The sequence below is a fragment of the Nicotiana tabacum genome, chromosome 9 (assembly GCF_000715075.1).
Source record: "Nicotiana tabacum cultivar K326 chromosome 9, ASM71507v2, whole genome shotgun sequence".
NCBI classification, from domain to species: domain Eukaryota; kingdom Viridiplantae; phylum Streptophyta; class Magnoliopsida; order Solanales; family Solanaceae; genus Nicotiana; species Nicotiana tabacum.
The window spans coordinates 18,755,521-18,827,609 of NC_134088.1; the positions used below are offsets into that span (position 1 = coordinate 18,755,521).

At 37.8% G+C, this 72,089-nt stretch overlaps 3 protein-coding genes and 1 long non-coding RNA gene across 4 annotated transcripts; all 4 read left to right on the forward strand.

The window, feature by feature from the left end:
• Positions 1-28,034: 28,034 nt before the first annotated feature.
• LOC142163802 (uncharacterized) lies at positions 28,035-28,802 on the forward strand. The gene has a single exon (XM_075220945.1). It carries the CDS (start codon positions 28,035-28,037, stop codon positions 28,800-28,802), a length of 768 nt encoding a protein of 255 aa, XP_075077046.1.
• A 2,608-nt stretch (positions 28,803-31,410) lies between these two features.
• On the forward strand, positions 31,411-31,806 carry LOC142163803 (secreted RxLR effector protein 161-like). Its single transcript, XM_075220947.1, has one exon. The coding sequence runs from the start codon at positions 31,411-31,413 to the stop codon at positions 31,804-31,806; it is 396 nt and encodes a 131-aa protein (XP_075077048.1).
• Positions 31,807-33,041: 1,235 nt separating this feature from the next.
• On the forward strand, positions 33,042-47,085 carry LOC107827360 (uncharacterized). Its single transcript, XM_075220948.1, has 5 exons — positions 33,042-33,637; positions 45,089-45,506; positions 45,569-45,668; positions 45,762-46,351; positions 46,789-47,085. Exons 1-5 carry the CDS (start codon positions 33,042-33,044, stop codon positions 47,083-47,085), a joined length of 2,001 nt encoding a protein of 666 aa, XP_075077049.1.
• Positions 47,086-54,574: 7,489 nt separating this feature from the next.
• On the forward strand, positions 54,575-56,046 carry LOC107827362 (uncharacterized). Its single transcript, XR_001657500.2, has 2 exons — positions 54,575-54,688; positions 55,512-56,046. It is a non-coding gene; the product is annotated as an uncharacterized LOC107827362 (long non-coding RNA).
• The last annotated feature ends 16,043 nt before the right edge of the window (positions 56,047-72,089 follow it).

Here is a 72,089-nt window from a genome sequence, read left to right on the forward strand (position 1 = left end):
GTGCACCACCGATACGAGATCCTTACAGTGGTTATTCCAGTTATCCGGCACAGACTCAGTACGAGCAACTGCGACCTCAGAGGGGTTGTTATGAGTGTGGTGATACTAGGCATATCATGGGAGATTGTCCCATACCTGGGAGATGTGGATTTTATCAGAACACTTAAGCTATGGGCTCCAATGCAATTACTACCCCACGCGCACAGCCAGTTAGGGGTGGAGGACAGACGGGTAGAGGGCGCCCTAGAGGGGGAGGCCCAGCCCGTTGATATATTTGCTATGGTGTGGCTGAGGCCACTACACCAGATGGTGTCGTTACAGGTACGATCCCGATTTGTTATAAAAGGATATTTTCCCTTAATTTGATTCGGTTCTGAATATTGAGATGAGTCCTCCTATTATGCTCCGCTTATGGCTGAGCTTCGTAACTTTGTGACCCACTTATATGTTATCCCTGTTGGGAAATTTGATAATGATATCCCGTATCTATGATTTTTATTTTTGTACACCATTGAGGGCTATAAGTCCAAAAGTAATTTTTATTATTCACTACAGTGGGTTTTGATGTGATTTCGGAATAATTGATTTCAATTTTATGAATTTTATGCCCTATTGGTATGAGAGTTCATTATGTGTTGTGAAAATTGTTTACCGAATTTATTGAAAAGAAAAAAGAAAGAAAATTAAAAATTTTAGTTGGCATAATGTGCAAAATACTTGTGATTCGGAGTTGAGGACGAGATCCTCGTATTTTTTTATATGATGTGAAATATTTAAACAGGGCTACGAGCCGCGGTGGAAGTGATATAAGGACGAGGTCCATGTGGTGAAAATTTTGTGAGTTTAAATTCTCCCTTTTGTGAAATTAAATTTGTACTATAGTATTAATATGGAGACATACCTGTTAAGCTTATTTGACAATTCTTGTATATTTTTCTGTGCATATTTAGCCATATTCATACTATAAACATTGAGTTTTAGCCTATAAGGTGGGTGCCCAAGTGGTGTTAAATGTGACTCGTTAATTCATGTAAATAATTATGAAGTATTCATGCCTCGCATGTTGCTGTTAATATTACGAAAAGTTGAAATGAGATTTTGGTGAATATGAGATTAATTGAGGATGCTGGAAATTAATTATAAACAACTATTATGATCTGAGATGTGGTTATGGACATACGTATGTCGAATGCGTAGGCACGAATTACTACAACCGGTTGAGACTAATACCGTGTGTTGATGTTAGGGATTTGAAATTTATTTGGAGTGTTAAGGAATTGGCTTAAAGGCTTATAAGTGTGAATAAAAGAAATAATCTCCACTGAGATGATGTTGTCGGACCCCTGTTAAATTTTCGATAACGTAGAATCGCCCGTGAGTATGTGTGAAATAATGCACTCAGTAATTTAATGTCATCAGAATAATTCTTAGCACGTTCGAGGAAGAACACATGTTTAAGAGGGGGAGAATGTAATGACTCGGCTTGTCGTTTTAATAATTAACAACCCGTTCAGTGACTTAAGGTCTCGAGCAGCTTCGTAATATATATTATGACCCGCGGGTGTGGTTGAGTTTTATTTTTGGAATATTTAGAATTAAATTAAAAGAACAATTCCTATTTAGAAGCTTAAATGGAAAGAATTCCCCGGGGAGTTGATTTTTGAGCAAACGACCCTGGAATGGAATTTTTATGATGTCAATAGCTTCGTATAGTAATTTAGGACTTAGGCGTATGTTCGGATTGGGATTTGGAAGTCCGTAGGACAATTCAACGCATTTTGGCGAAAGTTGAAAAACGGAAGATTTTTGGAAAGTCCGACCGAAGGTTGAATTTTTGATAACGAGGTCGGATTTTGATTCTGAAAATTTGAATAGCTCCATTTCTTCATTTATGACTTGTGTGCAAAATTTTAAAGTTATTCCGGATTGATTTGATACGTTTCGGCGCAAAATATAGAAGTTGGAAGATTTAAAAACTCATAATTTGATTCGATGCGTGATTCGTAATTTTGGCATTGTTTGACATGGTTTGAAGCCTCGACTAAGTTCGTATTATATTTTGGGACATGTTGGTATATTTGGTTGAGGTTCTTAGTGTCTCGGGTGGAATTCGGAAGGTTAACAGATCAATTCAGATTTAAAGAAAAGCTGCTGGAATTTCTGGGCAGCAGCTGATGCTTTCGCTTCTGCGGAAGTTTCATCGCAGAAGCGACCTTGCAGAAGCAAGGAAATTATCGCAGAAGCAACTGGAAAGGGAGCTGGACAGAGGTTGGCTTGAACTCACAGAAGCAGACATTTTTGCACACCTGCGCAATCGCAGAAGCGCAAGTAAGAACGCAGAACCGAAGCTGGCAGCTTACTGGTTTTTTTTTCCACAGAAGCATGAACAGTGATCACAGAAGTGTGAACAGTGCTCGCAGAAGCATGAACAGTGCCCGCAGAAGCGTGAACAATGCTCGGAGAAGCGGAACTGGGTAGAAACATAAAGACCAAAAATCAGTCACTTTGCCATTTCGTTTTGGAGTTCTTGGAGCTCGGTTCTTGGGCGATTTTGAGAATTTCTTCATGATTTCAACTCAAGTAAGTATCCTATAATCGAAGGTGTTTATATTTTATAAATCCATGGTTATATTCATCCTTTAATTCAGATTTAAATGAAAAAAATCAAGATTTTTGCAAAACCTTCCAAAAACGAAAAATATAAGATTTGGAGGTCGAGTTGTTATTGTAATTTGATAAAATTGGTATAATTGAACTCGTATCGGAATGGGTATTCGAATTTCATGAAAATTATGTCGGGTTCCGAGGAGCAAGCCTCGTGTTGACTTTTGTTGACTTTTTGGAATAAATTTTTAAGTCGACGTTTTATTATCCGAATTTGTTTCCGATGAATTTTAATGAAGTTGTACAATTAATTTGGATAGATTGAGCTGTCCGGAGGTCAATTCAAGCAAGAAGGAGATTTTAGAATATCTGCATAACTTCAAAAAGGTAAGTACCTTGCCTAACCTCGAGTGGGAAAATTACCCCTTAGGCATCGAGTCTTATGTGCCATTTGTGAAATGTAAAAAGCCGTGTACGCGAGGTGACGAGTACGTACTCGGGCTTATATGTGCAAAATATATTGGGTTAAAGTCTTAGACATATTGTGTAGTAAATTGGATAATTATTGGCATTTATTAAATCATCTATTTGCCATGCCTCAATTCGTGTTTGTTGAATTTATTTTTAAATAACAGTTTGATGTGATTTTTACTTATATATTAATGTGAATTTCGTGAGTTTGATGACTTGATATTTCTTGGAATTTAATTTTATTATGAATTTTCCCTCTGCAAATAATTAATTAAATAAGCTTAAGAATAAGTGTTAGTATATTTACCAAAATATTTTATAAAAAAGGTGTTGTCCTATGCTGAGTTATTTTTCCATCTCTGTTGTTGATTCGAGATTTTATATGCATTGTGTGGTGTAACGATCCGACCGATCATTTTGAGCTCTAGCGTGTCGTTCGGCAGTTGGAGGCCATGAGCAGCTTCACTTCAGGTATTATGACTTGTGCGTATGGTCGAAATTGAATTTCGGGAAGTTCGGAGTTGGATCAGAAAGAAAATTCTCATTTCGAAAGCTTTATGTTGGAAGAATTGACTAAGATTGGATTGTAGAGTAAACGGCCTAGGAATCAGGATTTGAAGGTTCCAGCAGGTTCGTATGATGATTTCGGATTTGGGCGTATGTTCGGATCGGGTTTTGGATGCCGCGGGAGCGTTTCGGCACCTATTGTGGAAGTTAGCATTTTGGAAGAATTCCATAAATATGGGTTGAAGTGCATTTCGATGTTATCAATGTCCGTTTGGAATTCCGAGTCTAGGAATAACTCCGTATGGTGATTCTGGTATTGGGAGCGCGTCCGGAAGTGGATTTGGAGGCCCGTAGGTCATTTTAGAGTGAGTTGGCTAAAGTTAGAAATTTGAAGGTTTTTGAGAAGTTTGACTGGGAGTGGACTTTTCGATATCGGGTTCAAAATTTGATTCCGGAAGTTGGAGTAAGTCTGTATTGTGATTTAAGACTTGCACGCAAAATTTGGTGTCACTCGGAGTAGTATAAGTATATTTCGGCGCGTTCGGAGTAAATTTGAAGAATTTGAAAATTTCAAGTTGAATCAATTTGGTTTGGGGTATGATTCTTAGTTTTGATGTTGTTTTACACGTTCTGGGAGTTCAAGCGAGTCAGTTTTATGATTTCAAACTTATGGGTATGTTCGGGCAGGGCCCCGGGGGCCCCGAGTGTTAACCGGACGAGCCTCGGACCAATTTTGGGATTTGGAGGAAGAGCTGAAGCTTCCAGCTTCTGGTATGATCGCGCCTGCGCATGGGCAGCCGCAGGTGCGCGTTTCGCATGTGCGAAATTTAGTCGCAGGTGCGAAGGAGAGGAGCTGGCCAGCAACCGCAGATGCGAAGTATTTTAGCGCACATGCGAACACGCATGTGCGAAGGATTGGCACGCAGAAGCGGATGTATGCGCAGGAGCGAAGGGACAGGCGCACCTGCGTTTGCGCAGGAGCGAGCCATTGTCCGCAGGTGCGGTGCAAGGCCAAAAGGGAGAAATGCGCACCTGTGAGGAATTGTCCGCAGGTGCGGAACTCCAGGTGCGAGTGTAACTCCGCAGGTGCGAAAATTGCCGAAGGTAGAACCTTCATTTAAGTCCGGAGTTGCGTATGTTTAGCCCATTTTCTTCATGTTTTGGGCGATTGTGGAGCATTTTGAGAAGGGATTTTAACTAGCAACTTGAAGGTAAGTTAGTTCTTCACACTTTGAGTTAAATTCATAGATTATCGATAGATTATAACCGGTAAATCTTGAAAATTAAGGGTTTAGATGAAAAACTTAGATTTTATAAAAAGGAGATTTTAACCACGAAAATGGTTATGGAATTGGATAGAAATCATATGTTTGAGTTCATAAGGTTATGGGTAATGATTATCTTCGAAAACTTTCGGAATTCAGGCACGTGGTCCCTAGGGTGATTTTATCGACTTTTCGAACGGAGTTGAGAACTTTTATAAATAGGATTATAATGAGTATTAAAGTATATATTTATGGATTCACTTACTTATTGACTAGTTTTGGAGCGTTGGGCATCGACTTGAGTTGATTGAATGGCTTGGGAGCCGGTTATGAAACTTCAGAGCGAGGTAAGTATCCTTTCTAATCTTGTAAGAGGGAATTAACCCCATAGGTGAATTAAATAAATGTTTGTACCTAATTGTGGGGGCTACGTACGTACGAGGTGACGAGAATCCATATGTAGCTACTATTATGCTATTGTCCGGGTAGTTTAGAACCCGTATCATGCTATACTTGGAATGTTTGTGCCCTTACTTGCTAATATAATCACTTAGTCAGGATAGAAATTGATAAAAGAATTATATAAGGTTAAATTCACTTACTTGAAGGTTTGTATGAGATACTTGACTGTAAATGAGAAACTTGTGTTTTCTTGAAAATAATTGTTATTTGTGGATCGGGCCGAGCACCTCGGTAGTAAATAAATGCATCTATGGTTCGCGCCATTCTACCCTCTGGCAGTGCACATTTTAAATAATTATTGGATCGGGCCGTACGACCTCGGCATGATTTGCGCATGATTTAATTGATTGATTTGGAAATTGTAATAATCGATATTGCCTTCTCGGCCTGAGATAAATTGTTAAATAATGGGAAATCAATTTGGAGAGTTCTTAATTATGAGAGAACTGCTTACTTACTTAGTATAATGGGCTTGCAACCGTATTAATTAATCCATGTCTAATTTAATGATATTATTCTATTTACTTATAGCCCATAGTAAGTGTCGATGTCGACCCCTCATCACTACTTCTTCGAGGTTAGGCGGGATACTTACTGGGTACGCATTGATTTACGTACTCATACTACACTTGCTGTACGTTCCGTGTAGGTACATATATGACTAGTGGTCTTGTGAGCGTAGAGGCGCGGTTATTACGGGGAATTAGGTGAGCTGCATCTTATATACGATCCGCAGCCAACAGAGTCTCCTTCAGAGTATTGTATTTTCTTTCCTGTCCAAATTTGTATTCCGGATAGTTATTATATTTTATTTTAAATTCCTAGAAAATGTTCATGCACTTGTGACACCGGGTTCTGGGATGAATATGGGATGTTCAGTATTGAAATTGGAAAACATTATATCTATCCTATAAATTCATATTTCACTAGTTGAATTGAATTAAATTTACGATTTTAAAATATTAAAAATGAGAATTTAATTGACTATTTAGTGTTGGCTTTCCTGACAGTGGTGTCCGGCGCCATTATGACCTTTAACATATTTTGGGTCGTGACAACATGGTATCAGAGCACTAGATTTACTTAGGTCTCACGAGTCATGTGCGAGTCTAGTAGAGTCTTGCGGATTCGTACAGAGACGCTTGTACTTATCTTCGAGAGGCTACAGGGCTGTTAGGAGCACTTCCCTTCTTGATTCTCATCGTGCGATTTGATTCCTTTGAGGCTTTTGCCTTTATCTCCTTCCCATTCAATCTTATGCGACGTGAAGCGGTTGCTATCGATTGAGAATTGAGGAATTTTAACGGTACTACAAATGTGGTGCGGGATGTTTCTCCCTGCATAGTTGATTGGGCTATTGTCTTCGCCTTGTGGAAGGATATTCTGTCATTTCAGCTTAATAGCTGTACTTCTGAGAGCTTTGAGGCTATGCACAGGTTGCTATGATGCTCATGAGTTATTATCGTACATTATTGAGGTGATGGTAAGATGCTTGCTTATGTCTCGGGGCAGTGAACGACTTGAAAGGAGGGTTACCCAGTGCATGATTCAGATATTTGGTATTTTACTTCCGACGAAGAAAAGGCAATCGAACTAAGAATGTTCAGACTTGGGTTGATGGAGTAGCGGGACTCGATATTTTTGAGCGTGGTGTAATCTTCGCTTGTGATGTGGCGTTATCGTCCTTGATTGGTTATAATGTGTTAAGTTCACCGGTGTTATGGTTTCCTTTAATTCACCTTGGGGAAGAGTATTATAAATGGTGTCGGGAAAGCAATTTTTAGAAATCGCAGTGTGCAGTGGTTTAGAATTGAATCGGTAATCCTAATGTTGATGGCTCGAGGAAGATGATCTTCGGGGAGGTTTAGAGTTGGCGGTGATCTATTGGTTCGGGTGCTACAGAGATGAATTTTGAGTTAAGGCAATAACTGGGCAGCGAAGGATGAGGAAGGACATGTGGGAGGTGGCATGCGGCGGTTAAACTTCTAGAAGGCCAAGTGTAAGGAAACAAAAGTCGAGTAGTTTCTTAAAGGAGTGAGTTTGACCAAAGTGGGAGAGTGATAGAGTAGCATGTGGGTTCTGTGTTAGGATGGCTACACGACTTGAGGAAAGTTTAGAGTGATTTGGGAATTATGGTAGACGGTGATTGGATCAACAAACTTATTTGAAATATTGGCTATTATACGGCGGGAGATTTGATACAACAGAAAGGAGTTGCTTGATATGAGGAAGGATACAATATGACCTTGGAATGGAACGTATTGTCGCACCTTGTCCATGAGGAGTGAACCTATTTGACAGCTGGTGAATGAGCTCAGACTCAGGATGGTCTACTGATTTCGTAGTAATTATACCAATACGACGACGTTGGAATATGTCGGCATGTAATTTCCACAGGTGGGTTATCTCCTGTGAGCAGGTTAGCGGTCGCGTGGTGTTGACGAAGCTTCTGTGTAGAATTCTACTGGCTACCCGGTAAGAGATTGAATATTTAAATTTGGCTACTAGTTCAGAGTGTTCATTAAAGGTTAATGGAAGGATTTCGAGAAATTTTGGCGGGTTGATTGTGCAAGATCATATCAATAGGAGATAAGGAATCTTGGTGGGTTCCAGGGTTATGCAATGGTAGCTTCAGGCTAAGTGGGTGAGCCCCACCGTATATGATTGGATTGTGTAATTGTCAACTAGTGTGGTTTTTGGTTATCAGTGTATTGATGGGTCGCTATGACTAAGGGAAGAGAACATCAACAGTAATTTGAGCAAAGGATTTGAGGAATGTGTGCTATATTTGGCCTTATCGATTCGTGTTGAGGTTTGGGGAAGACTCAGAGTCTAGGCTTTGTGTGGAAGTGGTGTATAAGGGAAATGATTCAGCCGAGTGCTTCTTTGAGAGGGCGTTCATGTGCTCGTGGAGCCTTGGAGTTTGATTATGTTCGGGACCAAGTCAGAGTGGATTCAAAAGTTAAGGTGTGGTGTCTAAGGATTTCGAGTCTTTAGTGCGGTTGAATATCGAGCTTTTACAACGGATTTTGATAAAGGATCTTGGAGTGTTCCGTGTTATCTTTGGTCTACGAGGTATCATGAGAGGAAGGGGAACATGTAACTTTGGATTTATAGAAGAATCATCAGAATGGGTATATCAGATGAAGATGCGATTATGCGCACAAGGAGGGTATGAAATGGTTCATGGGTTTTGAGACAATGTGGTCTTGTGAACTAGGTTCACTCAGGACGAGTGCGGATTAAGTTCGCCATGTTTTGAATAGAGCTATTATTATTCCTAAGGCAATTCCAGGGTAAGTTAGAAGAAGTCGGATCGGTTAGCTATGGTTGAATTGACATGATGGTGGGAGTGATAAGTTCCTCCAGCATGATTAAATTATGCATGTGATTTGGGGCGGTGTGCACGAGGCTTGACGGCCACCGTAATTGATTTTATTTGGATGCATTCGGATATTATGGCATTTTGTTGTGGGTAGGTCCCGGAAGAGTTATGGTGGCTAGACCATTATTTGAGGATTTGTGTGTTCTACGGTTATGAGAATTCAGTCATGTGTTGCAATGATTCTCCTAAAACGAGTAAAGCGAAAGGTTCTACAGAGTGAAGTATGTATCCTATTAGCGGTTTAGGAGTTATGATAAAATTTTTGGGTTCTCACGTATTGGTAAGATAAGTGCGGTGAGCGACATGAAATTTGAAAGTTAAGGATCAAGGTTGCAGTTTGGTGTCGACAAGAATGTCAAAGAGCTCGGATGAGCGGGAAAGGATTCAGATGATTAGAGTAAACTGGTATTGTCTTTAGCGTCACATGAGATCAGTGTCCTGTGTAAGAGGCTTTGAGCAGTGATTTCAGATTTTTGAATTGCTTTACAGCATTGGTGCGGTCGGTAGTATGAATGTGCAGACTCGTTGTCTGGTGTAGAAGGTCGGAGGAGCGTGTCCCACAAGAAGATTGAATAAGTGTGACATGTAGTCACTTGATTGATTGAAGATTAGAACCAAGTATGGAGATTGCGGTACTATTGTGCATGTGAGAATTTATGCCTGGAGGGCGCTCGGTTCATTTGGTTGTGGACTGTGGAGGTTTGTTCTGGATATGATGGTTGTTCTTGTGTGTTTTGGGGAAAAGGGTTATTATGAACCCTCGTAAGGTTATTAGCCTAGTACGGTGCGATAAGAATCGGCTTGAGGTCTGTGGATGGATTTAAATGTGAATATGGGCTCTATGTCAGGCCAGATGTGTTCATTTCAGCATAGCGCTCTTTATGGAGGAGTATTCAGATGTTGGGTGTTATTTCGTCATCGACTATTTCATGTAATACTATATTGTGCCATGTGAGTTGTGAAATGGCTTGATAAATTTTCTATGTGTTGAGGTTCCGCGTAGCGATGGTGTTATGTGAGCGGGACGCTCTCGAGATTCAGATCATATATCGCACCTTAGTTGTGCTTGAGTTTTGTAGCATATGGCATTGTCTGTCCTCCCGGGATGGTATTATGCACTTAGCGTGCTTGTGGCCGATATTCGGGTATTTTGTAGTAATGAGCATTCTAGCTCGGTAAGTATTTCCTTATAGATTCTATGTGTGGATCGAGTGGCACGCCGCCACGGGTATGTTGTTTGGATCGGGTTGCACGCCGTAACAGTGTGATGTTGAGTAGAGTCCCCTATATTCTGTTTTGTGTGTTTTGTGTCCCATTTTTTGATGAAGGTTCGTAAAACCTTTTCAGTTGTCTACTTAGTTACGTGGGTTGAGTAGTTCTTTCCAGAGTTCATTTTCCTCATGTATCAAGTCGAGTTTGTAGCTTATTGGCACATTGTGGCATCACATGAGACTTTTTGGCAGCGTCTGAGGTGGCTTATTGCCTGAACAACTTATGCTGGGTGAGACGAGATTATTGGATCCGGGATCAGTGCGATCGGATTATATGAATTATAGTAAAGAGCAAATACCATTATTTGGTTATAATGGGGTGATGATTCTAGTCAGGAGGAGAGACTCAATAATTTATTGACTCGGTAATTGGTTATGAATTTCTACATGTCTCATCCGTCGTGGCGGTATTGCAAGAATTGGAACCAGACTTATATATGTCATGAGATGCATGGTGAGCATCAGATTCGGGGAATGTCGGCTATTATGATCAGAGAATGTTATTATGGTCATGTGAATGTTGCGGTGCATGGTGTGAATTCAGCAAAGGTACACCGTCATGTTCTGGTACATCGTGTGGTGATTGATACGGTGATCATATGTTGGAAACAGGCCTAGCAGAAGATTTCAGATGTTGGAATTTGGCTCTAAGGCTAGTTTGGCTAAATAAAAGGGGAATCTTCATATTTACTCGATCCAGTGTGCTCAACTGAGTTGTGGTAGCACGGGTAGGTGCACGAGGTGCTAATCAGTGATTTCAGACAACTCCAGCGCAATTCTTAGCACGTTCGAGGATGAACGTATGTTTAAGTGGGAGAGAATGTAACGACCCGACCGGTTGTTTTGAGCTCTAGCACGTCGTTCCATGGTTGGAGGCCATGAGCAGATTCACTTCAGGTATTATGACTTGTACGTATGGTCAGAATTGAATTTCGGGAAGTTCGGAGTTGGATCGGAAAGAAAATTCTCATTTCAAAAGCTTTAAGTTGGAAGAATTGACTAAGATTGGATTTTAGAGTAAACGGCCTCAGAATCGGGATTTGGAGGTTCCAGCAGGTTTGTATGATGATTTCGGACTTGGGCGCATGTTCGGATCGGGTTTTGGATGCCCCAGGAGCGTTTTGGCACCTATTGTGGAAGTTAGCATTTTGGAAGAATTTCATAAATTTGGGTTGAAGTGAATTTTGATGTTATCGATGTCTGTTTGGAATTCTGAGTCTGGGAATATCTCCGTATGGTGATTCTGGTATTGGGAGCGCGTGCAGAAGTGGATTTGGAGGTCCGTAGGTCATTTTGGAATCATTTGGCTAAAGTTAGAAATTTGAAGGTTTTTGAGAAGTTTGACCGGGAGTGGAATTTTAGATATTGGGTTCGGAATCTGATTCCAAAAATTGGAGTAGGTGCGTATCGTGATTTAAGACTTGCACGCAAAATTTGGTGTCACTCTGAGTAGTATAAGTATATTTCGACGCGTTCGGAGTAAGTTTGAAGAATTTGAAAATTTCAAGTTGAATCAATTTGGTTTGGGGTATGATTCTTAGTTTTGATGTTGTTTTACACGTTCCGGGAGTTCGAGCGAGTCCGTTTCATGATTTCAAACTTGTGGGTATGTTCGGCCAGGTCCCCGAGTGTTAACCGGATGAGGCTCGGACCAATTTTGGGATTTGGATGAAGAGCTGAAGCTTCCAGCTTCTGGTATGATTGCACCTGCGCATGGACAGCTGCAAGTGCGAGTCACAAGTCGCAGGTGCAAAGGAGAGGAGCTGGCCAGCAACCGCAAATGAGAAGTATTTAGTGCACCTGCGAACACGCAGGTGCGAAGGATTGGCGCGCAGAAGCGGACGGATGCGTATGAGCGAAGGGGCAGGCGCACCTGCGTTTGCGCAGGAGCGAGCCATTGTCCGCGGGACCGGTGCAAGGCCAAAAGGGAGAAATGCGCACCTGTGAGGAATTGTCCGCAGGTGCAGAACTGCAGGTGCGAGTGTAACTCCGCAGGTGCGAAAATCGCAGAAGGCAGAACCTTCATTTAAGTCCGGAGTTGCGTATGTTTAGCCCATTTTCTTCATGTTTTAGGTGATTGTGGAGTATTTTGAGAAGGGATTTCAACTAGCAACTTGAAGGTAAGTTAGTTCTTCACACTTTGAGTTAAATTCATATATTATGGATAGATTATAATCGGTAAATCTTGAAAATCAAGGGTTTAGATGAAAAACCTAGATTTTATAAAAAGAAGATTTTAACCACGAAAATGGTTATGGAATTAGATAGAAATCATATGTTTGAGTTCATAAGGTTATGGGTAATGATTATCTTCGAAAACTTTCGGAATCCGAGCACGTGGACCTGAGGGTGATTTTATCGACTTTTCAAACGGAGTTGGGAATTTTTGTAAATAGGATTATAATGAGTATTAGAGTATATATTTATGGATTTGCTTACTTATTGACTAATTTTGGAGCGCTGGGCATCGACTTGAGTTGATTGAATGGCTTGGGAGCCGTTTATGAAACTTCGGAGTGAGGTAAGTCTCTTTTCTAACCTTGTAGGAGGGAATTAACCCCATAGGTGAATTAAATAAATGTTTGTACCTAATTGTGGGGGCTACGTATGTACGAGGTGACGAGAGTCTATACGTAGCTACTATTATGCTATTGTCCGGGTAGTTTAGGAACCGTATCATGCTATACTTGGAATGTTTGTGCCCTTACTTGCTAATATAATCACTTAGTGAGGATAGAAATTGATAAAAGAATTTTATAAGGTTAAATTCACTTACTTGAAGGTTTGTATGAGATACTTGATTGTAAATGAGAAACTTGTGTTTTCTTGAAAATAATTGTTATTTGTGGATCGGGCTGTCATGACCCAAAACTAACCCCTGTCGTGATGGCGCCTATCGTGGAACTAGGCAAACCGACTCATTTCCAAAACAAAATCATATTTTCATTTCAATGATAATTTCAAGGTTATTTAACATAAAACCTCCATTTAAAGAGTTCAAATTGAAGAAAAATAGAAGTGCGGAAACGAAAAGCCCGATATTGGGGTGTCACTAGTCATGGGCATATACTACATTTTGTCTAACAATATCAAGGCTAACTCAGCCCGGAAAATAGCTAAATACAACTAGAGGAAGATAAGAGGGAAAAGAACAGGGGCTGCGATTGCCAAACAGCTACCTTGCTATCTCCAAGAAAATCTGTAACCAGAACACTCAATAACTGCTACCGTGTCCAACTACACCTGAATCTGCACACAAGGTTCAGGGAGTAACCTGAGTACGCCAACTCAGTAAGTAACAACAATAAATAAAGACTGAGCAGTAGTGACGAGCAATAAAGCATATAACGTTCATATCAGGAAATCTCAGTAAAATACCACATGCTTTTAAAAATCAGGATTTGAATCAAATTATCTAGTTTAAACCCAGTTCCAGTAAAAATTATTTAAAGACATTTTTCCAACAGTTTTTCAAACAAAGGCTCAATGCAAAGGTGAGAAAAAAATGATGAAATCATAAACAGCCCCTCGGGCAAAACATCACTCATATACAACCCCTCGGGCAAACCTCACAGTCGCTCGTGCCACTCGGGCATACCTTACAATCACTCTTGCCACTCGGGCATACCTCCCAATCGCTCATGCCTCCCAGTCACTCAGCACTCGGCACTCGCACTCAGTAGGTACCTGCGCTCACTGGGGGGGGGTGTACAGACTCCGGTACAGACTCCGGAGGGGCTCCTTCAGCCCAAGCGCTATAATCTGCACGGACAATTCACGTGTGATAATAATAAAGTATGCTGCAGGCGGGCAGCCCCGATCCACACTCATCCTCACCAATCAGGCCCTCGGCCTCACTCAGTCATAAGTATGCTGCAGGCGGGTAGCCCCAATCCACACTCATCCTCACCAATCAGGCCCTCGGCTTCACTCAGTCATAAATATCTCAAGCCACTCGGGCATTTCAGTAAAACTGGGCATTCAACACAAAACATTTATATGCATCAAAATAGAGTCATAAAAACTGAGTTATGCGGTAAACAAGTATAAACATGACTGAGTATAGATTTTCAATCGAAAACAATGAGAGGATGGTAAGAAACAACCCCTAAGGGTCCAAACAGCATTGGCGCAAGGCCCAAACATGGCATTCAGCCCAATTTACAGAAATTCTTTCTAAAACATATAAGTATCAAATGGTTTCAACAAAGTTTGCAACTTTACAGTTGCTGTGGGACGGACCAAGTCATAAATTCCCAACAGTGCACGCTCACACGCCCATCACCTAGCATGTGCGTCACTTCAAAATAGTAGAATGATACAAAATCCGGGGTTTAATACCCTCAGGACTAGATTTACAATCGTTACTTACCTCAAAACGTGAAACTTTTTACTCTGCTATGCCCTTTCCTCACAAATCGGCCTCCGAATTCCTTGAATCTAGTCACAAATAATTTGTTTCAGTCAATAAAGTTTATTGGAAGTAATTCCATAAGAAAATACTAATTTTTCATAAAAATCCGAAATTTAGCTCAAAATCACTTGTGGGGACCACGTCTCGGAACCCGATGAAAGTTACAAAATACGAAAGCCCATTCCACCACAAGTCTACCCATACCAATTTTACCAAAATCCGATCTCAACTCGACCCTAAAATCTACAAAACTTATTTCCAAATTTCTAAGTTCCAATCTCCGATTTACACCTCAAAATCATGTAATCTAGTCGGATTATTCGATGATAATTCAATATTATGGAGTAGAAATGATCACAAGGGACTTACCTCAAGTTTTCCTTGAAAATATATCAAAAATCGCCTCTCCTCAAGCTCCAATTTGTCAAAAATGGCAAATGGGACGAAGTCCTTATTTTTATAATTCTGCCCAGACAACCTCGGTTCTGCCTCGATCTAGGCCTTCGATCGAGGTCCTCGATCCTTGTCCTCGATCCTGGTCCTCGATCCTGGTTCTCGATCCTAGGCCTTCGATCATGTCTTCGACCCGACTTTCGACTGTGACCCTCGACCCTGGGCTCGATCATGGCTTCGATCGTGGCCCTCGACTCTGAGCTTGATCATGGCTTTGATCGTGGCCTTCGACCCTGGGCTCGATCATGGCTTCGATAGTGGCCCTCGACCCTAGGCTCAATTTGGTCTCGATTCTGAGAGATTTCTGGGCTCGAATTTGGCAGAAAAAAATTTCTAACAGAAGGAAATTGCAGCAGCTGTTGTAGTTCAATTTTTGATCCGTTAATCATCCGAAACTCACCCGAGGCCCTCGGGACCTCAACCAAATATACCAACAAGTCCTAAAACATCATACGAACTTTGTCGAATCCTCAAATCACCTCAAACAACACTAAAACCATGAATTACGCCCCAATTCAAGCCTAATGAACTTTGAAATTTCTAATTTCTACAAACAACTCCGGAACCTATCAAATCACGTCCGATTGACCTCAAATTTTGCACACAAGTCCTAAATGACATAACAGAGGTATTCCAAATTTTTAGAATTGGATTCCGACCCTGATATCAAAAAGCCAACCCCCCAGTCAAACTTCTCAAAAATAAAACTTTCAGCATTTCAAGCATAATTCCTCTACGGACTTCCAAATAATATTCCGGACACGCTCCTAAGCCCAAAATTACCATACGGAGCTATCAGAACCATTCCTTCTGAACTCGAATCAACTAACCCAATATAATATAATATAGCTGAATAACACAAAAAGAGGTAAGAATGGGGAAAACGGGGTTATAACTCTCGAAACGGCCGATCAGGTCGTTACATGGGCCGAGCGCATCGATAGTAAATAGATGCATCTATGGTTCGCGCCATTCGACCCTCTGGCAGTGCACCATTTAAATAATTGTTGGATCGGGCCATACGACCTCGGCATAATTTGCGCATGATTTAATTAATTGATTTGGAAATTATAATAATCGATATTGCCTTCTCGGCCTGAGACAAATTGTTAAATAATGGGAAATCAATTTGGAGATTTCTTAATTATAAGAGAACTGCTTACTTACTTCAGAATAATGGGCTTGCAACCGTATTAGTTAATCCATGTCTAATTTAATGATATTATTCTATTTACTTATAGCCCATAGTAAGTGTCGAAATCGACCCCTCGTCACTACTTCTTTGAGGTTAGGCGGGATACTTACTGGGTACACATTGATTTACGTATTCATACTACACTTGCTGCACGTTTTGTGCAGGTACATATATGACTAGTGGCCTTGTGGGCGCAGAGGCACGGTTATTACGGGGATTTAGGTGAGCTGCATCTTATATACGATCCGCAGCCAACAGAGTCTCCTTCAGAGTATTGTATTTTCTTTTCTGTCCAAATTTATATTCCGGACAGTTATTGCATTTTATTTTAAATTCCTAGAAAATTCTCATGCACTTGTGACACCGGGTTTTGGGATGAATATAGGATGTTCAGTATTAAAATTAGAAAACATTGTATCTATTATGTAAATTCATCTTTTACTAGTTGGATTGAATTAAATTTACGATTTCAAAGATAATATAAATGAGAATTTAATTGACTATTTAGTGTTGGATTGACTGACAGTGGTGTCCGGCGCCACCACGACCTTTATCGAATTTTGGGTCGTGACATGTGGAGAATTGGGCTATTTGTTGTAAAATTAATTAATTCTGTTATATATTTGAAATTTGGTTATGGCCGTTGGGCAATCTGTGATGTTAATTCATTTTGTTATGTTGTCATGATAATATTCTGTGCAAATTATTGTTTTATTTTAGTTATTATTTTATGGATATAAGGGTGGCATTCTACTGTTGATATTATGTGGGTATAAGGGTAGCATTTCACCGTTGTTATGTGTGTTGGGATATTATCTGGGCGGAGTGATGAGGGTGGCTATAGGAGAGATAAGGGTGGCTATTGATATTGTTAGGGTAGAGGGATAAGTGATGCTATTATAGGAGTGATAAGGGTGGCTATAGGAGAGATAATGGTGGCTATTGATATTGTCAGGGCTGAGGGATAAGAAAGGCTATTATAGGAGTGATAAGGGTGGCTATAAGAGAGATAAAGATGGCTATTGTCAGGGATGATATGTGATGATGTGGAGTTGTTGCGTTGGTGATTTTTATGTGATGTTGTGATTTTTCTTGTGTTTATTTTTATATCTTGTGCAATTGGTCTTGTTGTTGGTAAATTGGTAATAGTCTGATTTATGTTGAAATTGGGGGCATGTGGCTATTGCCAGGCGGATTATGATATGAAATGTGGGCACGAGGTGCCGTGAGTAAATAATAATGATATTGGCATGTGAATTATCCGTGTATTTGTGATATGAAATGAGGGCATGAGGTGTCGTGGCTAAATGATGATGATATTGGCATGTGAGTTGTCCATGCAGTTGTAATAGATAAATTTGGCACGAGGTGACGTGAAAATATGAAAGTGAGTTGAGACCCGTATATTATGATTTTGAAATGAGGTGTCACATGGTGACTTCGAATTGAAAGAATTATATTCAAAATATTTATTTGGAAGGATTATTATTCAAAAATATCTATTTGAAAGAATCAAATTCGAAAGATATTTATTTGAATGAATTATATTTGAAAGAGATCTATTTGAAATAATTATATTTGAAAGATATTTATTTGAAGGGAGTATATTCGAAATATATTTATTGGATAGTATTATAACCTAAAGGTTATTATTTGAGAAGTATATAGGCGAACGATTTATATTTGAAAGACTTGAATTAATTGGTGTATTTATATTTATTATTTGTTGAGCAATATTAATGGTGTTTTTGTTGCCCTGCTGTGCAGATTACTGGTTAATTAGTGTTGCCATTATTGTTATTTGTTTCATATTATTTTGTATACTATATTGCACAGGTTAATAGACTAGTGAGTGTCTTGACTGTACCTCGTCACTACTCCACTGAGGTTAGTCTTGATACTTACTGGGTACTGGCTGTGGTGTACTCATACTACACTTCTGCACATTTTTGTGCAGAGCCGGGTATTGGAGATATCGGACTTGGACAGAGTTAAAGCAGGATCGTAAGGATTCAAAGTAGAGCTGCTTGGTCGTCGCAGTCCCTTGGAGTCTTTTCATTTTATTGTACTGTTAGTTTTTAATCAAACAGTATTGAGTATTCGACCCTTGAGATTATTCTATGTATTCAGTTAGTGTTCGTGACTCAGTGTTACCAGTCTTGGGAGATTTTCATATTTGTTTTCGCTGTTAGTTTTGATTACTTATAAAAAAAGGCTTGAAATTTAATTGAAATCGACTTACCTAGTCTTAGAGACTAGGTGCCATCACGATGCCTGAGGTAGAATATTGGGTCGTGACATCTTCAAACCTTGAACAAGAATTGATGAACAATTGACTAAGTCTTCACTTTCTCTCTCTAAGATGCTCTCACCACTCTCTAAATTATCAGATTTTTGCTCCAAAAGAGTCCATTGCATCAATATATCGAAATAGGGCCGGATCAAAAATTAGAAAAATTGAAGCCCCGACGCAGATCTGCGCTCGCATAACACGTACTGACCGCATAATTGAAGCTCCAAAACGAGGGTTGCCTGGATAGGTCTGCGGTGATTATGTGGCCTGTATACCTATTCTGCGGCTGCATGATGCACCGTAGGACAGGTCTGCGATCGCATAATGCACCGCAGATTTCCTCAAATCTTGCCTCTCATCTGCTTTACTCTGCAGCCATTATGCGGTTCGCAGAGTGATTCTGCGGTGGCATAATGGACCGCAAAAGTGCATTTCTCTGCCACAAATTTTTTCTTTATTCCACAGTGCATTGTTCAACTCAAAAAGTCCAAGCATTTGTACTAATTGATCTACCTCGGTACCACAAAACCTTAATTTAATTTCCTTAGCAAAATTCTCCGGGGTCGTTACACATAAGTCAACATCCAATCAACCTTTTCAATTTAAATTCTAAACCTTGGAACTAGGTGTTCCAAATCATTCCAAAATCTCACCGGACCCGAACCAATTACCCCCGGCAAGTCACATAACAAATGTAAAGCATAAATTGAGCAGTAAATGGGGGAACGAGCCATTCATTCCATGAACTATTAATGAAATGAACTAGAGTTTGATAATCCAATCTTTAAATCATTAAAACTTGTAACAAATGCTTCAAATTCTTCTAACTACTCATAATAAACGAGTTTGAAGCTTTGGAATTACTTCTAGTAGTTTTACGAATGTTTTTATGTTAAATAACATTGAAATTATCTTTGAAATGAAAATATCAGTTTGTTTTGAAAGCGAGTCGGCTTGCCTAGTTCCACAATAGGCGCCATCACGACATGGGTTAGTTTGGGTCGTGACAGATTGGTATCAGAGCCTAGGTTACATAGGTCTCACGAGTCATGAGCGGGTTTAGTAGAGTCTTGCGGATCGGTACGGAGACGTATGTACTTATCTTCAGGAGGCTGCAGAACCTTTAGGAAACTCCACATTCTTGAATTCTTGTCGTGCAAATCTATTGATTCTAGTAACTAAACATCTATTGTTTCATTCTCTCACAGATGGTGAGGACTCGTGGTACCGGTCAGGAGGGCCAGCTACCAGTACCACCAGCCAGGTCCGTGAGAGGCCGAGGTCATGGTAGAGACCGTGGTAGGGGCAGAGGTGCAGCCCGTACATCAATTGGGGCAGTACCTACAGATCCACCGGTTGTCCCAGATCAGGACCAAGTTCCAGTTATTAATGCACCAGCTCAGGCACCACCTGTGCCTATTATGGTTCCAGGCCTTTAGGAGGCCCTAGCTCAGATTCTGACAGCGTGTACTGGCCTTGCTCAGGCAGTCTCTATTTCGACGGCCGCAACCACTCTTCAGGCCAGGGGAGGCACTCAAACTCCTGTCGCTCGCACACCCGAGCAGGTTATTCAGGGACTTCAGACACCAGAGCTACCACCAGCCCAGTCGGTTGTTGTTGCTCAGGATTATGTGGTTCCTGCCATGCCTGAGGATGATCAGCGTAGGTTGGAAAGGTTTGGGAGACTTCAGCCACCACCTTTCAGTGGCACAGAGAGATAGGATGCTCAGGACTTTTTAGACAAGTGTCAGAGGATACTCCGCACTGCTGGTATTTTGGAGACTTGTGGGGTCTCATTCACTACTTTTCAGTTTTCTGGGGCTGCACTCAGATGGTGGGAGACTTACGAGAGGCGTAGGCTAGTTGGCGCAACACCCCTTACTTTGCAGCAGTTCTCCGTGATCTTTTTGGAGAAGTTCGTGCCTCGATCCCACAGAGAGGAGTTGCACAGATAGTTTGAGTGGCTTTGCTAGGGTGATATGTCTGTGACACAGTATGAGATACGGTTCTCCGAGTTTGCCCGTCATGCGATCTGGTTGGTTCCCATGGACAGGGAGAGGATCATGAGGTTTATTGATGGTCTCACTTATCAGCTACAGTTGCTCATGACCAGAGAGAGGGTTTCAGGTCCTACTTTTGATAAGGTTGTCGACATTGCTCGACAGATTGAGATGTTTCGCGGTCAGGACAGGGTTGAGACGGAGGCCAAGAGGCCTTGTGGTCAGGGTGGATTCAGCAGTGCTCTTTTTGGGGGTCAGTTCCAGCACAATAGAGGTCGTTATTTTAGACAGACTCAATCAGCTCGGCCATTTCATCGGGGTGCATCATCTGGCCATGGTTCTCATAGTTCTCATCAGGTCCACTTATTACTTAGTGCCCTTCCAGCTCAGAGTTCGTCCCATGCTCCACCTGTTCAGGGCTCTTCCATGCCAGGTTCTTCTACTAGTTATCTCGGTGCTAGAGGTTCCCTTCAATTTCCGCCGCCAGCACCAAAGAGTTGTTTTGAGTATGGGGAGCTTGGGCATATGTGGAGGTAGTGTCCTCGTCGTCATGGAGGTCTATCTCAGCAGAGGAGTCAGCCTCCGACTATAGCACCAGTTACCTCACCACCGGCCCAGTCAGCTCGGGGTGAAGGTCAGTCAGCTAGGGGTCGCCCTAGAGGGAGAGGCAGATCAGGCGGTGGCCAGGCCCGTTTCTATGCCCTCCCTACCAGACCAGATGCTATTGCTTCAGATGTTGTGATTACAGGTATTGTCTCAGTTTATCATAGAGATGCCTCAGTATTATTTGACCTTGGTTCCACGTATTCAGATGTTTCCTCGTATTTTGCCCATTTTCTGGATATGCCCCGTGAGTCTCTAGTTTATTCTGTTCATGTATCTACTCCTCTGGGCGATACTATTATTGTGGACCGCGTATATCGGTCATGTGTGGTGACTATTGGGGGTCTAGAGACCCAAGTGGACCTTTTACTACTCAGTATGGTCGACTTTGATGTGATATTGGGTATGGATTGGTTATCTCCATGTCATGCTGTTCTAGATTGTCACACTAAGATGGTGACGTTGACTATGCCAGGAATTCCAAGGGTTGAGTGGAGCGGTTCTGTAGATTATGTGCCAAGAAGGGTGATTTCATATTTGAAGGCTCAACGCATGGTTGAGAAGGGTTGCCTATCTTATTTGGCTTTTGTGAGGGAAGTTAGTGCAGAGATTCCTATCATTGATTCTATTCCGGTCGTACGTGATTTTCCGGATGTGTTTCCTGCAGACCTGTCAGGCATGCCGCCTGACAGAGATATTGACTTTGGTATTGATTTGGTGCCGGGCACTCAGCCCATTTCTATTCCACCGTATCATATGGCACCGACGGAGTTGAAGGAATTGAAGGAACAACTTCAAGAACTCCTTGATAAGGGGTTTATTTGGCCTAGTGTGTCACCTTGGGGTGCACCGGTTCTATTTGTGAAGAAGAAGGATGGTTCCATGAGAATGTGTATTGATTACAGGTAGTTGAACAAGGTCACAGTCAAGAACAAGTATCCTTTGCCTCGTATTGATGATTTATTCGACCAGCTTCAGGGAGCGAGGATATTGTCCAAGATTGATTTGAGGTCCGGTTATCACCAGCTGAAGATTCGGGATTCAGATATTCTTAAGACAGCTTTCAGGACCCGATATGGCCATTATGAGTTCCTGGTGATGTCTTTTGGGCTGACCAATGCCCCAGCAGCGTTCATGCATTTGATGAACAGTGTATTCCAGCCCTATTTGGAATTATTCATCATTGTATTCATTGATGACAACCTGGTGTACTCTCGTAGCTAGGAGGAGCACGCTCAACATTTGATGATTGTATTACAGAGATTGAGGGAGGAGAAGCTTTATGCAAAGTTCTCTAAGTGTGAGTTTTGGCTCAGTTCACTAGCATTCTTGGGACACGTAGTGTCCAGCGAGGGTATTCAGGTGGATCCGAAGAAGATCGAGGCGGTGCAGAATTGGCCTAGACCGTCCTCAGCCACGGAGATTAGGAGCTTTCTTAGTTTGGCGGGTTATTACTGTCTCTTTGTGGAGGGATTTTCATCTATTGCATCTCCCTTGACCAAATTAACCCGAAAAGGTACTCCATTCAGGTGGTCGGATGAGTGTGAGGAGAGCTTTCAGAAGCTCAGGACTACTTTGACCACATCTCCAGTGTTAGTTCTGCCATCAGCTTCAGGTTCTTACACCGTGTATTGTGATGCCTCAAGGATAGGCATTGGTTGTGTTTTGATGCAGGAGGGTAGGGTGATTGCCTATGCCTCACACCAGTTGAAGAACCATGAGAAGAACTATCCTGTCCATGATCTTGAGTTAGCAGCCATTATTCACGCCTTGAAGATTTGGCGTCATTATTTGTATGGGGTTCATTGTGAGATCTATACTGATCACCGAAGTCTGCAGTATCTGTTAAAGCAGAAGGATCTTAATTTGCATCAGCGGAGATGGTTGGAGCTTCTTAAGGACTATAGTATCACTATTTTGTACAATCCAGGGAAGGCCAATGTGGTGGTCGATGCTTTGAGTCATCGGGCAGAGAGTTTGGGAAGTTTAGCATATCTTCCAGCAGCAAAGAGACCTTTGGCATTGGATGTTCAGGCCTTAGCGGGCCATCTTGTCAGATTAGATATTTTGGAGCCTAGTCGGGTATTGGCTTGTGTGGTCTCCAGGTCTTCTCTTTATGACCGTATCAGGGAGCGTTAGTATGATGACCCCTACTTGCTCGTTCTTCAGGATAGGGTTCGGAGAGGTGATGCTAGGGATGTGACTATTAGTGATGACGGCGTGCTGAGAATGCAGGGCCGGATATGTGTGCCTAATGTAGATGGGCTTTGAGAGTTGATTCTTGAGGAGGCCCATAGCTCGCGGTATTCCATCCATCCGGGTGCCGCAAAGATGTACCAGGATTTGAGGCAGCACTATTGGTGGAGGCGAATGAAGAAGGATATAGTTGGGTTTGTGGCTCAGTGTCTCAACTGTCAGCAGGTTAAGAATGAGAATCAGAGACCGGGTGGCTTGCTTCAGAGATTGGAGATCCCAGAGTGGAAGTTGGAGCGGATCACCATGAACTTTATAGTTGGGCTCCCACGGACTTCGAGGAAGTTCGATGCTATTTGGGTTATTATGGATCGGCTGACCAAGTCCGCGCACTTCATTCCAGTTGGTACTTTTTACTCTTTAGAGCAGTTGGCTGAGATTTACATCCGAGAGATCGTTCGCCTGCATGGTGTCCCAGTTTCCATCATTTTAGATAGGGGTACTCAGATCGCAGTTTTGGAGGGCCGTGCATCGAGAGTTGGGTACTCAGGTTGAGTTGAGCACAACTTTTCACCCTCAGACGGACGGGCAGTCCGAGCGCACTATTTAGATATTGGAGGAAATATTGCATGCTTGTGTCATTGACTTTGGGGGTTCATGGGACCAGTTCCTGCCACTCGCAGAGTTTGCATATAACAATAGTTATGAGTCGAGCATTCAGATGTCTTCGTACGAGGCTTTATATGGGAGGAGGTGTAGATCTCCGGTTGGATGTTTTGACCCGGGTGAGGCTAGGCTCTTAGGTACAGATTTGGTCCAGGAAACATTAGATAAGGTGAAATTGATTCAGGAGCGGCTTCGCACGGCGCAGTCTAGGCAGAAGAGCTACGCGGATAGGAAGGTCCGTGATGTGTCTTTTATGGTTGGGGAGAAGGTTTTGCTGAAGGTATCACCCATGAAGGGTGTTATGAGGTTTGGGAAGAGGGGCAAGTTGAGCCCCCGGTTCATTGGGCCTTTTGAGGTGCTTCAGAGGATAGGGGAGGTGGCTTATAAGCTTGCCTTGCCACCCAGCTTGTCGAGTGTGCATCCAGTGTTTCATGTTTTTATGCTCCGGAAGTATATTGGAGATCCGTCCCATGTTTTGGATTTCAGCACAGTTCGGTTGGAGGGTGATATGACTTATGATGTGGAGCTGGTGGCTATTTTGGATCGGCAGGTTCGAAGTTTGAGGTCAAAGGATATAGCTTCAGTGAAGGTGCAATGGAGAGGTCAGCCTATGGAGGAGGCCACCTGGGATACTGAGCGGGAGATGTGGAGCAGATATCCACGCCTATTCGAGACTCCAGGTATGTTTCTAAACTCGTTCGAGGACGAACGAATGTTTAAGAGGAGGAGGATGTAACGACCCGGCCGGTTGTTTCGAGAGTTATAGCCCTATTTTCCCCATTTATACTTCTTTTTGTGTTATTCAGCTATATTATGTTATATCGGGTTAGTTGGTTTGGGACCGGAGTGGTTTCAGAGTGAATTGAGACACTTAGTCTCTTAAGTAGAAACTTAAGTTGGAAAAGTCAACTGGATGTTGACCTATGTGTAAACAATCTCGGATTTGAATTCTGATGGTTCTGTTAGCTCCGTTAGGTTATTTTGGACTTAGGAGTGCGTCCGGAATGTGATTTGGAGGTCCGTGGTAGAATTAGGCTTGAATTGGCAAAATTAGAAATTTGGCGATTTTGGTCGGCAGTGGAAAATTTGATAACGGGGTCGGAATGGAATTCCAGAAGTTGGAGTAGGTTTTTAGTGTAATTTGTGATGTGTGTGCAAAATGTTTGGTCATTCAGGCGTGGTTTGGTTGGTTTCGGCATCGGTTGCCGAATTTGGAAATCTAGAAGTTCTTAGGCTTAAATCCGAGGGTAATTTGGTGTTTGGATGTTGTTTTGAGTGATTCGAAGGTTCGACTAAGTTTGTATGTTGATATATGACTTATTGGTATTTTTGCTTGAGGTCCTGAGGGCCTCGGGGTGATTCCGGGTGGTTAACGGATTTGTCGAAGTTGGAATTTGCAGCTGGAGCTGCTGATTCTGCTATTTCCGCACCTGCGGAAGGAAGAGTCGCAGGTGCGAGGCCGCTGGTGCGCGTGGGGAGTGCGCAGGTGCGTAACTTGGGGCGCAGATGCGGAAAAGGGCAATGCTGGGCAGGCTTCGCAGAAGTGGAGGAAACGCGCAGGTTCGCCTTCGCAGGTGCGACGGTTTTGCCGTAGATGCGGAGTCTGGGCGTGTAAGTGAGTTACGCAGGTGCGGCTCCTTGGACCACATGTGCGGTAGCGCGGGTGCGAGAAAATGGCCGCAGGTGCGAGAAGCCTGGGCAGAGGGTACATATTTTACACTTCGCGCATTTTGGTGCATTATTCACCATTTCTATTCGGTTTTTTGAGCTTTTGGGAAAGCTTTGAAGAGGGAATCAAGGGGGTTTCGTTGAGGTAAGTTACTTGAGCCCTAATACTTATATATATGGTGATTTTCCGTTGTTTAATCATTGTAATTAGTGAAAATGAGGGATTAGGGCTTGGAATTTTTGGAGAGTAATGTAAGGATTTGAAGAACCAAACGATGTCGGATTTTGATGAATTTGGTATGGTTAGACTCGTGAGTTAATGAGATTTCTAGTTTTGTAAATTTTATCGGATTTTGAGACGTGGGTCCGGGGGCCGGGTTTGAGCAAATTTCGGATTTTGGTCTAATTTTGTAGCTTTTCTTTTGGAATTCATTCCATTAGCGTATATTGATGGAATTGTACTGATTGTGGATAGATTTGGAGCATTTGGAGGCCGAGTCCAGAGGCAAGAGCATTGCGGGGTAGAGATTTGACCGGTTTGAGGTAAGTAACGATTGTAAATCTAGTCCTGAGGGTACGAAATCCCGGATTTTGTATCATTCTACTATTTTTAGTGACGCACATGCTAGGTGACGGGCGTGTGGGCGTGCACTGTTGGGGATTGTGACTTGATGCGTCCCGTATCAACTGTAAAGTTGCGTACTTTGTTGAAACTATATGCCACTTATATGTTTTAGAAAGAGTTTCTGTAAATTGGGCTGAATGCCATGTTTGGGCCTTGCGCCAGTGCTGTTTGGACCCTTAGAGGATTTTCTTACTATCCTCTCATTATCTTTGATTGAAAAATCTATACTCAGTCATGTTTATACTTGTTTACCGCATAACTCAGTTTTATGACTCTATTTTGATGCATATAAATATTTTGGACCGAATGCCCTGTTTTACTGAAATGCCCGAGGGGCTTGAGAGGTTTATGACTGAGTGAGTTTGATGGCCTGATTTGTGAGGATAAGTGTGGATCGGGGCTGTCCGCATGCAACATACTTTATTATTATAGCACGTGAGTTGTCCGTGCAGCACGTGAGTTGTCCGTGCAGATTATAGCGCTTGGGCTGAAGGAGCCCCTACGGAGTCTGTACACACCCCCAGTGAGCGCAGGTACCTACTGAGTTCGAGTGCCGAGTGCCGAGTGCTGAGTGACTGGGAGACATGAGTGATTGTGAGGTATGCCCGAGTGGCAAGAGTGATTGTGAGGTTTGCCCGAGGGGCTGTTTATGATTTCATCATTTTTGCTCACCTTTGCATTTCTCTCTGTTTGAAAACTGTTGAAATGATTTTTACTGGAACTGGGTTTAAACGAGATGTTTTGATTCAAACCCTGATTTTAAAAGCATGTGGTATTTTACTTAGATTTCCCGATATGAATGTTATATGCTTTATTGCTCGTCACTACTGCTCAGTCTTTATTTATTGTTGTTACTTACTGAGTTGGCGTACTCACGTTACTCCCTGCACCTTGTGTGCAGATTCAGGTGTAGCTGGACACGGTAGCGGTTATTGATTGTTCTGGTTGCAGATTTTTTTGGAGATAGCAAGGTAGTTGTTTGGCGATCGCAGCCCCTGCTCTTCTCCCTCTTATCTTCCTCTAGTTGTATTTAGCTATTTTTCAGGCTGAGTTAGCCTTGATATTGTTAGATAGATTATAGTAGATGCTCATGACTAGTGACACCCCGATGTCGAGCTTTTTCTTCTGCACTTTTATTTTGATTGGAACTCCTTTACGAAGGTTTTTATGTTAAATAACATTGAAATTATCTTTGAAATAAAAATATCGGTTTATTTTGGAAACGAGTCGGTTTACCTAGTTCCACGATTGGCGCCATCACGACAGGAATTAGTTTGGGTCGTGACATAACCACTAAACAATAGTGGTTTGTGAAAATGTGTCTTCTTTTTGCCAAATTTGTTTGGCTTCTGTCTTTAAGTTATAAGAAAGGGGATAGTTAAATGTTTTAAACAGAAATATGTTTAATAGCATTACTGCTGTTTTAAGTTCTTATAATATTTTAGTTATAAGAATTAACCTTTGGGTAATATAGCCTTGTGCTTATATCCCGTGTACCCATTTTGAGAATAATCAACATTCTATTTAAGTTATTGTAAAGGTTAATTACTTTAAATGTCATTCTTTAGTTTTCTTTTATATAAGGTATTTAGGAGTGGCCACAGCATCTTGAGTACTTAATATAAAAGAAATTGAGTTATTTAATCACATAAAATTTAGTGATTAAAAATTATAATGACATCTATTTAGTCCGGTTATCTTATTAAAGTGGTAACCCGGCCCTACAGGGAGGTAATTATTTTGGTGAGATTAATTGGAATGAGATAGTAAATCTTTAAGTTGAAAATTATCTTATGCCTACATGTACGTATTAATTTTTGCGTATTTTGGTTTACTAGTCTAATAAAGTAAAGTAAATTCTCTGCATAGGTTGCAACCTCTGCCCATAGGAGGGTCCAGAATTTACTTAGAATCAGTATTTTACGCGATTCACCTTTGATGGATTGTACTTCATAGCTTATGCGTGCTTATCCTTATTTTGTAGTCTTTACAACTTTTCCTACCGCTATTTTTAATGAGAATGCTCGAATTCCAATACTTTCTGGTGACAATTATGCTGAATGGAAGGAGAAAGTCCTTCTCACTTTAGGGTGCTCGAATTTGGATCTGGCACTCCATGTGGAAGAACCACCTATTCCCACGGAATCAAGTATGCCAGAGGCTAAAGCTAATTATGAGCGGTGGGAGCGATCTAACCGCCTAAGTTTAATGCTCATAAAAGCCCACATAAGCCAAAGCATTAGGGGTTCTATACCTAATAGCGATAAGGTCAAATATTACATGAAGGCAATTGATGAACAATTCGTAAGCTCTGGCAACGCATTGGCCAGCACTCTTATGAAGAGGCTCTCAAGTATGACTTTTGAGAGAAGTCGTACAGTGCGTGAGCACAATATGGAGATGAGAGACATTGCTGCTAAACTCAAGTCCCTTGAGGTTGATATGTCTGAACCATTTCTTGTGCATTTCATTCTCAACTCTCTTCATACAGAATATGATCCGTTTAAGATTTCTTACAACACACATAAGGATAAATGGTCAATCAATGAACTTTTGACCATGTGTGTTCAAGAAGAAGAGAGGTTGAAGCATGAAACACCTAAAAGTGTTAATATGGTGACTCATGGTAAGAGAAATGCAAAGAAGGGAAAAAGTGTTCCCATGAAGAAGAAGAAAAGCACCTTTGACAAAGATGCTTGCCGTTTTTGTAAGAAGAAGGGACACTAGAAGAAGGATTGCCTGAAATACAAGAAATGACTTGAGAAGAAAGGTAATTTTACCTTTGTATGTTATGAATCTAATTTTACTGAAGTTTCTGATAATACATGGTGGATTGATTCTGGTGCTACAATTCACATTGCCAAAATCATGTAGGGCTTTCTAACTCAGAGGAAGTTGATAGGAAGTGAACAATACGTCTATTCTGGCAATAGGACACGTTCACATATGGAAGGCGTGGGGACTTATAAGCTCATTTTGAAGGATAGTTTTCACTTAGATTTAGAAAACACTTTTTATGTTCCAGAATATTTTAGAAATTTAATTTCTCTTTCAAGACTATCGATTAGTGGATATGATTTGAATTTTTATTATCCTTCTGTGAAATTTTTAAAAGATAATAAAGTTATTGATTTTGAAAATTTGATTAAAAATTTATATAAACTTGAGCTAGACCCCCACATTTGAATGCAATATTTTAACTTTGCATGACAAAGAAATTGGCACTAAGCGATGTATTATCAATGAGAACTCATCAAGTCTTTGGCACAAGAGATTGGGACACATCTCTATTGATAGAGTCAAAAGGTTGGTTAATGATGGAATTCTAAAAGCTCTTAATTTTTCTGACTTTGGGACTTGTATGGACTGCATAAAGGGTAAGCAGACCAATAAATCAACTAAATATGCCAAAAGGAGTTCTCAATTGCTTGAGATCATACATACAAACATCTGTGTAACTTTTCCTACCCCTTGCTTGAATGGTGAGAGATATTTTATCGCATTTATTGATGAATATTCAAGATATATGTCTCTCTATTTTCTGTTTAACAAATCAGAAGCCCTTGATGCTTTTAAAGTTTACAAAATAGAAGTAGAGAAACAAACTAGTGCTCAGATCAAAATTGTAAGATCTGATAGGGGTGGAGAATATTATGGTAGGTACACAGATAAGGGACAAGTTAAGGGTCAATTTGCTAAGTTCCTTGAAAGTGAAGGTATAATTGCCCAATATACCATGCCAGGAACATCACAACAAAATGGTGTGGCAGAAAGAAGGAATCAGACATTAATAGACATGGTAAGAAGCATGATTAGCAGATCAAGTTTACCTTTATCCTTATGGAGTGAAGCCTTAAAAACTGCTGTGTATATTTTAAATAGGGTTTCATCCAAGGTTGTCTCCAAGATACCTTTTGAGTTATGGAAAGAGTAGAAACCTAGTTTAAACCTTTTACACGTTTGGAGATGTCCAACTGAAGTGAGAGTTTATAACCCACAACTTAAGAAGTTGAATGAAAGAACAATAAGCAGTTATTTTATAGGCTATGCGGTTATCTCTAAGGGATTTAGATTTTATTGTCCTTCTCATTATCCTAAAATTGTTGAGGCTAGAAATGCTAAATTTTTTGAGGAACATAAAGAAAGTGGGAGTGGTTTGACTCAAAGGGTGGAATTGGAAGAAATAAGGGAACCACCTGTGGTACCTTTATTTATTGGGAACTTGAATGTTGCTCAAAAAAATTCTCATGAATTATTTGAACAACAACAAGTTCAAGAGCCACCATCACTTGAGGAGCCACATGAAGATCAACCCGCTTTACCTGAACCCACTGAAGAAGTGTCTGAACCAGTGGGAGTGAGAAAATCCTCAAGAGTTCGAAAACTAGCAATTTCTAGTGACTATGTTGTATATCTCTAAGAGTCTGATTATGATATTGGACTAAAAGATGATCCATGCTCGTTTTCACAAGACATGAGTGGATAAAACTCCATACTTTGGCATGATGCCATGAAAGAAGAGTTAGAATCTATGGCTAAAAATAAAGTCCGGGATCTCGTCGAATTACCAAATGGATCCTCTACCATAGGTTCTAAGTGTGTCTTTAAAACTAAAAGAGACTCATATGATAACATCGAACAATATAAAGCCAGACTTGTAGCCAAGGGTTTTACTCAAAGGGAAGGCATTGATTACCATGAAACCATCTCTCCGGTATCAAAGAAGGATTCATTGAGAATAATCATGGCATTAGTAGCTCATTTTGATATAGAGTTATATCAAATGGATGTGAAATCAACTTTCCTGAATGGAGATCTTGAAGAGGAGGTATACATGCGTCAGCCTGAAGGATTTTGTGATAAGGACAAAAGTCACCTTGTTTGCAAGTTGAATAAATCCATTTATGGGCTAAAGCATGCTTCCCGCCAATGGTATATTAAATTTCATAATGTTGTTTCTTCATATGGATTTACGGAGAACATTATTGATCAGTGTATATACCTTAAGATAAGTGGGAGAAAATATATTTTTCTAGTCTTATATGTGGATGACATTTTGCTTGCAAGTAGTGATTTGAGATTGTTGCACGAGACTAAACAGTTCCTTATCCAGAATTTTGAGATGAAGGATATGGGTGAAGCCTCTTATGTCATTGGCACAGAGATTCACAGAGACAGATCCCAAAGATTACTTGGACTGTCTCAAAAGGCTTACATTGAAAGAATTCTAGAAAGATTCGGGAGGAAAAATTTTTAGCCTATAGTAGCACCCATAATTAAAGGTGACAAATTCTCTTTGAATCAATGTCCACAAAATGCGTTGGAAAAGGAGCAAATGAAAGACATTCCCTATGCTTCGCTTGTTGGGAGCCTTATGTATGCACAGGTCTGTACTAGAACTTATATTGCTTTCGCTGTAGGATTGCTTGGCAGATATCAAAGTAACCCCGGTCTTGACCATTGGAAAGCTGGTAAAAGGGTTTTGAGATATTTTCAAGGAACCAAGGATTATAAGCTCACATACAAATACTCTGACTCATTGGAGGTGATTGGATATTCAGACTCTGATTTGGGTGGATGCAAAGACACTGGTAAATCTACTTCAGGATATATTTTCCTTCTTGTTGGAGGTGTTGTGTCTTGGAGAAGTGTCAAGCAGACCATTATTGCAACATCCACAATGGAAGCTGAATTTATAGCATGCTATGAAGCTACATCACAGGCGTTATAGTTGAAAAACTTTATTTCCGGCCTTAGGATTGTTGATTCCATTTCAAGGCCATTGAGAATCTTATGTGATAATTCAGTTGCAGCGTTCTTTTCTAAGAATAATAAAAGTGGCAGCTGAAGCACGCACATCGACATAAAGTACTTGATGGTTAGAGACTATGTGAAGAAGCAAGACGTGAGTTTTGAGCATGTTAGTACTACTTTGATGATTGTCGATCCTTTGACTAAAGGTTTGTCGGCTAATATTTTCAAGGATCATGTAACCCATATGGGTCTTAGTAGCTCAATTTATCCTTGCTTTATTCTCTAACAGTTTGTCTAGGCATTATGTTTATTTGATATACATGACAGTGCACACTCTGTTTTTTCATGTATTATTTTGCGATCATTGGATCAATAAAGTTACACTCTGAATGACTTATATTAAGTTCATTCATAAAGTTGTTGACACTTTGTTAGAACATATTGTACATTGTAATACATGGAAGGAATTGTTTGTTTAAGAGCATGACCGCCATGATTCAGGTAATGATATGTTCTAGCTAAAGTGATTGTTGCATAACTTTTAGTTGAGTGATGAAGTCTATGGCCATATTATATGTTTATCTCTCATAAAGGATTATCTGATTTTAATATATGGGCCAAGTGGGAGAATGTCAGAAATTTACTTTCTCTTCTAGAGTCTTCTAATGTGGCCCACATATAAGGTAATAAATTATTGAGAAATTTTTACAAACCACTATTGTTTAGTAGTTATTAGCTAGTTGTAGCTACCATTTACTATATTACTTTCTATAGCTATGTTTTCAGTTTTTTAAGAGTGTATTCAATGTATTCAAGCTACTGTATTTATGAATACAGTAGCAAATATCGGCGTGAAACATGGGACTACAGCTATACAGATTATTGTATTCGACTATATTTGACTGAATACAATAACGTAAATAGCGCAATTCATGGTCTATTCAACGTTTTTTAAACGGAAAGTGAATTAATTAACATTATAAACTCCTAATATAACTCAACTAACTCAATTACATCACCCATAATCTATTTTTGACGCCAATAATCTGAATATTTTTCTAAAACGATAGATTCATCAAAATAAAGCAGTGGCCGATCGTCTGTTTCTTCCATTTTTTGTTGATTTTGTTTCGTAGGTGTTTCTGTTTTCAAGCAATAAAACAGAAAATTCATACAATTATATACATAAATCGGTATAATTCAATTTTATATATGGCAAGTTTAACCGTTCTGCTGCATCATTCTGGCAAGTGGGACAGTGAGAGGAACTATGTCGATTATTCGATTAAGGGGATACTAATAAAGGAGTATGCGTCGTACAATGATTTGGTTGCTTCGATTTCTAAACAACTCGACGTAGATTTGCGCTCAAAGTCAATCAACATTGAATATAAAGTAGATGGAAATTATACGCTAATGGAAATACATAACGACATGGGTTACAGGGTGTATGTAGAGTTGAAAAAGGTGAACAGAGAATTCGGGATGTATCCTTTGTGCATAACTACAATTGACAAAGAAATTGTAGCTGGAGGTAGTTTAATTGAAGGAAACATTGTGCAACTTGACGAAGCAAATCAAAGGTGTAATTTTGATACAAATTATACACTTGCTATACAGTCTTTCAACTCAGGAGAACCAATTGAGGTATTCGAATTGGACACGGATTTGATTATTTCAAAAACTAATCAAAGTGAGGTTATGGCTGGACAAGTATATAAGGATAAGGCTACATTGAAACAGGTGATGGAGCATTATGTAATATCTGAAAGATTTCAATTCCGAGTTGATAGGTATAATGCTATCAGGTATGAGCGTTTTTAACTACAACTTGTTAAACATCAAGTTATATTCAAATGTATTATTGTGTAAAGTGAGTGTGAAATTGTATATTGTTTCCATGGCAGAATATTTAAATTGTATTTAGATTTGTTTGGGTGTATTTACATAACTTTCAAATATTAAACATATAATAATTATTAATGTGACTTTCAAATACATGTATTCATCTGTATTTTAATGATGAATATTTATTACAGTGACTTTGTCACGACCCAAAATTTCTCACCGACGGGACCGTGATGGCGCCTAACATTTCACTTGTTAGGCAAGCCAATGTTAGAGAATCATTAAACCAATTCCTTATTTCCATTCAGTAATTAACAATAATTAACTAAGATAAAATATAATAAGTGCAGAATATCATAAAACTGTATTAATTACTACCACCCGGATCTGGAGTCACAATTCATGAGCATTCTAGAATTTACTAAAAGTAATAGCCTGAAAGAAATACAACTGTCTGAATGAGGAAATAGTAGAACAGAAAAGATAGACGGGGACTTCAAGGTCTATGAACGCCTACAGATCTACCTTGAGTCTCCGGACAGTGGACCAATAGCAAAATCTCCGAGCCAGTATCAAAATCTGCACAGAAAGTGCAGAGTGCAGTATCAACAAGACCGACCCCATGTACTGGTAAGTGTCGAGCCTAACCTCGATGAAGTAGTGACGAGGCTAAGGCAAGGCACCTACAAATCAACCTATACAATTTAACAGTGTATATACAAATAACAGAAATGAAGAACTAAACAGAAAATATCGGGAGGGGAATATACTGAGGGGAATACAAGATAAAGAACTACAAAAGAATGATCACCAGAGCAGTCAATATACCATGAATCAACATGAATAGTGAATACAGTAAGGAAAAATGCACGGTATCACCCTTCGTGCTTTTACTCTCAATCTCACCATAAAATAAATAGAAATGGCACAGCATCACCCTTCGTGCATTAACACTCACAATATGGAACGGCATCACCCTTCGTGCATTAACACTCACAATATGGCACGGCATTACCCTTCGTGCATTAACACTCACAATATGGAACGGCATCATCTTTCGTGCATTAACACTCACAATATGGCACGGCATCACCCTTCGTACATTAACACTCACAATATGGAACGGCATCACCCTTCGTACATTAACACTCACAATATGGCACGGCATCACCCTTCGTGCATTAACACTCTCCCTTACCATAATGCAATGCATAAATATCAACAGGGAGATATAATAACAAGTACAAACCTTAATTCAACATTTGGTTCCATAACATCAATCTCAACTTTGAAATAAAAATTCAATTATCACCAGAAAATCCGTAAACATGATAAGAACGATAAATTGAACAACACTAGTATAACACATAGCAATTAGGCATAGGAATGAGACAATATAAGAAAAACTGGAAAACATGAAAAACAGGTAAATTGGCGGCGCATAAGTACTCGTCGACTCACATATACATCGCTCACATGAATTTCACTTAGCAAGTAATCTAAGGTTCCTAATTTCCTCAAGTCAGGGTTAGACACAATACTTACCTCACTCCGAAAGCCACTTATTTCTCAATCATAGTTTTTCTTTTGGAATTCACATCCAAACCACTCTTATCTAATCCAAAATGACTCAATAATATCAAATATTTCTTAAGAAATCAATTATATTGCATAAATTAAATTCCCAAAAATTTTCTCCAAAAAGTTGAAAAATTGACCCCGGGCCCGCTTGGTCAAAACACGAGGTTCGGACCAAAACCCTTTTACCCATTCACCCCTGAGCCCGAATATGTAATTAGTTTTGGAATCTGACCTCAAATTGAGGTCTAAATCCTCAAATTTCCGAAATTCCTAAGTTCTACCCAAAAATCCTAATTTTACCATAAAAATTCTAGATTCTAGGTTGAAAGATTCTTATAAGATGTAAAAGATTGAAAGAAAAGAATTAGGAATCACTTACCTATGATTTGGGGAAGATATGATCTTTGAAAAATCGCCTCTTAAGGTTTAGGGTTCGAAAAATTGAAGAATGAAATAAAAAATCCCGTCTAAGTCAAAAGTTATCAGCTGCGGACGTCGTATTTGCGACCGGAGCTTCGCAATTACAAAGCTCGCAAATGCGAAGGGGTCATCACAAATGCGAGATCCTTCACATTTTCGCTGCCTTCGCATTTGCGAAGAATATATCGCAATTGCAACAATTGGCCCATCGCATTTGCGGGCAGAAATTCGCATTTGCGAACATACCCTTCCCTAGACCCCCATCGCAATTGCGAAGAAAATCTCGCAATTGCGAGAACATGCTGGCCCAGGTCTTCTTCGTAATTGCGATAGATACCTCGCAATTGCCAGGCCTGCTTATTTCGCATTTGCGAGGCCTGATCTCACAATTGCGAGACCAGAGGCTTGCAACAGGTTCAGTTATACCATCAAAATTTTTTAAGTTCAAAACATCCCATGGCCTATCCGAAACTGACCTGAGCCCTCGGGTCTCCAAACCGAACATGCCCATAAGTCTAAAAATATCATACGGACTTGCTTGCGCGATCAAATCGCCAAAATAACACCTAGAACTATGAATTTAGCACCAAATCAAATGAAACTCTCAAGAACACTTTAAAATTCAAATCTTCTTAACTGGACGTCCGAATCACGTCAAATCAACTCCGTTTCTCACCAAATTTCACAGACAAGTCTTAAATATCATAATGAACCTGTACCGGGCTTCGGAACAAAAATACGGACCAGGCACTAACAATGTCAAACATCAATCAATTCTTAAAAATAATTAATTTTTAGACTTTTAATTTTCGTCAAAAATTCATAACTTGAGCTAGGGACCTCCGAATTCGATTCCGGGCATACGCCCAGGTCCCATAATTCGATACGGACCTACCGGGACTGTCAAAACATGGATCCAGGCCCGTTTACCAAAAATATTGATCAAAGTCAACTAAAATCAACTTTTAAGGCATAAATTCTTATTTTTATCAATTTTCAACATAAAAGCTTTTCGGAAACCTGCCCGGACTGCGCACGCAGATCGATGAGGGTAAAAATGAGATTTTTAAGGCTTAATAGCGCAGATTCGAGTTCTAAACATAAGATGACCTTTTGGGTCATCATATTCTCCACCTCTAAAACAAACGTTCGTCCTCGAACGAACATAGAAAAGTACCTGGGCTGGTGAAAAGGTGGGGATATCTACTCCGCATATCGGACTCGGACTCCCAAGTAGCTGCCTCAATAGGCTGACCTCTCCACTGCACTCGAACTGAAGGGTAACTCTTTGATCTCAACTGGCGAACTTGCCGGGCTAGAATTGCCACTGGCTCCTCCTCGTAAGTCAACTCCTTGTCCAACTGGACAGAGCTGAAATCTAACACATGGGACGGATCGCCGTGATACTTTCAAAGCACAGACACATGGAATACCGGATGAACAGTTGCTAAACTAGGTGGTAACGCAAGCCTGTAAGCTACCTCCCCCACCCTCTCGAGGATCTCAAATGGCCCGATTACCAAGGGCTCAACTTGCCCTTCTTCCCAAATCTCATAACACCCTTCATGGGCGATACCCGAAGTAATATCCTCTCTCCGACCATGAATGCCACATCACGAACTCTACGGTCGGCATAACTCTTTTGCCTGGACTGAGTTATACTAAGTCGATCTTGTATAATCTTGACCTTGTCCAAGGCCTCTTGAACTAAATCTGTACCCAATAACTGAGCCTCCCTCGGCTCAAACCACCCAACTGGCGACCTACACTGTCTACCATATAATTCCTCATAGGGAGCCATCTAAATGCTCAACTGGTAGCTGTAATTGTAGGCAAACTCCGCTAACGGTAGAAACCGATCCCAATAACCTCCAAAGTCAATAACACAGGCACAGAGCATATCCTCCAAGATATGAATAGTACGCTCGGACTTTTCATCCGTCTAAGGATGGAATGCTATGCACAACTCAACCCGCGTACCTAACTCATGTTGTACTGCCCTCCAAAAGTGCGAGGTAAACTGCGTACCTCAATCAAAAATGATAGAAACAGGCACACCGTGAGGACGGACGATCTCACGAATGTAAATCTCTGCCAACCGCTCCGAGGAATAGGTAACTAACACAGGAATGGAATGCGTTGACTTAGTCAGCCTGTCCACAATAACCCAAACTGCATCGAACTTCCTCTGAGTCCGTGGGAGTCCAACAACAAAATCCATAGTGATACGCTCCCACTTCCACTCAGGAATATCTAACCTCTGAAGTAAACCAATAGGTCTCTGATGCTCACACATTACCTGCAGGCAATTTGGGCACAGAGCTACATAGGCAACTATGTCTTTCTCCATTCGCCTCCACCAATAATGCTGCCTCAAGTCCCGATATATCTTGGTGACGCCCGGATAAATAGAATACCGGGAACTGTGGGACTACTCAAGGATCAACTCATGAAGTCCATCCACATTAGGCACACAAATACGACCCTGCATCCTCAAAACTCCGTCATCTCCAACAGTAACCTGCTTGGCACTACCGTGCCGCACTATGTCTCTAAGGACAAGTAAATAAGGATCATCATCCTACCGATCTCTGATGCGCTCAAACAAAGAAGACCGAGCAACTGTAAAAGCTAGAACACGGCTGGTCTCAAAAACATCTAACCTCACGAACTGGTTGGTCAAGGCCTGAACATCCTATGCAAGCAGTCTGTCACCAACTGGAATATATGCAAGGCTACCTATACTGACTGACTTTCTACTCAATGCATCGGCCACCATATTGGCCTTCCTGGGATGATACAATATGGTGATATCATAGTCTTTCAATAGCTCTAGCCACCTCTGCTGCCTCAAATTGAGTTCCTTCTGCTTGAACAAATACTGCAAGCTCCGATGATCAGTGAATACCTCACATGGCACACCGTAAAGATAGTGCCTCTAAATCTTCAGCGCGTGAACAATGGCTGTCAGCTCTAGATCATGAACATGATAATTCTTCTCGTGAACCTTTAGCTGCCGTGAAAAATATGCAATAACCTTGCCACCCTGCATCAATACCGCACCCAGACCAATACGAGACGTGTCACAATATACTGTATAAGATCCTGAATCTGTGGGTAACACCAATACCGGTGCCGTGATCAAAGCAGTCTTAAGCTCCTGAAAGTTCGCTTCACACTCGTCTAACCACCTGAACGGGGCACCCTTCTGGGTCAATCTGATCAACGGGGATGCTATGGATGAAAACCCCTCCACGAATCGATGGTAATAGCCCGCCAAACCCAGGAAACTACAGATCCCTGTAGCTAATGTGGGTCTAGGCCAGTTCTGGACTGCCTCAATCTTCTTAGGATCTAACTAAATACCCTATGTTGATACAACGTGATCCAAGAAAGCAACTGAACTCAACCAAAACTCACATTTTGAGAACTTAGCATATAACTGGCTGTCTTTCAGAGTCTGAAGAATGATCCAAAGGTGCTGCTCATGCTCCTCTCGACTGTGGGAGTAGATCAAGATATCATCAATAAACACAGCCACAAAGGAATCCAAGTAGGGTTTGGACACCCGGTTCATCAAATCCATGAATGCTGCTGGGGAATTTGTCAGCCCAAATGGCATCACTAGAAACTCATAATGCTCATACCGAGTCTGAAAAGTTGTCTTAGAGATATCAGATGCCCTAATCTTCAACTGATGGTAACCAAACCTCAAATCGATCCTCGAAAATACCTTGGCACCCTGAAGCTGATCAAATAAGTCATCAATTCTTGGCAGCGGATATTTGTTTTTAATAGTTGTTCATAATCAATTACCGAATTGCCAATTAACCTCATGTTAATAAAAACTCTCGTTGCAAACCTTCACAATACTGATAACGAGATGCGAGGCATGAAGACCTCACAATTATTTACCCGAATTAACGAGTAACATTTAACGCCCCTGGGCGAGCACCTACCTCGTAGGTTAAAACTCAATAATTACAAAATTCAATATTTTGGCAAATATGCACAGAGGATTTCATACAAGAATTCTCAAATAAGCCTAATAGGCATGACTCCCTATTAGTACTATAGTACAAATTTAATTTCACAAGGTAGAACTTAAACACAAGAATTTTTCCTCATAAGGATCTCATCCTTATATAACTTTCACCGCAGCTCGTAGCCCGGTTTAAACATATCGATTTATATTAAAAATGCGAGGATCTCGTTCTCAGTTCTGGATCACAAGTAATATGCATATTGTGCCAATAGAAAATTTCCATTTTCTCCTTTTACATAATGTCGGTTACACAAAATCACAACACGCAATGAACCTCACACTGGTAGGGCATATAATTCATAATTTGTAATTAATTATCCGTAAATTACATCAAAACTTACCGAAATTAGTGGCCAACATGGAATAATAGGCGTAGTTATCTCCATAGAATCTCCCAATAGGAGTAAACACATAAGTAGATTATAGAATTACGAAGCTCACTCATAAGTGGAGCACAATAAGAGGACTCGTCTTGATACTCAGAACCGAATCAAGTTAAGGAAATTATTCCTTTATTTTAAATCGAGGTCGTACCCATAACTGCACCATATGATGTAACGACCTCCGACATACCATAAAACAAATATAACAACAAATGGGTCTCCACCTCTAGGACGCCTTCTACCTGATTATCCTCTACCTCTAACGGTCTGACCTCCACCTCTAGGTACATGACCCCTGCCATAAGTACCCCTGTCTCCAGACGAGGCACCACTGAAATCACTGAACTGACGAGGCCTCATATCATACCTTTGCCCTTTCTCCTGTGCAAGAACCATCTCGATCCTCCTTGCGACATTAGCAACCACTTGAAAAGAAATCTCACTTCCGGTCTCCTTGGCCATCTGAAGTCTGATAGGGTGAGTGAGTCCCTCAATAAACCTCCTCACTCTCTCTCCCTCTGTAGGTAGTAAAAGTAGAGCATGTAGGGCCAAATCCACAAAACGGGACTCATATTGAGTAACAGTCATACTGCCCTGCTGTAGACGCTCAAATTGCTTGCGAAATTCCTCTCTCAGTGTGATAGGGAGGAACTTTTCCAGAAATATCTGAGAGAAATGCTCCCATGTAAGTGCAGGCAATCCGACTGGTTGGGTCAATGTATAATCTCTCCACCACCTCTTGGCAGAACTCGTCATCTGGAATACAGCAAACTCAACCCCATTGGTCTCAACTATACCCATGTTCCGCAGTACCTAATGGCAACATTCAAGATAATCATGTGGGTCCTCAGAAGGTGTACCACTGAAGTGAACTGGAAAGAGCTTAGTAAACTTATCTAGTCTCAACAAGACCTCAAACGACATGGCGGGCCTATCACCGATCTGTACCGCAACATCCGACTGAACTACCCCAACTGGCGGGGCTGTTGGAGCCTGATTCTGGGGAGCTATCTGCTCCGCAGCGGCCGCAGTGGGAGTTTGTGCTCCTCCCCCAGCCTGTGAGACGGCTGGCGCCACTGGAAATGTACCATTATGGGCCACGCCCTCCATAAGACTCACCAAACAGACTAGAGCGTCCTGAAGCACTGGAGTGGCTATGAACTTTCCGGGACCTGAACTGGTCTAATTGGTACATTCTGAACTGGAACCTCCTCCTGAAGATCCACCTAAGGTTCTACAATAGGTGCGGCTTCTCGAGCTCTGGACTGAGCTCTACCTCTGCTTCTACCTCGGTCTCTAGCGCGACTTCAACCTCGGCCTTTGCCCCTAGTCATAGTTGTCACTGGGGGCTTTGGCTGATGTCTGGTTGTAGACGCAGTGCGTGTTCTCGCCATTTGCGAGAGGACAAGAATAGAAAAGTTCAATCATCAATGATAGAATGAAATTGCACGACAGAGTAGAATAGAACTGAAATTGTTCCTAAATTCCATAGCCTCTGAAAGATAAGTACAGACGTCTCTGTACCGATCCTTCTGACTCTACTAAGCTTGCTCGTGACTCGAGAGACCTATGTAACCCAGAGCTCTGATACCAACTGTCACGACCCAAAATTTCTCATCGACTGGACCGTGATGGCGCCTAATATTTCACTTGCTAGGCAAGCCAACGTTAGAGAATCATTAAACCAATTCCTTATTTCCATTCAGTAATTAACTAAGATGAAATATAATAAGTGCAGAATATCATACAACTATATTAATTACTACCACCCGGATCTGGAGTCATAATTCACGAGCATTCTAGAATTTACTACAAGTAATAGTCTGAAAAAGAAATACAACTGTCTGAATGAGGAAACAGTAGAACAGAAAAGATAGACGGGGACCTCAAGGTCTATGAACGCCGACAGATCTACCGTGAGTCTCCGGACAGCGGACCAATAGCAAAATCTCAATCAACCCGAGCCGGTATCAAAATCTGCACAGAAAGTGTAGAGTGCAGTATCAATAAGACCGACCCCATGTACTGGTAAGTGTCGAGCCTAACCTCGACGAAGTAGTGACGAGGCTAAGGCAAGGTACCTACAAATCAACCTATACAATTTAACAGTGTATATACAAATAACAGAAATGAACTAAACAGGAAATGTTGGGAGAGGAATATATTGAGGGGAATACAAGATAAAGAACTACAACAGAATGATCACTGGAGCAGTCAATATACCATGAATCAACAGGAATAGTGAATACAGTAAGGAAAAATGCACGGCATCACCCTTCGTGTTTTTACTCTCAATCTCACCATAAAATAAATAGAAACGGCACGGCATCACCCTTCGTTCATTAACACTCACAATATAGAACGGCATCACGCTTCGTGCATTAACACTCACAATATGGCACGGCATCACCCTTCGTGCATTAACACTCACAATATGGAATGACATCATCCTTCGTGCATTAACACTCACAATATGGCACGGCATCACCCTTCGTGCATTAACACTCACAATATGGAACGACATCACCCTTCGTGCATTAACACTCACAATATGGCACAGCATCACCCTTCGTGCATTAACACTCACAATATGGAACGGCATTACCCTTCGTACATTAACACTCATAATATGGCACGACATCACCCTTCGTGCATTAACACTCTCCCTTACCATAATGCAATGCATAAATATCAACATGGAGATAGAATAACAAGTACAAACCTTACTTCAACATTTGGTTCCATAACATCAATCTTAACTTTGAAATAAAAATTCAATTATCACCAGAAAATCCGTAAACATGATAAGAACGATAAATTGAACAACACTAGTATAACACATAGCAATTAGGCATAGGAATGAGACAATATAAGAAAACTGGGAAACATGGAAAACAGGTAAATTGGCGGCGCATAAGGTTCCTAATACTCGTCACCTCACATATACACCGCTCACGTGAATTTCACTTAGCAAGTAATCTAAGGTTCCTAATTCCCTCAAGTCAGGGTTAGACACAATACTTACCTCGCTCTGAAGGCCACTTATTTCTCAATCACAGCTTTTCCTTTGGAATTCACCTCCAAACCACTCTTATCTATTTAAAAAATGACTCAATAATGTCAAATATTGCTTAAGAAATCAATTATATTGCATAATTTAAATTCCCGAAATTTTCCTCCAAAAAGTTGAAAAATCGACCCTGGGACCACTTGGTCAAAACCCGAGGTTCGGACCAAAATCCTTTTACCCATTCACCCCCGAGCCCGAATATATAATTAGTTTTGGAATCCGACCTCAAATTGAGGTCTAAATCCTCAAATTTCCGAAATTCCTAAGTTCTACCCAAAAATCCTAATTTCACCATAAAAATTCTAGATTCTAGGTTGAAATCTTGTTATAAGATGTAAAAGATTGAAAGAAAAGAGTTAGGAATCACTTACCTATGATTTGAGGAAGATTTGGTCTTTGGAAAATCGCCTCTTAAGGTTTAGGGTTCAAAAAATTGAAGAATGAAATGAAAACTCCCGTCTAAGTCCAAAGTTATCAGCTGCGGACGTTGCATTTGCGACCTGAGCTTCGCAATTGCGAAGCTCGCAAATGCGAAGGGGTCATCGCAAATGCGAGATCCTTCACATTTCCGCTGCCTTCATATTTGCAAAGAATATATCGCAATTGCGACAATTGGCCCAATGCATTTGCGGGCAGAAATTCGCATTTGCGAACATACCCTTCCCCAGACCCTCATCGCAATTGCGAAGAAAATCTCGCAATTGCGAGAACATGCTAGCCCAGGCCTTCTTTGGAATTGCTATAGATACCTCGCAATTGCCAGGCCTGCTTACTTCGCATTTGCGAGGCCTGATCTCACAATTGCGAGATCAGAGGCCTGCAACAGGTGCAGTTATACCAGCAAAATTTTCTAAGTTTAAAACATCACGTGGCCTATCCAAAACTCACCCGAGCCCTCGGGGCTCCAAACCGAACATACCCACAAGTCTAAAAATATTATATGGACTTGCTTGCATGATCAAATCTCCAAAATAACACCTATAACTATGAATTTAGCACCAAATCAAATGAAACTATCAAGAACACTTTAAAATTCATATCTTCTCAACTAGACGTCCGAATCACGTCAAATCAATTCTGTTTCTCACCAAATTTCACAGACAAGTCTTAAATATCATAATGAACCTGTACGGGGCTCTAGAACCAGTATACGGACCAGGCACTAACAATGTCAAACATCAATCAATTCTTAAAAATAATTAATTTTCAGACTTTTAATTTTCATCAAAAATTCATAACTTGAGCTAGGGAACTCCGAATTCGATTTCGGGCATACGCACAGGTCCCATAATTCGATACGGACCTACCGGGACTGTCAAAATATGGATTCAGGCCCGTTTACCAAAAATATTAACCGAAGTCAACTAAAACCTATCCGAATTGCGCACGCAAATCGAGAAGGGTAAAAATGAGATTTTTAAGGCTTAAGAATGCAGATTCGAATTCTAAAATATAAGATGACCTTTTGGGTCATCACAGACTTTTACTGGATGTTCTTAGATGTATTTATATGTATGTGATTGTATATATATAACTACAACCATAATCACATGTAGACATTTGTATTTTGAGATATTTTATATATTGTATTCTTGGTAGAATTTTTATTTATATGTATTCAGATGTGTTTGGATGTATATTCTTGACTTTCACCAGAGTTCCTACGTATTTCATACAAATGTACTCATCTGTATTTTACTGGTAAAAATAGATATTACAGTGGCTTTCGCTGTTTGTTTTTAGATGTATTTATAGATATTTAAATGTATACATATAATTACAGTCTTATTCACATGTATATATTTGTATTTTATAATAATGTATATATATATGTAACAATGTATTCACATTATATTAGTGAATTGTTGATCATTTATACTCATCGTATATATTGCGAAAATATTATTTGCAGCTATACATTATTATGTATGTCAGAGGATTGTAAATGGAGGTTTAAGGCATGTAGCATTAACAAATCACAAATGTTCAAAGTGAGAGAGTTCAATGATAAGCATACATGTCCGTTGAAGGATAAGGTGTATGAGCAACGTCAAGCAAGTAGCAGTCTTATCGGTGGTATGATTAGGTCGAAGCTTACTAATCATAAGAGGAAATACACCCCAAAGGATATAATTGATGATGTGAAATCAGATTTTGGTGTAGATGTTAGTTACATGTTGGCGTGGCGGGCTAAAGAAAAGGCAATGAATTTTTTGAGAGGTGAACTGGTTAATTCATACAATAAATTACCAGGATACTTATATACAATGGATATGACATATCCTGGTTCGCACATTAGAATGACATATCCTGGTTCACACATTAGAATGGTAAAATCGCCAAAAAATGAGTTCATGTATGTGTATATATATCTTTGTATGCCTTTATAAAGGGGTTCGATCATTATAGACCCATTGTGGTTGTGGATGGAAGCCACTTAAAATCGTATTACACCGGGACATTCGTCTCGGCCAGCACATTGGATGGTGCAGGTGAGTATGGGGATTATAATAAAATTTGATAATATTACTGCCTATTAAAAATTGAAATACATATTTATAATATGTATGCAATTGTCTTTACAGGTCATATACTGCCACTAGCATATGGTGTTATTAATTCAAAGAATGATGCTGCTTGGCCGTGGTTCTTTGAGCAATTCAAGGAAGCATATGGTGAGAGGAAAAACATGTTCATCATTTCAGATAGGAATGAGAGTATCATCAAATCTGTATCAAGAGTGTATCCGGCGGTACCACATTTTGCTTGTATATGGCATTTATGGAACAACGTATATAAAAAATTCAAAAAGAGTCATTCAAAGTTGAGCGAGATATACTTCTCGATGGCAAAAGCATACACACAAGCTGAATTTGACAGTCTAATGGAGAAGGTGGAGAAGGTAGATATTAGGGTGAAAGAATACTTGGAGTTAACTGGATACGAAAAGTGGGCTAGGTTGTATGCACATGTTAACAGGGGATGGACCATGACGTCAAATATTGTTGAGTCAATCAATGCCGCACTTGTGTCAGCAAGGGAATTGCCAATATACGACTTCCTCGAAGAAGTTAGGAAGATGTTTGGACGTTGGAATTGCAGCAATCGGAAAGAAGCTTCACAGACATACACAACGCTAGGAAAAAAATACCAGGATATGCTTACCTTGAATGAGGCAATTTTTTTATAAGTCACTGTATCCTATATTTATCCCTGGTACAAGGTGTATTTATTTCTAATATAATTTCTACTATTCAAAATACAGAACTTATGCTAATTGTATCGTTAGTTAAATTTAATGATTTTGTTTCTAACCATATGCACGCAGATAGTTACAGCATTCACTAGTCAAGATGTAATCATCTTTAATATTCTGTCATCCTACATAATGTATTCAATGTATTTCTTTGTATTTTATATATACATATATGTTTGTATTCAATACAAATTTGTTTGAATTCAATATATATGATGATTCTGAAAGCTAAATAAAAGTTTAATGATGTATATTTTAATTATATATCTATATTGTAATTAATATGTCTATTCTTTGATATATAAATGATTTTTTTTTAAAATATTTCAAACTAATTGGTCTATGTTTAAATGTAGGTGGTACCGTCGACCGAATACTTGCATACGGTGAACGATGAAGGAAGACATTACACTGTGTGCCTCTTAGAGAGAAAATACAGTTGTGGGCGGTTCCAAGTTGATGAATTACCATGCCAACATGCTTGGGCTGTCTTGAAGAGCAAGTTTCTAATGCCAGAAGATTATTTCTCTGACTATTACAAACCAAAGTCTGTTGTAATGACATATGAGGTGCCCGTGTATCCGCTGCCTGACCGAAATGAATGGAATATACCAGCACATATATCAAAGGAAGTTGTCTTACCACCAAAATGAAAAAGACCTCCTGGAAGGCCAAAGAAGAAGTACGATAAGCCATTCAGTGAATTGCAACAGAAGAAAAATCAACATTCATGTAGCATATGTGGGCAGGAAGGTCATAATAAGCGTACTTGTAGAAATGCTCCACGTAGGACTTAGTTCACATTCTGACTTGTATTAGTGCTATAACGATGTGTCATAGATTCAGGTTACATTATAAAATAATACATTTTGAATTTTTGCGTGAATATATTCTGGATATAGTTAGTTGGTGTATTAAATCTGAATACATAATTACAATACGACTATTACATATCAATACAAAATGTCAGAATATTTGTGTATTGTAAATAGATTTCATATGTCATTCATCATAAATCATTCATGTTTTTGAATACATTTAAATACATCTAAATATAAAACATGTTTGGATGTGAGATTATATATGGTTTCTGAATGTGAAATACATCTAAACATTGTTTCTAACTTGAAATACAACCTGTTAAATACATATGAATACAACCTGCCAATATCATATGAATACAACAGGTTGAATATATGTGAATACAATCTGTTGATTACAGATGAATACAACCTGTTGAATACAGATGAATACAACCTATTGAATACAGATAAATACAACTTGTTGAATACAAATGAATACAATCTGTTGAATACAGATGAATACAATCTGTTTAATTCATATGAATGCAATCTGTTGAATACAGAGGAATACACCCTGATTTATTCATATGAATGCAACATGTTGTATCCATACAAACACAACCTGTTGATTACAGATAAATTATGATGCACAAAAATATTGAAACATCGACTGAATAGTTGAAATGATTATATATAAACAATGTGGATACAATGAATAAAATGTAAACATAATTTTTTCTCAACTAAACACCATCTTTACCAAAACACTATCCAAAATACAGTATTCACACAAAACTACCATCCAAAACTACATTCACCTAAAACTACTCTAACATTATCTTAACTGACGTATCCGAATCCGTGATTTGTCTAACAATCTTTGAGGGTGCTTCATTCTCACTTATGGCATCAGCGTTTATCTTCCGCATAGTATAGTCCTAAAGGAGTGCACCATATCTTTGACGGAGTAAATTGGCATCAAATGTTGATTGGGGAACCAAACCAACAGTGCTCAGAAACTCTGCGTATGCCGCGACATACAACCCCCAATCCTTGAAAAAACAGATTGAAATAATGAAAAACATTTCATATTATTATATTTATAAATGATACAAGCAAGAGGATTGAATACATATATGCTCCCAGATTTTAGTTAAGGCAGATTTAAAATGAAAACAACATCAAAGGGATCAGTTTGTGCCTTGTCACTGTATGCTGAGTCATGAGACCAATCTATGCCTTGCTTATCTCTGTAAAAATCACTGATCGATAGATACAAAGGTACAAGCTTAGCTAGCTTATCTATCTCAGAAGCCACATAGGCATCATGACCTACCGATCTGTATGAGTCATACACTTTGATACATCTCTCCTTGAATGAGATAACTGCCAATATCCAATGAAGTTTGTCCTTCAAGTTGACTGGTATCTAGACATTGTCAACAGTATGCCACGGTACATTAGCTAGCAATTTGTAGCCCCTTATGTACTCATATACCACATCCTCTTCTTTGGCTATATTTGCATTACTATCTGTATCAACATACCTGTCAAAGATTTCAAGTATTCTTGTCTTGAATATACAATCAACAGTTGTATACTTGAAGTTGGTTGTTTGGTTGTACTTGCCCTTCTTTCTCAAGTAGTAAAATTTGACATCAATATGATATATATAAAATTGAATACATAGCGTCAGTACATTGAATGAAATCAAGGAAAATAAACTGAATATAGAAGTATCAACTGCTGAAAATAAATTAAACTTACACAATTCTTTTAGATACATACTGATACATAATTGGCTAGCAGATAACAAACAGAAAACAAATTGAATATAAATTGGCATCACCTGTTAGGATACATAATGCTGAATACATACATTTATTTGATATTGAATATAGTTAAATACATTATGATAACTATATACATATTGATAACGAAACATACTGATCTATATCAAGTCGTACAGTTGAGAATCTAATAAAGAATACATACTGCTTTTAACAAATTGCTAGAGAAAACTGTGAAATAATTATAAATCTGAATACAGTTAAATACACAAGATACCCATAACTCATTGGATTAACCCTAGCATCAGATGTATATTATCAGCAATAGGGAACAAACATAACTCATACAACTCAACTAATTACATAGCACATAAACAATATAAAATACAAATGCATACAAAATATGTATGAGTTCTCAAATTGTGAAATATACAATTAGACAAACCAAACAGAAAAAAATGGAATAAACTGAATTTGGAAGAGGTATATCTGACATTGTCATTTCATAGTTTACCGTCAAACAAGAGAAGGTAAAACTAATTTTTTAAAGTGACTTGATCAACTCCAAAATCCAACGGTATATGCAGTGTTGACTTGTTCTTCTTGTAATGGTCTTCCAAATCACTTCTACAAGGAATTGGAAAAAATATTATATCCATTTTCTAAATTAAAAATATATATTAGACATACCGGGTAAAAAACTTACTTTTGATCATGTTTAGCGAGAAGACCATCACGAACTCATTTCTCGTATTCCTGAATGACTAATGTAGGATGTGGCCCCGATATTAAATCGTCTTCAAAGGGGTAGTTTTTGTCAAATATGGGAGTCAACTTTACTGAGGTACCTATTATTAATTGAAGTCATTAATAGAGACATTTAATTATAGATACATGGAAAAATAGATCATAACTTTATAATACATTATTTTTGTTTAAAAATTTACTAATCGACGGAGTCGAAGTTTGACTCGTAAGGTGAAGAATACCATCTACTTGGACGCCGATTCCTATGAGAGGGTAATGGGGTTGTATCAACATTTTTTGCTGCATAATGTATCACAATTCTAGTTTCTAGAATTTGACTTGGAAGAAACTTGTCCGCCAACTCAAATCGTGATACATGTACTTCTTTGGATACATCCTCGTGGCATACAGGTGGTATGCTACACAGCACCTCAGATGTAGTATTCTCCTCAACTCTTACTTCACCACAAACAGGATTAACATATTTATTCTGTTTTTTAATACATATGTATATAAGTGTATTATAAAATTTCTTAATACATAATACATCACATGTTTTGAATACATCTAAATACATCTAAACCTAAACATGTTTGGATGTTTGAGATATAAGTACAATGTATTTAGAATCCAAGCTTAAATACATGTAAATACTGTTTGAATACGTATAAATACATCTACATACAATATGCAAAGATCAAAAGTAATATGTATAAGTACAGTGCATTTATAATACAAATAAATACAACTGTATACATGTTTCAATTAAAAAAGGAATAGTGAAGGTCGTTATAGAAATGCATTTTGAAAACCTTTAAATCAAATTTGAAACTGAAATGACATATATAAGATTGATTGTGTAGGATGTATGTTACAATATATATGAGTAAACTGAATATTAATAAAAGATGTTTTTAAATATGTATTTATATAATACTGACTACTTATGTAAAACTGAAGTAACATGTATAAATTTGTATTTCATAAATGTGTATGATGTTGTATAGATTATTAATCTGAATAATAGCAGAAACATATAGTCTGATTATGTTTATATAAACCTATACTAAAAACGTTAAAAAATGTTAACCTTTGCCTTCTCACCGACAGCTATATCACTCTGTGTTTGGCCTTTGGGATTATCTTGCAAGTTGGCATCAGATGATATTTGAATACCATCATCACTTTTCCCTGTGTTTTTCTTTCTCTGTTATACCCTTTCCGTAGGCTGATTGGCTTTAATCTGGTCAGAAAACTTCTTAAAGTTTTCATTGATCAATGTTCTTAGAGACGTGAACTCGTCCATCATCTAATCAATACACAAATAATTAGAGAGGTGTTGAAAAAGTATATGAATGTTAATTTCCAAACTGTAATGTTTAATATGTCCATACAAAACTCACATATTCTTTGAATGAATTTAGATCATTCCTCAAAGAAAATACCTCATCTGTTTTAGAATCTACTTGCTTCTTATCATGCAATACAGTTTGATTGATTTCAGATATGCCAGCATGAGGAATCTTGGATTGAGTATCTGAATGTGAGGGATCTATAATCTGATGTTTGCGCTTTTTGTGGGGCGGTGATGAAGATGGACCAACACTTGCATCATGTTTCTTCTTAGGCTGAAGATGCGGTGTAGGACTAAAGTCATCTGAATCATCTGCATACTTGTCTGAATGAGTAGGAGTAGGATTGTTCTCTACCTCAACACCTCCTGGAGGAATCTGAATAACAACAAGCTCTACATCGCTTGGTTGGATGTCATTGTAAACAATCTGAAAATCGAAATACACTCAAAGTGAACGAAGTTGTTGTATGGTTACAAAGTTATGCTCATTGAATGAAATATCTATCTGTATACTATTTTTTGTATTCTAATGTATTCATAATAATATGGAAGACAGGGAAATGAAATCATACTTGCATATTGTATGTAGATGTATTCTAATGTATTCATGTTGTATTCTAATATATTCTAATGTATTCATGTTGTATGCAATTGTATTCAACAATATGTATTCTAATGTATTCATGTTGTATGCAACTGTATTGACTAACAGAATATTAATTCTTAAAAAAATAATATCGGAAACTTAACAAATAGTAAATTACCATGTTTCCCTAGTCATTGAACATGTCGTTCATCAGATAAGCACAAGTTGGCTGATTGACAGTGGATCTCCAATTGAGTATTCTGAAAAACCGGTTATCAACTCGCATTGCAATTTTGGGGTCAACCTTTGAACAGCACTCGTAAAACCATACTTGCATTGCGAAAGGCATCCCAGCTATCCTATAGTACTTCTTCTGAGAATTCATTTTCTTGCTAATAGATTTAATAAGGTATTGGAATACATCAATACCCCATGGATAATCAGAGTATCTCCCACTCTCGACCAAGTCAAAATGTAATCTTGGGATGGTTGTGCTGTTCTTCTCGGATGAAAATATAAAAGTGTGTATGAAATACAACACAGTTATCTTGATGGCATCCCCATCGTTATCATGACCCAAATTCTTGTCATCAAAGCATGTCAACAAATCTTTCTTTTTGACATTCTTTGCGCTGCCAAAGTATGTCTCAACAATCCAGTTAGGCACCTTTGTGTTGAACTGAAAATCTTCAGGGTCACCCACACAATTGAGACCAGTGACAAGAGCAAACTCTCTGATTGAGAAGGATAATGTTGTACCATTGACGTATATTGAAAATACATCGTCATGACTTCCTTCTAACTGACGAACTATGAAGCACCTGAACAATTGATGCTGGACCTCACAAGGCTTTATATCAAAGAAACTTCCAAAACAAGTAGAACCCAATATTTTGTACTGCTCAGGAGTAAGCTTTTCTTTGAGGTCGGATACTATGTTCGTGTTAGTATATGAACTGATATGCGGTGATGAAATAGACTGGTGTTTCACAAAAAATTTAACTTTTTGCATACAACAAGAATTACAAAAAGATTTCATATGTCAACAGGAATACATAACTCATTAATTGTTTTAAATACACATAAATACAACTAAATACAATATGCAAAATGCACTGGAGTAAGAAATCAGTGATGAAAATAGTTGTATATATAAATACATCCACATACAACAATCATTCTTTATTGCAATGAGTACAAAACAGTGAAGGCGCATTTGAAATACTTATGAATACATCTACATACAGTATGCAAAGGTCACTGTAATAAGTACAAAATACAGTGAGTGAACTTTTGAATTCAACTAAACACATTTAAATACAAAAGACACTAGACTAAATAAGCACAAATCAGTGAAGCCAAATTTTGTATACATATAAATACATCTACATATAAATATGCAAAAGTCATTGTAATAAGTACAAACGAGTGATGAATTTTTTGAATACTTATGGATAAATTTAAATACGATATGCAAAAGTCAGAGTAATAAGTATAAATAGGCAATTTTGAATACTTATGAATACACCAACATACATATAAATCACATCAACAAATAAGAAGAGGAAGCTATGTATCCACTATTGCACACATATAAATACAATAACATACAATAATAGAAATTCATTGAAGAAGATAATACTCAATGTATGAGGACTCAAATACATATTGATACATCAACAATTACCTTTTCGTCCCGTGTATCCGAGCTATTTCTTGCATCGACCTCCTTTTTCTTGACACATGAAACATCATCCATAGGTTTTTTTCTCTTTTCCGCAACGGGGAGTGTTGATTCTTTCGAAGATTTCTCAACTTGGGCTTCTTTCAATTTGTCATTGTGTATTTTAGTTCTCCTCTCTGCAACTGTATTTGCTGCTGAACCTGCAAATTCCAATTCCGCTTGAGTGATTTGCAAAGAGAAAGAAGGCCCATCAAAATTGAGTGCTTTGGTGGGTATACCTCTGGTAATCCTCTTGTGGGATGTTGAATCAGACATTGGAGAGAAAATCTCAAGTTTTCTGTTGAATACAATAACAATGGTTATTGTTTATAAAAAATTAGTAGATATAAACAAAATACAAGCGAAATTCTAACAAGTTAAATACTTACCACAACTATTTGTAGGAAAAAAAACGAGAGTTGAGAGAGATAATGCTGATGGCATGTATGAAATTAGCGTGGTGACTGAGACTGGGGAAGACCTAGACGATGTGGGTGAGAGGGAATTTCAGTTGCAGAATCGTGTTTTATGGGGAAGATAATGGCGTGTATCAAATTAGAGAGAGGGAGAACGTGAAGAGAGAATTTTTCATCAAATACGGTAAATTATGTGAGAAAAATCTGGAAAGGAGAGAAAAATAATAATTAGCGTATATAGTGGCTTAAGGGTAGGAGTTAAAAAATATATTTTGCTATAAACATTAAAATGGTAGTTATAATTAGAGAGAGGGAGAACGTGAAGAGATATTTTGCTATAAATATTAAAAGATAGTTATAAAATATAATTTTTTAAAATGGTATTTATTTAAAATAAATAAGTTGTTAAACTTTAGAACAGGAAGTAAAAATTCCTCAAAAGAAATATGAACAGGAAACCTTAGAATATTAAGTTCATAATCATCGGTTTCCGTAAATTACTTTACTATGGAGTATTATTTAGAAGTTAAGTTGTACCAACGCGGTACGAACAGGGGTAAGTTCGGGATTTCAAAATATTTATTTGCTTTATGTTGTGTCAACTATGCCCCTGCCCTCTATGATTTAAAGCTTTGTGAATTGTGGGTTTAATGGTAATTTCATTCTTCCTACGTTTATATTGGGCCCTCACTATTCCAGAAGCTACTCACATTCTGACCGTCTTTTTTGTTCAGTTCTCTGCCTCTATTGATTTTGCTTGCATTGCTCTCTCTTCCTATTGAGCCTTCACTATTTTCATCAGAGAACTTTTTGTTTCTTTGCTCAGTTCTCCAGCGGGTTCTTCTTCTTCTTCCTCTTTATTTTTTGCTTCGTTTTTGGTGAATTTTCGATTTCCTCTATTTTTTAAGCCATGTGTATGTTTCAATCTTCAATGTAAATTTTCAAGGTTTAGTGTTTTGTGATTTTGACTGAATCGTAATTTGGGTTGCATGTGTTCTCTATGTCTTGATATGAATAGTGAGAGTTAGTTTACCGTGGTTTGCACCTACAAATTTGGTCTTGATCCTTTTGTACCTTTTAATTGCTAATGGGATCTGTAGTCAAACGATTTCTTTTCAATATGCCTTAATTTCTCAATTTTTCAGTTTCATGTTATCTTTGGTATATAGTCGTGATGATTTTTTTTTAATTTGTTTTTGGTGGTAGTTCTTGCTTCTTCTTTTCTTTGGTGGGCATCTGGTATTTCCTCTGTTCGTGTGGATATTTTTAAAATTAATTTATGCGACCAATGTGTTTGACGAATTTTCCTAGCAAAAGGAAGACTTGTGCGTGCTAGGCTGATGAAGCTGAATTATGGTTTCGCTCTGCTTACTGTGCCTGTGCTTCTTTTCTTTTCCCTCAATGTTCTGCCCCTGTGTCGACAAGGGGTTACCACATAAGTGTTTCTAGAATTACTTTAATTTTTGTGGTTATTTTGTAATGGTATTTCAATTGCTTGCATGTGTAATTCTGCAGTAGCAATATTACTATTTCTCTAACTTTTGTTGACATGGAAAATTAGATGACTTATAGTTTTCAAATTGAGTAGATACTTTTCCCTGTGATATCTTTTTCATTTAAAAATTTTCAAGAAAATAATTGATAAATATTTGTATGTTAGGGAGTCATGCCGTGAGGTGATCTATTTTCCTTGTGACATCTTTCAACTTCCAGGTAATTTATTGAGGAAGAATTGGTGAAAGTTATTGAATTCTTTAATGTTGTTGTGAAATTGGCAGTGAAATTAAAGGTTCAAACTCAAGGTAAGTTTTTCACTGTTATTCTTTTTGTTGTCTGTACTACATTTGAGAAAATATGGCCATAGCAAGCTGAGGAAGGTGACAAAAAAAATATAAGTTGCAAATTCAGAATAATGAGCACACCGGATCAGGCAAAAGATTTGATTTTAGCTTCCCCAATTTCCAAGCCCTTTAGGTGCAATTCCACATTCTTTACAGAACCTTAAAATTTTGGGTCGCTTTTTCTTGAAAAATGAATTTCAGTGTTCTGCTTTGTCTATTGTATCAAGCAGTTGTTCATGGATAAAAACTGCAACTTTAGTATTGGATACGAAAACAAAACTTAGAAAATACTTCACCTCTACATTTAATTTTTGTAACTGACGCAGCTTTCTTCTAATATTTTTAATATCTCAATTGCAAGATAGAGGGAAGCAATAACTTGACAAAATGATTGTTATCATACTCTTAATAATTGTTACTCTGGAATTGAGGAGGATGATCATACAAGTATAGGGTGACTTATGCTGCTTGAGATCAATTAGGTGATCTATATACTCATATAATATCACTAAACTCTACTTTAGAGTTCCTGTAGTGCTGTTCGGTTTTAACTAACTACTCTAATGAGTTCATGCCCTGTCCCAAACTTAAATCCAGCCACTGCTTCCTACGAATGCCTTTTGAGATATATATATATATATATATATATATATATATATATATATATATATATATATATATAAGACAACTTTAATTTCTTATTTATATCCGTACAACTAAAATTCTATATCTTTGTGATACGACAAATAATAATAATAATAGTTTTATTATTAGATCTTAGATTCCAATGTTGGCGCGAGTACAGTGTTGTTTTTGTAGTATCAGTAACTTGTTGATTTCATCTTTTACTTACGATCTTCACGTGAAACATCTCTTTTCTCCTTCAATACTTTTGGACGTACTGAGGAGAGTTAGTGACGCGATTATTATATTTCTCAATGTAGTTAAGACGAAACTAATTTGGGGATTGAAATTTCTCATGAATAAAAAATCCCCTGATTTAATATCCTGTCTAATGTACCATTTAGGTGAATTTTTTATTTAATTTGCTAATTTTATATGTCATGATGCATTTGTCGGATCTAATTTTTGGTACAAACCGAATTTAAGCAGAAAAATAAATGGTTCAGATTGCAACTCTTTTTCATTCTCTGTTACCTCAAGTTTCCTTCATCACCCACTTCCAATACTCAAATCTCCATAGGCTTTCACCTATTTCTTTATCCAACGCACTTTCTAACACTTTTTTTTCTTTTTAAACATATATGTTCATCCCTCCCTATATTACAATAAATATTATAATTTCGACTATAATTTAAATTGTATTCTTCAAGTATTGGAAGTTTGGGGATGAGAATTTTGTTTTCAAAGTTTTATTGCAGATGAAGAAAATAAGAATAAAGCCAGGCTAGTGTATAAACAACTTTTATAAATTATGTAAATAGTCTATACACTCAAGAGACACAATACGTTTGAAATACACTAAGAATACATTGCAAAACTCAGGAAATATTGTATATAAAATATTTATATACTGCATAACAGTAAATATACACCTTCTATACATATTTAACGGTTTATATACAATTTTTATACAAAAATACATTTGCACAATATGTATCATTTATGTATAAATTGTGTATAAAAATGTATATACACTTTTATACATCGTGGAGCAAAATGTGCCTTTTCCTTACATCGTAAAACAGTCTATACACTTCGAGTATACAAAAGTGCTCAAGATACACTAATGATACATTAGGGATACGATACACCGAAAAATGTAAGATACACTGTATATAAATTTTATACTGTATGTATTAGTGTATATACAATTTCTATACACTATCTAATAGTCTATATACATTTTTTATAAGCACATTGTTATATAGAATGCAATATATATACATATAACAATGTAAATACAATTTTTATATATGTATTGTGTATATACAACTTTATATGAAATTATACTTGTAACTTCCAACCAGCATTAAAATCTCAACCCACTACCAATACCCACTTCAAGAGTTCTTTACTTATAAAACACCACTTGGACCCGAAAAAGAAGAAAAAAAAAGAAGAAGAATATGATGATGAAGAAATAATCACACGTATACAAAATAGGGTGTCACTATATAATTTATATAAAATAGAATGTCACTATACAAAATATATACAAAATAGACTGTCACTATACAAAAAATATACTAAATAGACTGTCACTATACAATTTATATACAATAGACTGTCACTATATAAAATATATACAAAATAGACTGTCACTATATAAAAAATATACAAAATAGATTGTCATTGTACAATTTATATACAATAGGCTGTCACTATACAAAACATATACTAAATAGACTGTCACTATACAAAAATTATACAAAATAAATTGTCATTATACAAAATAGACTGTCGCTATACAAAAAATATATAAAATAGACATTTCGGGCTATTAGATGTAATATGTTTAGGCCGGAGGAACATTTCGGGTCAATGGGAAAAAATATAGGCTATTAAAATTTTGAGGGGCTATAGAGGGTCATTTTCTCGTAGATTTATAAAATACTGGAAATGCTAATACAGCAACATAGAGATATTATGCAAGATGTAAGGGTTTGGAGTTCTCCCAAACAATGTGGTATGTATATGATCTTGTGAAATGTCGCTGCTCTTATTAGCCTCTAAGAGGCTCCTTGGCTATTCAACATGTCAAATGGTATTCAAATCCTCATATGAAACGTGATAACCTATGCAAACAGTTTGTAATCTACTCACTGTTATGGCAAACAAAATAAGATAACCATCTTAATTTATGCATCCTTAAATACAAACAATACGTAAGATTCCAAAGAAAATTAATTGTGGCTACATGATTCTTGGTTAAAGAAGAAACGTTGTTTGGTATACATTACCAGCACCTTTTCACAATTAGTTTTCATAAACACAATCCAAGTGAAAATTACCATTCCCCTTTCTGTTCATATTACTTTAATTGATGCATAAGGTTCTTATATTAAGTAGTAGTTAACAACAATATTCTTGGAACCAAAAAATTAAAGATTAATCTGCCAACAAGAGTTCGGTTCCATGTGACGAATGAGTTGATACGGAAACGTGACAAAATTGGATGGTGAACTAAATTCTTAATCATCATCAATGAAACTAGATACTGAACAACACAGCTAAAGGCAGGCTCTGATACCACATGATGAAATTTGAATACAAACACAGGGCCTACGCAGCAGAATATTAATAGGAACGTACCTTAAGCCATTGTTATTCAAGCGTTGTAGGGAATCGCCTTTGAAACCTTTAGCAGAAAACCTAGAGAGCCTTCTAGCCTGTGTCTATCGTAGAATGCCAGACTGATGGAGTCACAAGCATATTTATAGGTACGCTAGAGACTCTTAGGTAAATACTTTAGCCCTAGGGACTTCTCCATAAATTATAATTGCCCTAGGGACTCCTAATAAAAATTATTTCTTTCCATCAAAGAAACTACCATATATGCATAACTATAGAATATTATCTAATATATTATTTCCTTTGGGAGACAAGGTAAATAATTTATTACCTTATATGTGGGCCACATTAGAAGTCTATAGAAGAGGCAGTAAATTTCTAACAATCCCACCACACCAAATCAGTTATTTCAAAAATAAAACTTTTCATTGTTCCAGAATAATAGATTTAACAATATACAATACAATCAATTTTCATAAAATAATCAAAACAAACATTATTTGGGATAACAATACAATACGATACAAATAACAACCATCCAAACAAGATTAATAGTACGATGCTGCCATGCATGGGTGTAAAGAATGTATCACTTGATAATCATACAATTGTTGGGTTTTTAAGTTTAAATGTAGCTTAAAAAAAGGGTGAATGGAAAATGAAAGAAAATTGAAAATATTTGAGTTTTCCTCCTTGACAAAGGGACATTGTCCCATATTGGAAGATGGAAAGGTTTTTGAGGGGTATATATACAATTGCTCTTCTTCTAGCTCTTAAAGAGTTAAGAAGAAGGCAAGTATCGCGCCGCCGTCGTCGTCGTCGTCGCTCGGATTCGGATTCGATCAAATGATTTATTTATTAATTGTTTGGACCAAATTTATTTGTTAATAGTAAATATTAACTTTTTTAAACGAAACAATAATATTAAATCCAACGGAACATTATATGCCCTTCGCTTTTTGTAAAAGCCATTTACGTTATGGCCGTTTTACACAAACAGCCAGTTCATTCTCTCAGATTTTTCATACGAATTTCTAAGTTTTCCTCCTTTCTTCTGCATTATTTTAACTACAAAGAAAGCAACAGTAAGTGTGATTTGCTACCGATATTTGTATTCGATGAAACACTGGAGTTTGAAGTACCGCTATACTAGTGTATAATTCGTTCTATCCTGGGATCCACAACCTTGAGTACTAGGAGAGGATTAAATTCCTTAAGGAAACACTGTGAATTCAGTGGGCTCGGATTAAATCCTGTTTCTTTTACATTTCTGTTTATATGTTATTTTATCTTCTCCAGAATTATTTTACAAATACAGTTTACTATCAAGCTTAAGGAATTTAATATTTTCTGTATTTGTGTTATACTCACTGTTCTGAAGACTAAAACTTTTGTGATTTTCTACTCCATTGGAGATTAAAATCTACGTGATTTTAATATTTGTTTGTATCATTCTTTTACAGAAATGACGAATGATAACCGGAACCAGACTGTTCCTATGGTGACTGCCAATACATCGACAAGCCGAACAACACCGGCATTGGCACCGGCAGAAAAACCCGAAAAATTTTCCGAGATTGATTTCAAGCGGTGGCAGCAGAAGATGTTCTTCTACTTGACAACTTTAAGTCTGCAGAAGTTCATTAAGGAAGATGTTCATGTTCTGCCCGACAAAATTCCAGAAAATGAACGTTTTCTCGTGACTGAGTCGTGGAAGCATTCTGATTTTCTATGCAAGAATTACATTCTTAGCGGACTGGAGGACGATCTGTATAACATCTATAGTAATGTGGAGACGTCAAAACAACTGTGGATAGCGCTTGAAAGGAAATATAAAACAGAAGATGCCAGTTTAAAGAAAGTCGTTGCCGCTAAATTTTTGGACTACAAAATGGTAGATAGCAAGTCTGTTATTACCCAAGTCCAGGAATTGCAAGTGATTATTCACGATCTTCTTGCTGAAGGTCTTGTCATCAATGAAGCATTCCAAGTTGCAGCGATGATTGAGAAGTTGCCTCATTTGTGGAAGGACTTCAAAAACTACTTGAAACACAAACGCAAGGAGATGTCCCTTGAAGATCTCATTATTCGGTTGAGAATCGAAGAGGATAACAAAGTTGCTGAAAAGGAAGGTCGTGGAAACTCAACAATAATGGGAGCCAACATTGTTAAGGATACTCCTCAAAATAATAAAAGAGGAAGAAGGCTTCTGGACCGAAAAGCAACCCAAGCAAGAAGCGGTTCAACGGAAATTGTTACAATTGTGGAAAAGCTGAACACAGATCTGCAGATTGTCATGCCCCAAAGAAAGACAAGAAGAAGGGTCAAGCAAACATGGTTGAAAAGCACGAAGATGTTGATGACTTGTATGTTATGCTTTCTGAATACAACCTGGTGGAAAATCATAAGGAGTGGTGGATTGATTCTGGAGCAACTCGCCATGTTTGTGCTGTTAGAGAAGCGTTTGCTACATATGCTCCTGTTGGACCCGAAGAGACGCTTTCTGTGGGAAATTCTGCAACGGCCAAAATTGAAGGATGTGGGAAGATATTTCTGAAAATGACTTCTGGTAAGGTGGTGATATTGAACAAAGTCCTTCATGTTCCAGAGATTAGAAAGAACTTAGTCTCTACTGGACTTCTTGTTAAGAACGGGTTTAAGTGTATTTTTATATCCGATAAGGTTGTAATAAGTAAGAATGCGATGTTTGTAGGAAAAGGTTACCTCACTGAGGACCTTTTCAAGCTGAATGGAATGGTTGTTGAGAATAATAATAAAACTCCACCTTCTTCTTACTTATTTGAGTCAAATAAATTATGGCATATATGTTTGGATCATGTCAATTATAAAACCTTGCGGAAAATGATTAATTTAGAAGTATTGCCTATGTTTGAATGCGACAAATCAAAATGTCAAATATGTGTGGAATCTAAGTATATTAAACATCCTTATAAATCAGTTGAAAGGAATTCAAATTCTTTAGATTTAATTCACACAGATATTTGCGACATGAAATCAATACCATCTCGCGGTGGAAAGAAGTATTTCATAACTTTTATTGATGACAGTACTCGATGTTGCTGTGTTTACTTATTTAATAGTAAATATGAAGCAATAGACGCATTCAGGCAATACAAAAATGAAGTTGAAACGCAACTTAACAAGAAAATCAAAATGATAAGAAGCGATATGGGTGGTGAATATGAATCTCTTTTTGAAGAAATATGTTTAGAATATGGAATTATTCATCAAACAACGTCCCCTTACATGCCCCAATCCAATGGGATTGTGGAAAGAAAGAATTGTTCATTAAAGGAGATGATAAACGCATTGTTGATAAGTTCTGATTTGCCACAGAACTTGTGGGGGAAAGTCGTTCTTACGGCTAACCGGATACTAAATCGAGTATCCCATAGCAAAACACAATCCATTCCATATAAAAAATGGAAAGGAAGGAAGCCCAACTTGAATTATTTTAAAGTGTGGGGGTGTTTGGTAAAAGTGCAAGTTCCTAAACCCAAAAGAGTAAAAATAGGACCGAAAATCGTTGATTGTGTTTTCATAGGATATGCGACCAATAGTAAAGCATATCGATTTCTGGTTCATAAATCAGAAAATCCCGACATTCATAATAATATGGTTATAGAATCAGATAATGTTGAGTTCTTTGAAAATATATATTCATATAAAAAGGAATGTAAGTCGATTGGTGAAGGATCTAAACGACCTCAGGAAGAAACAAAAGAAAGTACATTTAATCAGGAGGATCCAAGACGTAGTAAACGTCAAAGAAAGTCTACTTCATTTGGACCAGATTTTGTGACTTTCTTATTGAAAAATGAGCGTCGGACATTTAAAGAAGCTATGTCTTCTTCAGAATCATTGTTTTGGAAAGAGGCAATCAATAGTAAAATAGAATCCATATTGAACAACCATACATGAAAATTGGTTGATCTTCCTCCTGGAAATAAACCTTTGGGTTCTAAATGGATTTTTAAGACGAAAATGAAAGATGATGACACTATTGATAAATATAAGGCAAGACTTGTAGTCAAAGGATATAGACAATGAGAAGGTCTTGATTATTTTGATATATACTCTCCAGTTACAAGAATTACGTCCATACGAATGTTAGTAGCATTAGCTGTAGTTTATGGTCTTGAAATTCATCAAATGGACGTTAAGACAGCCTTCTTAAATGGAGATTTGGAGAAAGAAATCTACATGGAAAACCCTGAAGGGTTTGTGGTTCCAGGTAAAGAAAAGAAGGTATGTATACTTGTTAAGTCCCTTTACGGACTAAAACAAGCACCCAAACAATGGCATGCGAAATTTAACCAAACAATGTTGTCAAATAGTTTTAAGATAAATGAATGTGATATATGTGTGTACATTAAAAATGTTCCAAATCACATAGTCACTGTTTATTTATATGTGGATGATATGCTGATAATGAGTAATGACATTGCCAGCATAAATGTGACTAAGCGTATGCTAACTAGCAAGTTTGATATGAAGGACTTGAGAGTTGCTCATTTAATTTTGGGGATTAAGATCCATAAGACTCCTCAGGGTCTGTCATTGTCACAATCTCATTATATTAAGACAGAACATAGAAAATGTCACGACCCAAAATTCTCTCCGTAGGATGTCGTGATGGCACCTAGTCTCTAAGACTAGGTAAGCCTATCAATGCGAAATAAAAAATTTAAATCTGAAATAAATAAACTACAATTCAAACAATTTTAACTCCCAAAATTCGGTAGAAATAAGTCACAAACTTCTAAGAATTTATCCCCAATGTCTCTATATATATCAAGGTCTAAAGAAAATAAGGAAGCAACACAATAATGATAGAAGGGGACTCCGGAGTCTGCAGACGCTGGCAGATATACCTCGAAGCCTCCGTGTACAGGTAACTCACTAATATCGGGGCTGGTAAGGAGTACCTGGATCTGCACAAAATAATGTGCAGAAATATATTATGAGTACACCACAGCGGTACCTAGTAAGTGCCAAGCCTAACCTCAATAGAGTAGTGACGAGGTCAGATCAGGACCTACTGGAAAATAATAATTGCATGGTAAAATGTTTAACAATATAATAAAATAAAATGACAATGGAAATGAATCAAGTAGCATGTCACCATTTAATTAAACAAAATAATGGCAAATAATATCTCGTGGAATCAAAACAGAATTTCCTTTCAACTTTATGAAAATCACAACAAATAATCAAAGGCAACTATGGCCATAAATCAATATCAACAAGGGCACTCACGAGGTACCGTCTTATAGTCCCAAATCATAAATAAATTCACAATATCTCATTTCCTTATCTCGCTGCGGGAGCCTTCACAATTTATTTGAAAGAAAATATTTTTTCCGAAATAGCATCCCACGTTTTAGCCATCCTTATCACACTGCATGACTTCTAGTAGTTCCCACTGCTAGCCACGCGTATCAAGTCACCCTTATCTCACTGCATGCGTTTCAATGCCCAGACCTTATACCATCGCATGCTTATCAATATCACAATATATCACAATTTGTACCTTAAGTGCTCAAATAATTTAACTTGCCAAAATAATTCAAGAGCTCACGGCTCATACCAAAATAAATCATCAATAATATTTTTCCACAATAAAGAGCTCACGACTCCATCACAATGAGTACGAAAATCTTACAAAAATATTCAGGAATAAATAATTCAGAAAAATAATATTTCAAAATCTTTAATACGTTGCTTCAGTACCAAATTTAAAAATGTCAAATACTTCATATTAATAATATTTAATTTAAAGAAAATCAACCTTCAAATAATGCACAGAATAAAAGAAACCAAGTTTCAACTAAACAAGTAAAATAATTAGCAGGAAAAGGTCAAACAAATTTAAGGTATATATTTCAGATCAATGATGAAGAATATAACAAGATAAAATAATTTAATAAATGCACAATAATCTCAAATCAATGATGAAGATTATAGCAAGATAATAAATGCGCAAGAGTGATCTACACAATTTTAAAATATAATATTTCACATTTAACCCGTGTACACACCCGTCACCTCGTATACACGACTTTTAACACATTTCAATAATCATATCAATACCAATCCTAGGGGAAATTTTCCCACACAAGGTTTTAAAATTATAGGAATCAGTTCCATAAGAAAATATTATATTTTTCAATAAAATCCGAAATTAGTTCAAAAATCGCCCATGAGCCCACGTCTCGGAATCCGGCGAAACTTATAAAATCCGACAACTCATTCAATTACGAGTTCAACCAAATCAGTTTCACTCAAATCCGACTATGAATCGACACAGAAATCTCAAAAATTCGTTTTTATGAGATTTCTAAAATTTTTCCAAATTTTTATCTCAATACACTAATTAAATGGTGAAAACAATTATATATTCGTGTATATTGACCAAATCCGAGTTAGAATCACTTACCCAAATATTTTTTCTTGAAAATCTATCAACAATCGCTTCTGCTCAAGCTCAAGTTCGTCAAAAATGGCAAATAGGACGAAATTCCCAATTTTATAAACTTACAGATCTGTCCGGGTCGGACCTCGGTCATGGCCTTCGATCATGGCCCTCGACCCTGGGGCCTTCGATCATGGCCCTCGAGCCTTGCCTTCGATCATGGCTCTCGAGCCTGCCTTTGATCATGGCTCTCGAGCCTTGCCTTCGATCATGGCTCTTGAGCCTGCCTTCGATTATGGCTCTTGAGCCATGCCTTCGATCCTCGACTCGATTTCTGTGCTTGATTTCTGGCCTTCGATTATTTTTGGGCTCGACTTATGGGCTTGATTGCTCAGCAGAAGAAAATTTGCAGCAGGTTTTGTAGCATCTATTTAAGTCCCATTTTTTATCTGTTATCCATCCGAAACTCACCCCAGGCCCTCGGGGCCTCAACCAAATACACCAACAAGTCCTAAAACGTCATACGAACTTATTTGAAACCTCAAATTATATCAAACAACGCTAAAATCACGAATCATGCTCCAATTCAAGCTTAATGAAACTAAGAATTTCCAAAATCTACATTCGATGTCGAAACATATCAAATTAAGTCCAATTGACCTCAAATTTTGCACACAAGTCATAAATGACATAACGGAGATATAAAAAATTTTGAAACTAGATTCCGACCCCGATATCGAAAAGTCAACTCCCCCGTCAAACTTTCAAACTTTAAATTCCTATTTTAGCCATTTCAAGCCTAATTTCACTATGGACTTCCAAATAAATTTTTTATCATGCTCCTAAGTCCAAAATCACCATACGGAGCTGTTGGAATCATTAAAATTCTATTCTGGGGTCGTTTGCACATTATTTAGAATTTGATTCTGGGCATACGCCCAAGTCTCAAATCATGATACGGACCTACCGAAACTGTCAAAACATTGATCCGAGTTCGTTTGCTCATAATGTTGACCAAAGTCAACTCAATTGAGTTTTAAAGCTCTAATTCATATTTTAATCCATTTTTCACATAAAAATTTTTCTGAAAATTTTGGGGACTGTGCACGCAAGTCGAGTAATGATAAATAGTGCTTTTCGAGGTCTTAAAATATAGAATTAAATATTAACTTTAAAGATGACATTTTGGGTCATCATAGAAAATTCAAGCACTTAGGGTTTAAAGTTTCAAAGACTCCAATTGACGTGAATCTTGCATTAGCAAAGAACAAAAACTAAAGCATATCACAATTGGATTATGCTCGCGTGTTGGGATGCTTAATGTATATCATGAATTGTACACGACTAAATATAGCTTGTGCTATAAGTAAATTGAGTCGATACACGAGCAATCCAGGTCAATCTCATTGGATGGCAATAAAACAAGTTTTGGAATATTTAGAACATACCCAAGGACTTTGCTTTGCACTACAGTAAATATCCCGCTGTGATTGAGGGATATTGTGATGCAAATTAGATCATCGGTTCAACTGATTCTAAGTCCACAAGTGGATATGTATTCACTATTGGTGAAGGAACGGTATCTTGAAAGTCGTCCAAGCAAACTTGTATTGCCCGCTCTACAATAGAGGCTGAGTTCATAGACTTACATAAAGCCAGTGAAGAAGCTGAATGGCTTCAGAATTTCTTGGAAAATATTCCATTTTGGCCCAAATCGTTGGCACCAATATGCATATATTGTTGTAGTCAAGCAACAATTGGAAGGGCTGGGAGCGTGATGTATAACGGTAAATCTCGTCATATACGACGAAGACATAAAATCGTTAGGCAATTACTCTCTAGTGGATTTATCACTATTGACTATGTAAAGTCAAGCGATAATGTGTCAGATCCACTTACAAAAGGCCTAACTAGAGAGGTAGTTGAGAAATCATCGAGAGGAATGGGACTATGGCCGAGAACAAGCCATTGTGGCGGTAACTCTACCTAGAAAACTGGAGATCCCTAGATCTAGGTTCAAGGAGATCAAACAAAGCCATTAATGACGGTTCAACATTGTCAACTAAAATTTTGGTCAATTCTCGTGATGAGACAATGTTCAGTACTAAGGATAAAACATTAAGACTTTTTAATGATTTCTAAATTTGATACGGGGTATATCAAATAGTGTATCTACAGGATGACACGTTTAGGAATCACCTATGTAAGTGTGATGTGTTAGCCACTTCAAGGAGAATTTTGTAAGGCCAATTCTCTAAGCACTTATAAAACCAGGCGGTGTTGATGGCTGAAACGAACATAACAATGAGAGCCAAAGACGGTTAAGGGTTGGTTGTGTGACTTATGGTTGTCTAGGTATACACCAAAGTTCGACGATTTAAAGATATCAAATCTACCGATTGACCGAGTATATCCGACATAAGTTCACTGCGAAAAGTTCAAAGGAAACCCTACTTATCCAGATGCAATTAATCCTTGTTTGCGAATCACACAGTTTTTCATGCATATTTTCGTGATATAGCCATTCCCCATTCATGTGGGGAATTTGCGAATCACACAGTTTAAGGGCTAGTTGTGTGACTTATGATTGTTGGATTTTTTAAGTTTAAATGTATTAAAAAGGGGTGATTGGAAAATAGAGAGAAATTAAAAATATTTGAATTTTCCTCCTTGAAAAAGGGACATTGTCCCATATTGGAATAAGAAAAGGTTTTTGATGGATATATATACAATCGCTCTTCTTCTAGCTCTTAAATAGTTAAGAAGAAGGCATGCCTCGTGCTGTCGTCGTCGTCGCTCGGCTTCAGCTTTTGCTCGGCTTAGGATTCGGATTCAGTCAAATGATTGATTGATTAATTTTTTGGACCAAATTTATTTGTTTATAGTAAATATTAATATAAATATTATTAAATATCAATTTGTTTAAACGAAAAATTAATATTAAATCCAACGGAACATTATATACCCTTTACTTTTTGTAAAAGTCATTTATGTTATAGCCGTTTTACACAAATAACTCTTCTGAAGTGTTGCACCTCTTCTATTTTGAAGAGTTGCACCTCTTCAATTTGAGATCAACATTCGCTATAAATACTAGTCAATCCTCTCAGATTTTCAATACAAATTTCTAAGTTATCCTCCTTTCTTCTGCATTGTTTTAACTACAAAGAAAGCAACAGTAAGTGATTTGCTACCGATCTTTGTATTCGCTGAAACACTGAAGTTTGAAGTACCGTTACACCAGTGTGTAATTCATTCTATCCTGAAAGAAAATAATCCATAACCTTAGGTACGAGGAGGAGATTAAATTCCTTAAGAAAACACTGTGAATTCAGCAGACTCGAATTAAATCATATTTCTTTTACATTTCTGTTTATATGTTATTTTATCTTTTTCAAAATTATTTTACAAATACAATATACTATCAACAACATCAACGAGTGATTATTTTGTTCCAAAATGTATGTAAATAGAATCCAACAATTAGCATGCAATGTTGTATATTTGAGTCGATACCAACTTATATGCATCACTTTTTATTATCTTCAAAATTTCGTATCAAAACAAAGTTCAATAAAAAGTAGTAGTTCCAATTTTCTTAATATTGGGCCCGCGTACGGCCATCCCCACCTAGAGTACATATGCAAATGCTTATCATTTCATATAAAAAAAATAGGCACAATTTGTCTAGAGCATCTAAATATAAGAGAAGAACAGCACAATTTGTCTTTCATATAGAGTCCAAGGAGGCCAAGTAAAGTTTGTAAAAAGTTGAGAAAAATTAATGTATCTCTCGTGCATAGCTAGCCAAAGAATATGACCCTTTGTTGTGGACTACTGCTGAAGTTTCCTTCAAACGCAGATTAATTGATTGCTCTAGATTTTCTCTATGCTTCCATTCTGATATTTATCGATCTTTTCCAACGTTTCTTCACTCTATGATTTAAGGTACAGAAGAATGAGAAAGAAAAGGAGACAAAATCATCTTTTTTGATTGACTAAGTTTTTGTAATAATACATGGATGTCTGTCTAAAGAAAGTTGTGCTTTAACGCATCCGTGTTCTTGCTCGTATGTGCTCAGAGTAATGTCACGACCTGAAAAAAAATTTACCTCTAGAAAACTCATTTTAAGGTCATTTATTAAATATTTAAACCAGAGCCCGTAAAAATCTTAAAACACGGATAATATAGAAGGAGCTTAATTGGATAAATACTAAAACACGGATAATATATATGGATCGAAAGTTGTATTTGGCTAAAAAGTAAGTTCTTTAAACCGCGTGTGCAGCTTAACAATATATCAGCACAAAAGCAAAATGCACAAAAGAATCAGTTCAATTAATTGGTAAAAGGAAGTGATATTGGCGCGGCTCAATCTGAGATCGTTCTTTACGAAAACAACGTAAACACGTCTTCAGATTGAACCTCACCAACATCGCTTCTCTTAATATAACTTCTCACCTTTACGATGTTCGTACTCGTCTTGAATTTAGCCGTGCCTTTTGGGTCCGTCAGACAAATGGGACGTCAAATCAAAGAAGAATGCACTTCAAGCTTAGCTACTAGGTATGGTATTTAGCTTCTCGCGATAGTGACTTTGTGGCCTTTGTACAAAGAAATAGAAAGAATAAAAGGGGAAAAGAAGAATCTATACATCTTTTTTAGAAGACATGTTAAGTTTTACTTTAAATGGTCCCTTTTGTTGCATCACATGAAAACAACAATATGATAGTCATCTAAAGTTTGTGGGGTTGGACTTTGAAAGTGTAGTAGGGTTTTGTGTTGGTGGTATGGAATTGTCATTCTTCTAGTGGAATCATTAGTCATGATATTATCTATATGCTTTTTGAGTCAAATGAATTACGTTTTGTAACTGCTGTTTGACCAACATAACTGACTTTGACTTTGAAAAAATACCACAATGAAGAAAAAAGAAACAATCAATTTAAATAACTTGAGATTGAATAAGAAGAATATTGCAGATAGTTAGTATCCCTTCATTCTTATCAAAGATCACTAAGTTTGAGCGAGATTTTCATTGTAAGGGATATTTACCTCTAGCGGACTACCCCATGCAAATCCAAATTAATTGGGCATTGAGTTTCAGATACTGAATGCCTAGCTAAAGAAAAACAAATTGATATAGCGAATTAGCAAAACAACATGTATTAAAGGCAGAAGAGGAGCTATTTTAGAAGGAATAGAGAGATGAACATAGAACTTATTCCAACCTAATACCTCTAGAGTTATGTAAATTCTTGATCCATATGAATAATGATAAGAAGATAGATCCAAAAAACAAAAAAAAATTTCTTCAAATGAAGATTTTTGAATAGAAGCTATCAGTAAGAAACTACTGGTCCATGTAAAAAGATAGAAGGAAAGGATAGATGGGAGTGAATGAAGAGGAAGAGGATGTATAATTTATAAGAGTTTAATCACGTTGTGACTTTTTAAAAAATATTTATATAATTAGTTCATTTAAAGTATCCCTTCCTTATTTTTATTTATTTATTTATTTATGTCTAAGAGATTGATACACCCATTAAGTAAACTATTTAACATCATTAATCATAGCGGCTAATTGACTAGATTTTATACCCTTTATTTCTTCTTAAAAGAGTAATAATTGTTGAGAGACTCTTTTAAAAACTGTTTATATAATTTATTGGAGCAAAGTTCGATTGAAATTTTTTTTAATTCCTTCTAAGTTATCTAAAGCTACACTTATTTTGGACCAAATTTATATGGTACGATTTTCTTTTTAATTTATCCCAAAAAGATTATTACCTTTCTGTATTTAGAAATAATTTAACTTTGAAATCTCATTTACCCTTAATGAGATGATCTATAACCACACAAATATTTTCAAAAACTTTCATTTCTTTCTTAAATTTTATGCTTAGTTAAACGATGACACACAAGTGGGAGCAAATAGAATAACTAACTAGTTATAATAATTTGAATTACATTTATTGTATAAAAAATATTTATATCTGTGGTCAGAGGCGAACCTACCCTTTGGATAAGGGGGTACTTTAAAAAATATATATATATATATATATATATATATATATATATGTGTGTGTGTGTGTGTGTGTGTATGTGTGTGTGAAACTATGTGTATATATTTTAATTGACACCCTAAGAATCAAATCTTAGGCAGTTGCTTTGGTCGATTTAGTGGGAAGAGGGACAACTTGATTTTTGGTGCACTAGTTGCGTTAGATTTTTACTCCAGTATTTGCTCAAATTTTTATTCGATAATGGTGCCGCTGCCACTTTCAAATCCTGATTCCGCGTCTGACGTGTGTAACTTAGATCTCCAATTTAAACGGGAGTTGTTAGCGGTTGCCTCGGGATGGAACGGAGAAGAATGTGAGTGGAATGATGTCAAATGAGAAGCAACTTGCTTTAGGGTTTCTTCATGCTTAGTTTCTACCCCAATACACAAAATCTCACACACACACACACAAATAAAGAGACTTTTCTCACTCTTTGGTTTCTCTTTTGCGCATGCACCTGAAATATTCTTCTACCAAAAAACAAACCCCCAAAACCCTCCTTTTTTGTTCATTCCCCTCCTTTTATCTCTTTTTGTCTATTGATTATTTTAATACATATACCTTTTTCTAGATCATGCTTGCATTTGACTAATCTCGTTATCAGAGTATATGAGATAGTTATATTGGCTTATATATGTAA

Excerpts from the sequence above, each read along its gene's own strand:
- LOC142163803 (XM_075220947.1), top strand. The coding sequence starts at position 31,411 with ATGAAAGACATTCCCTATGCTTCGCTTGTTGGGAGCCTTATGTATGCA.
- LOC107827360 (XM_075220948.1), top strand. The coding sequence starts at position 33,042 with ATGGCAAGTTTAACCGTTCTGCTGCATCATTCTGGCAAGTGGGACAGT. Across the intron at positions 33,638-45,088 it reads GATAGGTATAATGCTATCAG|CTATACATTATTATGTATGT; the intron begins GTATGAGCGTTT and ends TATTATTTGCAG. Across the intron at positions 45,507-45,568 it reads CTGGTTCACACATTAGAATG|GGGTTCGATCATTATAGACC; the intron begins GTAAAATCGCCA and ends GCCTTTATAAAG.
- LOC142163802 (XM_075220945.1), top strand. The coding sequence starts at position 28,035 with ATGCGTGCTTATCCTTATTTTGTAGTCTTTACAACTTTTCCTACCGCT.